Here is a 72,089-nt window from a genome sequence, read left to right on the forward strand (position 1 = left end):
ACCTGAGGTAGAGGCTCCATCCCATGAATGGGAGCTTGACAGAGGAAGGAATAAGGTATATTAACCTCTTGGTTGCACTCATCAGAAATTTAGCCATTCAACTTGTAGTTGGAGAGGATGAGAAACGCTGATGGCCAGTCCCTCCTTGTGAGTTATGGCAACCTCTGATTGAATAAGAAGATGGAGCTCCAACTTCTTGGCCATACCCACCTTGGAGTGGAACTTCCATTAAGCTGAGCTAGAGTAGGGTGAGGGAGGGGTTGGGGTGCGGTTCAAATGCCATGAACTCTTATTCTTCTTAGTGACTTCAATAGATTTTCTTGAGTAAATGTTTCTTCATTTGTTGTGTGCCCTTTTGACAATTTCCAGAAACTCTGAATGGTTTGTTTAAATAAATTCCACCAGTTTTTCTTTTTTCACTGGGGACTGCATCCATGGAGTTCCTCATGCTACCGTATGGGAAGGGGACCAAGTTATAAACTCTTAAACTCCCAGTAGAGACCATAGTCTTGAAAGTCTGGACTTTTAAGAACTGGAACCTATAAGAGAGAAATGGCTTTTATTTTCCTTTTTGGCCCAAAACCTTGGGTTTGAAAAGCAAGTGCTGAGGAATCTTGAGGACTGCTGGCTGTCTTTCAGTACATCTCTGTTTTCATTTCCTTTAGATTTACTACAGTGCAGTGAAAATTTGTGTGCGTGTGTGTGTTTAACACATTGTACCTTGAATGTAATTATTTATACATGTCTCAATTCCTTCCTTAATTTGTAAATTTTGGGGGGGCAAAGGCCATGATTTTGTTTGGTTTTGTAACCCTTAGAACTCTCTATAAGTGCTTATAGAATGAATTATATACCCGAATAAATGATGCAAATAAACATATCACTAAATGACATTCTGGTTGCTCCTATGTCCTACCATCATCTCAACTTTGGGCAACCCACCCTCACTGAAATTCACCATTCTATCTGAGTTTCCATATGTGACTAATGTCTTTTTACTGTTCTGATCATTTACCCATTTTTTGCAAACAGTCCTAAATGACATCTTTATACTCCAGGCTCTTTTCCTTCTCAGGGCTTTAGCAATTGCTGATCCCTGTGCCCAGGATGCTCTTCCCCCAGAGCATGGAATGGCCGGCTCCTTCTCATTACTTATAACAGTATAAATGTCTAAAATTATTTTTTGTCTGTTAGTTTACTGTCTTTTTCCATACTAAAGCATCATACTAGCAAGGACCTTGACTTGTACACAGCTGAATCCCCAGGTTCTATAAAAATGTAAGTAGTAAGAATTTATAAATACATGCTTTTTAGTGAATTTAGTGAGTTTTCTCAAGGAGAAGCAAACCTTTTATTTACTTCTACTTCTTCTTCTTCTTTTTTTTTTTTGAGACAGAGTTTCACTCTTTTTGCCCAGGCTGGAGTGCAATGGCGTGATCTCAGCTCACTGCAACCTCTGCCTCCCGGGTTCAAGCAATTCTCCTGCCTCAGTCTCCCGAGTAGCTGGGATTACAGGCACCCACCACCACACTCGGCTAATTTTTGTATTTTTAGTAGAGGTGGGGATTCACCATGTTGGCCAGGCTGTTCTCAAACTCCTGACCTCAGGTGATCCACCCACCTCGGCCTCCAAAGTGCTGGGATTACAGGCGTGAGCCACCACGGCCAGCTGAAAACCTTTAATTTAAAACTTAGAATTTTTTTTTTTAAACAGAGTCTCACTGTGTCACCCAGCCTGGAGTACAGTGGCATGAATGTGGCTCACTGTAGCCTTGACTTCTGGTACTCAAGTGATACTCCCACCTCAGCCTCCCAAGTAGCTGGGGCCATAGGTGCACACCACCAGACTTGGCTAATTTTAAAATTTTTGTAGAGATGGGGGTCTCACTTTGTTGCCCAGGCTGGTCTTAAACTCCTGGCTTCAAGTAATCCTCCCACCTTAGCCTCCCAAACTGCTGAGATTATAGGAATGAATCACCGCACCCAGTCTAAAACTTAGAATTGATATTTAACCAAGTCAAGTCATCCAGTCATGGAATTATCATACTGTCATATGTGGTATTGATAGTTTTGCTCCATTTCTCCATGTGTCCATTCTTTTAATACTGCCGCGTGAATCCCAGGATGCTGTTCTTGCCCCAGTATAAACAGCCAGACATGAGCTACCTACTCTGGTGAAAAAAAAAAGAGGTCTCTATAATGTCTGAGACTATGGTGGTGAATTCTTGACTTCTAAGGCTAAAATCACCATTCAGATGTAAGGTCAGAAAGATTTAAATGGGGACAACATCTGGAATAATCCATTTTTCTTTGAAATCCCCTCAAAACTCTAGACTAAGGCATAGGGAGGAGAGTTAGAGGAGAATCCGAAGAGTTTACAAGGGCTGCCTTTACATTGTCCCCTTTTCAGCTTAGTCTTGAAGTTGCAGCAATGTATAAAGATATCTGTCCTTTCTAGGGTTGATAATTCCACAGTGGAGGTGTGTCACCTGTACCTCTGAGTGTCAACAGCCTTTCCAGTGTCTCCTGAGCCACAGTGGTATAGGATAATAGAATAGAGATGGGCTCAGGAAGTTAGTCAAGAAAGGCCCCAAAGAGAGAGGACTTGAAGAAGCCTGGGGCTTCAGGTCTGATGGCTGCTGGTGCAAGTGGGTGTGAGGACCACAGCCGTAGCAGGACCTCAGGCACTTCAATGGGGACAGTGAGGACAGGAGCCAATGACTCAGAGGGTGTCACTGTGGAAGAGGTCACACTTGAGGCCCAGCTAAGACAGGCTACCCTTCAAGGGATGCTAGAACTGGAGTGAGATAGATCAAGAGGGAGAAGCAAATACAAAGAGCTGCCCCTGAAGGCCACAGTACACCTCCCTGAAACTCACTTGTCATGTAGGGAGAAAAAGTGGGGATAGGAGAGAATCTTAAAATAATCTCAAATTATTGAGATTACTGACACCCAGTTTTAAAACTGAAAATGATGATACTCAGTTGTTACCGACCAAGTAAAGGGGGCTTTAATATAACTTTTCTTTTCTTTTTCTTTTCTTTTTTTTTTTTTTTTTTTTGAGACAGAGTCTTGTTCTGTTGCCCAGGCTGGAGTGCCGTGGTGCGACCTCAGCTCACTGAAACCTCCGCCTCCCTGGTTCAAGTGATTCTGGTGCCTCAGCCTCCCAAGTAGCTGGGATAACAGGTGCCTGCCACCATGCCCAGCTAATTTTTGTATTTTTAGTAGAGACAGGGTTTCACTGTGTTGGCCAGGCTGGTCTCGAACTCCTGGCCTCAAGTGATCTGCCTGCCTCAGCCTCCCAAAGTGCTGGGATTACAGGTGTGAGCCACCGTGCCCTGCCAACTTTTCTAAATTATAGGAAAGTAAAGTTACGTTTTTGCTCCCTGGAGGCCATGATTGCAAAATTTATACTTGCCACAGAACATGAGAGGCCACAACTTGGTTTTTACAGATGAGAAAACTGAGGCCCAGGGAGTAAGACGGGTGGTTCAAGGTGGCACTACTAGGTGTGGGTATGGCCAGGAGGACAGCCTGGATCTCCTGGTTCTGGTTCCAGGCTGCTCAGCATCACACGGTGCTGCCTTCCTGCATCTATCAAGCTTATGCAGAAATTATTGAGGCTCACTGATATATCAAGTATAAGAAAATATCTCCCTAGCATTTAAAAAAAAAGAGCGTTCAATTAAACTTAGGAGCCAAAATTTAAAAGCTCTTGACTGTTTCATGACTGTTAAGTAGCATGGGACATAAAATCAAAATGAGCATCTTTTGCTAAGGAATGTTCTCTTCCTTTCTATCTTTTTCTCCTCTCCTTCCCTCTCTTTAATTATTCCTGACACTTTTCTTAGCATAAAATTCCTCATAGCTGGTTGTAGCATCTACAAGGAAAAGCAAGGCAATCAGAACAGTCAGCTGGGGTGGAAGAGAGTGGTAATTTGAGAAACGGCTTATTTTGACAAGAGCACTTAGGCAGCAGAGGGGGAGATGGACTGAGAAGGAGGGAAAAGGCAGCCCACATTTCCACCCTCTGATTATGACATCTCTAGGGAACAGAGCCGTTCTTCTGAGGCATACCCTTCCACAGATGCAAAAGATGGAGAAGGCAGGGAGTGACTCAGAGAGCCGGTGTCTGGCCCCATTATCCAGCTGCTTCTGACTCAGATCTGAGATGATACAGCTCATTCCTACCCAGACAGCTTGCAGTGTTTTTGCTAGGGTTGACCAAATTCTCAGTCATTCACCCTATGTCTTTCTGTTTGTGCTTCATTTAAGAATGAGTTCTACCTCTCTCCATCAAGAAAAAAATTGAACAGGATCCCTGAGGTTCTTCAGCACTCATGACTTGGAGCTGCTGTTGGTTTCCCCTACCATCAGTCTGTAGGCAATAACTTGAACTCACAAACTGGAAGCCTCACCTGAGGCTGGGTTTACTCATGCAGCCTGGTGGCTTCTAAGGGCAGGAAAAACTGAGGAGAGACTATGCGGTGCAGCAGATGACAGTTTGGATTTGGCAGACCTGTATTCAAGTTGGGCACTGTCATCTCTTAGCTCTGTGATGTCAGCCATGTTGCTTATCATCTCTGAGAACTACTACCCATTTTCTATAAAATAGTTTCTTTTATAAAAATGAAATTGATAGTAAATATAAAGATGTACTTAACTGATACAAAATAAACACATAGGAAATGTTATCTGGCATCGCTTCTGTAGAAATTACACCCTCCCCACTCATAAGGGCTACCCTGGTATGCTAAGAGTGCATACCTTTAATGATGGCCTACCTAGTTCACCTGTTACACCACTACAGATGTCAAACACTGCACATTTACAGCTTTAACTGGATCCAAGGACAGTGTCTTATTCACCTCTGGATTCCTAGTGCCAGATGGAGCAAATAATTTAATAAATAAGAAAGAGAACCAACCGTTGCATGAAAGACTTCTTAAATTTCTATTTCTTATTATCTCACCTGAAGGAAACAAGGCTGTCTAGGAATTATAAAGAGATGGTTTGTGGTGTGTGTCAGCCTGTGTTTATGGAATTTCAAATGGAAAATTTGCATGTTTATTTTTCCATGGAAAAGGGAGAAATAAAGCAATGCTATGCTTTGGTTTAAACTATGTAATCAAGAAAATGCTATAATGACCAGGACCTAAGCAGAGAGAGGATTCTTAATTTCTAACGCTAGTTAAACTAGATCTCCCCAGATATTGGCAGAGCCAATGGCAATCAGACTCTGCTTTTCATGCGTCTTTGGAAGAACAGGCTGATTAGAGCTAAGACCCTGTATTTGATATCACTGCACAACTGGAGATGGGAAAATGAAGAGCTAGGAACAGAGAACAGAGAGGGAGAGAGCTGATCCCCAGCAAAGGGTGGGGACTATTTAGGTGCTTGATGAACCTGTGAGGCTTCACTTGACTTTACTGACTTCCTTTGTAAGAACAAGTCAAGAAGACAAAACCGGGGGCCCAGCAGCATCAAGAACTGATCCAAGAGGCATCTTCAAGATCACATCTGTCACAGCCACATCCATGCTGAGGGACCGTATGGATGCTGAGAGTGTACCCTTCCCTGTGAACAGGGCTGTAAGGTTGGAAGGATGGGTGGTTGGGTGTCACTGCTTCTGCTTTTTTGCCTCATCACTTGAGCCTCTTTTCCTGTTTTTTAAGGGCCTACTGTTAAGGAGGTGCCATATGAACAGTGTTGAGGATAATTTTTAGTAAGTGCTTGTCCCTTGCTCCATTTTCACTAGTGAATTTAGGAGCTGTTCAGTAACATTTCAAGAGAGGTTCGAGGATTGCCTTGTCTTTTAGAGAAGATGCTGCTGTAGGTAGAAGTTTGACCCTGTTGGATTCTAAATCCCTTTGAAGCCTTAGAAGTTATGATCCTAAAAAACAATTGGCCAACAGCTGGGTGATTTGGACTGCAAGTTCACCCATGGCCAAGACACATAGATCATTTTGTTGGAAATATAGGGCTGTTGGAAGAGTGGTTATATTAAGAGTTGCCTCAGTTATCCACTTTGCTTTGGGTCAACAAGACTTAAATATTGAACCATTATTTTGAATGTAATTCCTTAAAGCCTAGTCCAACAATGTAAGTTTCCCCCTGCCTTCCAGATTTAGTTATTTGTATGACATTGAAAAGTCATTTCTCTCTCTGAGCCTTAGCTCACCATCAGTTAGGTGAAAAAGTTTTACCCATGTGATTTCTATGGTACCTTCTAACTTTGACATAGCTTGACTGTCTAAAATCTTTTTTTTTTTTTTTTTTTTTTTTTTTTTTTGAGATGGAGTCTTGCTCTGTGACCCAGGCTGGAGTGCAGTGGCGTGATCTTGGCTCTCTTGGGTTCAAGTGATTCTCCTGCCTCAGCCTCCCAAGCCTCAGCCTCCCAAGTAGCTAGGAATACAGGTGCATGCCACCGCGCCTGGCTAATTTTTGTATTTTTAGTAGAAATGGAGTTTCACCATGTTGGCCAGGCTGGTCTCGAACTCCTGACCTCAAGTGATCTGCCCACCTCGGCCTCCCAAAGTGCTGGGATTACAGACATGGGCTGCTGCAACTGGCTAAAATCTTATTGTGTGGGATTAGAATTTAGTTTAGCCTTTCTGGAGGGAAATTTAAAATTTAAATGTTAATGCTGTTTGGCTAAGTTATCCAATTTCTAGGAATTTTATCTTACAAAACTACCAAGACACCCCCCACCCCACCCCCACATCATAACATTGTTTCAAAAGCAACAAGTAGAAACAAATTAATAAGAAGGGAGAGGGGCTAGATCTGGAAGGACACACAGCATACTTCCAACACTGGGAAATAACTTGGATTGCATTGAGAGTGGAGTGGGGTGAAGGGAGATTTCATTTGTCTGTAATCTGGGTTTTCCATGGGAATATTTATGTGTTACTTGTGTGACTATATGAAAAAAACCCACCCAGCTTATTAAGTCAGATATTGTATTTGGTGGTTGGAGCAGCTTCTTCAATGATTAGTTATACCAGTCAGGGTGCAGTCAAGAGACAAAGATCACACCAGTAATTTGAACAAAGAAAATTTAACATGTTAATAACTAGCAACTAATAACAGTGGATTAACTACTTAGGGAGTAAAGAGAACTCTAAAGAATACAGGACTAGCAGATACAGGGAGTAGCCACGACTTATAGGGCTGAAGCAGTATACCCAAGAACAGAACAAACTTGAAAGAGGATCTGCCTCCTGATGTCTGAGATTAGATTTCGAAGCTGTGGCTGTGGTCCCCTGGATGGTAGAGAAGTTGTCTGAGGTGTGACAGGCTAGGATGGCAAGCAGGAAACTGCCCACAGAAGTGCCAGTGAGATGCACTGGAAGACCATCCGCGGCACTGGTGAAACTCAAAGGGCAGCCAACCGCTGTGCAAACATTGTGACTTGCTGGAGGGTGAGCAGCACTGGGAATCACGCGTGCCACTGGTATCTAAATACCATAGGCATCTACATACCACAGGAACAGGGGAAAAGGCACACGAGAGCCTGTCCTCCTCTGGTGTCCCCCTAGTGCTCTCTATTGGCAAAGCTTAACATTGTGTCAGCTGGCAATGGAGGAAGTTCACAGCGTTCAGCTCTGTATCACAAAGCAGGGCAAGGAAGGGTAGATTTGGAGAGAGGTCATAAATTGTTCAAAGGCACAGGTCACTCATTTAGCTAATCAGCTTCCATATGCATCCTCCTATACATGTTTGAACTTCTGGACAACAATTAAACAACTCCATATTTCCAATGAACAAGCAGCAGCTAACCTTTGAATAAGTGAAAAAGTTCTCACTTTCTCCAAAATGAGGACACATGCCGTCCCAGTCATTGTATCCTTCCTGGCTATATTATTTATTTTTTAAATTCAGTCACAGTTCCACTGAATATTCTGTTACCTAAAGACTAAATTATAAAGTTAACCTCTAAGAACTTGCATATAAATGGATAATAGGTAGGAGGAAGAAGAACAAAATGGTTATAACATGCAAATTAATATGTACATATAATAGGCAAATAAAAAAATATGCAGCTCTAATATAGCCCTCATTTCTATAATTGGCCACAAGGTCAAGGTGATGATTTTATTCTACCACTACCCATTCTATAGTTCCTTATCTTCAGCGTGCAACTTGGCTGATAAGTATTGTTTATATGGTGAACGAACCAAAAACTTTGTTTCTCAAAGGTCTGAGTCCTCAATAGTTCTGTCTTTTAAAGAAATTTTTGGCTGCTGTAGCCATTTTTTATTGAACATGAAAGAACTAAAAGACATCCTAGAGTACCCACTGAGTTTCAGATAGAGCTCTCCTTGGCCCCATTTTGTAGTAGCAATCCGATTTTCTTTTGGTATTCAGAATCAATTATTCCAGCCATTTTTCTGCTTTCTGATTCAGTGTAAAAGGAGCCCAAGGGGCTAGAGGGTAGTTTCATCTGCCAATTTGATGGAGCCATTGCTGCATCCCTAGCAGGAGCATTTCCCCTTGGGGAATAAGATTTCCAACTAGCGGAGCTTAAGGTTGCCAAGATGGGAAGCAAATTTTTGAGAGTACCTTACTGGGTATAATAGTGAGAGGAACCAATCTCATCTCCACTTTTTTATTTCTGGACTCATGTGTTCTGGTTATGGAAACAGCACTACATAATTGTTATCAATTGAAAGCATATACTGCATTCTATAAGACAAAACTAAAATTTTTAGAATTATCTCCAAATTGGTATCATTATCAAAGCTTCAGGGAGCCCTCCGACTTTTCAATCAGGCCAGCTGCTTATGAGTGATGAGGTATGTAATAAAAGCAGTTTATTACATAGGCATGAACCAATGCTGAATATGTTCTTTGCTGTGAAATTAGTTCCTTGATCAGAAGCAGTAGTGATGCTGCATGTAACGCCATGACGATGGGTAAGGAATGCTGTGAGTCCACAGATGGTGGTGCTAGCAGAAGCATTTGATGCAGAGAAGGCATATCCATATTTGGATATGTATCTATTTCAGTGAGAACAAATCTCTTCCCTCTCCATGATAGAAAATATCCAATGTAATCAACACCTGTGACCAGCTGGCTGGTTAGCCCAACCAAAAAAATTTGCCATTTTGGGGCTCAATGTCAGTCTCTGCTATCTGCAGAGTAGGCAATCAGCAGTGGCATTATTCAGGTCAGCTTTGGAGAAGGAAAGGCCACATTTTGGCCCACACATAACCTCTATCTTGATACCATGTCCAATTTAGTTACAGGAATATTGAGCAAGTACTTGGATGGCTGAGGAAAGAGGCTGATTGATATTCATGGAGAATATAATTTTGTTCACCTGGTTATTAATAGCCTCCTTTGTATGATATGCATTTGATAAGCATTCACTTGGGACACAAATATCTTCATAATTTGCACCCATTTTGAGAGATTTGTCACATACCTTTTCCAAACACATCCTTGTCACCAACTTTTCAATACAGTTCCTTCCACATCCCTGATGATCCAGTCAAATAAGTAGCAAACGTCCACAAATAACTGTAGACCCATGCTTTTAGCCCCCTCTCAACCCAATGTACCACTTCAAGTTTTGCCCACTGAGATGCTTTTCCTTCAGGTGTCCTTTGGAATCACCTCTATGTGGGGCTGTTAGGTGGCACAACTGTCCACTTTCAGGTGGTACCAGCATATCATGCAGACCCTATTGTAAACTAGGCTTGAGGTTTTTCTTTATCAGTTAACTGCAGATGGGAAAATTCCCAGAAGGGGACTGAAGGTATGGACTGGAAAGGACGCAATGCAGTAGTATTGAAGGAGTCTGAGCCACCTGCTTATTCAAATTATTCATTCCTTGTGGATCTGCCTAAGCTTGGTCTCTTATATACCATTTCCACTTGGTGGCAAATGCTGCTGCATACATCCATCCTAATGACTAGGTCGGTCATAAAATACTCAGTACATGATAAAAAGCTTGGGGTGCATGGTCACCTGAGGTCCCACATTTGGATTTTCAGTCCCTCCAAGGACCAATGGCAATACAGAAGCTGTTTCTTAAACAGAAGAGTTATCTATAGAGGAGTGCATAGGTTTCCTCCAAAATCCTAAAAATCTGCTCTGCAATTTTCCTTTGGTAGCTGCTAGAGTTTTCATATAGCTTTCTTATTTATCATCCACACTTTGAGTTATTATTGTATCTGTTGGATAATGAGATCTAAGTGGTACAGCAGCTTTCACAGGAGCTGGATTTGCTTCAGAGTCTTCTCTTTTTATGGCCCTTTCTTAAAACAGAGGCTTCACTTTTTATTTTCCCCTCTTAAAACTGGCAGCCTTATGGGTCACTGGCAGCCTATGAGTCACAGATGGGTTAAAGTAACACACTCAAAGTGGTCTATGTTGTCTCCAAATTCCAAAAAGACCTACCAACTGTTGTGCATCTTTACTTGCAGTAGTTGTTTAGAGATGTAACAACTCATCTTTCACCTCAGAAGTAACACCTCAACATTATCCAGACCATTGAACCACCAGAAATGTCACTAAGATGGCAGATGTGAAATTTTTGTGTGTTTTTTTCTCACACCTTCTAGTTTGCATATTTCTTACTAAGGCATCTAGTGCACTTTCTAGTTCCAATTCATCAGCTCCAATCAGTATAATTTTATCAATGTAGTAGGAGAATGTGATGTTTTTCAGAGTGTCAAGATGATAAAGATTTCTGTAACTATATTATAGCAGATGGCAGGAAAGTTGACATAGTCCCAAGATAAGACTGTGTGGGTGTACTACTGGCCCTGCCAGGTATAAGCAAATTGGTTCTGCTGGTTCTTACAAATTGATATGAGGGGGAAAAGCATTATTTAAGTCAACAGCTGCATACCAAGTGCCAGGGGCTGTGTTGCTCAAATACAGATCTGAAATAGCAACACAATTAGAATCACCATTTGATTAAGTTTATAATAATCCATAGCCATTCTCTAATATTTACCCATATTCTGTACAGGCCAAACAGGTGAGTTAAGTGGGAATGTGATGGATATCACAAACTCTGTATCATTTTGTCCATTAATAGTGGCTGTGATTTCTGCAATTCCCTGCCCCTCCACCCCCAGGGATGCAGTATTGCTTCTGGTTTACTATCTTGGTGAAGGGGGAACTTTCTATGGGCTTCTACTTAGTCCCTCCTACCATAATGGCCCTTACCCATGGGTCAGAGAAAGAACTTGGGGATTCTGAGAGTGACAAGTATATCAATTCCAAATATACATCCAAGAGGTGAGGAAAAAACAATTGAGGGAAGGGGAGCATAGACCAATTGGTCCCACTGTGAGTCAGATTTGGGCTAAGGCTTAATCTGCCACCTGACTGCTATAAGCCTTCACTTTGACTTGTGAGCACAGTCACATTTGAGGTCTCTAGGAGTTAGTCAATACAGAGACAATGTCTGCTAATTCCCAAAATATCTGCGTAGTTCCTTTTCCCCAGTGTATAGTCACTGTTATAAATGACTTCATGTTCCACTGGGAAAGCTTAGGAAAAAAGCTAAGGTATACACTACCTGACTGAGTATTAGTTATCTGAGCTGTGACAGACTGGGACTGGCAAAGCAGAAACTGCCTACTTTGGTGCTGATGAGACTCCCTGGGAAGCCATCCCCTGAGGTATAATTTACACTTGCTAGTAAGCCACTCTAAGTGGTACTGGGAAAACTTGCTGAAAAGCATGTACCCCTGGGTGTCCCACAGGCCACTGGAACTAGAAACAGAAGCCCCTTCCTCCTCTAGTGTCTTTCCAGCACCATCTACTGAGAAAGCTTAACAACATTTAAAGTTATTCCAGCTGACAATGCACAAATGTTTCCAGTATCACAAAGCAGAATGAAGAAGGATGGATTTGGAGCTGAAAGGAAAGAAATTGATTAGGCTATTTATTGTATCAGGTTTTTTAAAAATTGAGCACCTGTTACCTGCCAGGCATGGTATTTGCTGCCAGGCATGCAGAATTTAAGAGATCGAATTGATGGCAGTGGCTGCCATCACACTAGCTGTAGCAGAGAGGTGTGGCTGGGGCTGCACACCCCATGGAGCTGGTGGGAGCCCTACTTCTTCTGAATTGGGGAAGAAGCTCCCTGTCTGTTGCTGCAGCCACCCAAACTGTGGCTGGTGGTTTGGGTGGTTTGGTTCTGGTGGTTCTTATAAATTGATATGAGGGAGAAAAGCATTATTTAAGTCAACAGCTGTATACCAAGTGCCAGGGGCTGTGTTGCTCAAATACAGATCTGGAATAGCAACACACAGAGCAGGCGTCTCTCCAGCCTGCACCCTGGCGGGCCTGGGAATCCCCTCCCCAACCCCTGCAGGCTCAGAGGTGTCTACTCCTGCTGCCTGGCCTCTCTCCACTCCCTGTGCTGGCTCTGCTCTCAGAGTGGGTGGTTGGGGTGGAGCCCTGGGGCCATGAATGGCAGGGTTCAGGCCAGGGCCTGAAGGCTGGGGCTGGACTGCCAGTCTTGCAGACCAGAGTAGGGACTCGTGGTGCCTCTTCCAGGCCTGGCCATAGCTCCTCATGGACCAATCAGCAAATACTTCCTCCCCTCTGAGGTTCATAAAAGCCCTGGGCTCAGCCAGAGCAGGAGAGAGGACAACCAGAGCAGGGCAGAGAATGGAGAGATGATGGGATGACCACCTCAGAGAGGAGCTATCCTCTTTGCTGAGATCTTCAGAGACATGCAGAGATGTCTGAAGAACCTGCCTGGGAGAGGAGCCATGCTCTCCAGGGTTGCTCCTCTCTGCTAAGAGTGGCAGACATCCAGGGTCTCCTCTCTGCTGAGAGCAGCAGATGTCAGGATAACCAGTGGGCAGAGACAAGCTACCCTCTTCAGGGCTTCTCTCTGCTGAGAGATGAACACATGACAGGACAACCTGCCTACAGAGAGGAGCTAGCTACCCCACTGTGGGTCTCCTCTGAGCTGTTCTAACACTAAATAAAGCTCCTCCTTGTCTTCTTTGCCCTTCACTTGTCTGTGAACCTCATTCTTCCTGGACGCAGGACAAGAACTTGGGCAAAGACACCACCAGTCACAGAGGTTTCCGGAAAGAAAATTGACACCCCAAAGATCTTGCAACACAATCTCTACCCTAAGGAATCACATAGATCCATGAGAAGATAGGAGATATACAGAACAACTATAAGAAAAGGAGTGTCTAATGTACAGCAGGGGAAATAGGAGAAGGGATATCTGAGTGTACCAGGGAAATGCCTTCCTGCAAAGAAGTAGGGTTGGGCCTTTTCTCTTCCAGGGTGTGGAGAAGTCTTCTAGACAGAGAACTGGGACAAAGGGAGGGCATTATAAAAAGGGACTCCAGCAGGAAAAAAGGCAGGGAGGCATGATCACGTACGGTGTTCAGAGCACCATGAGTAATTCAACAATGATGCAGTAAAAATTTCAAGAAGGGAAAGATTAAAGATGAAGCTGGTATCATTCTATGTGTGTGTGTTTAGGACTCTCCCCTGTCATGCAAAGGAGTTGGATAAATTCCACAAAGTCACATGGCATGGGCTAAGACACAGGCTTTGTTGGGAAATGCGCAAACTCACAAAGCAGAGGTGCATGTAGTTCTCCAGTCTTCTCTTTTTCCCCATGGAGAAGTCTGCTAGGGTATGTGATGAACATGGCATAGGTTCTACTCCAGCGGATGGAGTCTTAGCCTATCTGGGTTTTTATGGATGAAGTGAGAGAAAACGTTTTTGTCAGCAGGAGAATACACAGGCTGCTTAGCACCAGGCTGGATTTGAGAAAGCCAGCTGCCCTGCACCCTGGGAAATCTGGAGCAGTGGGATGTTAAAAGTTTTTCTTCTAGAAAGAGGAAGGCTGTGGTCATGTAGGAAGCTAGACTTGGGTGTTACCCTCCTGTGGAACCAGAGGATCCCCTGGGTCTCAGCTAGCTGCCTGTTTGGGCAACTCATGGTGGACCCTCAGTCTCATTTCCATACAGTGCTGCCCTTTGCATATTAGACAAGCATGTAAAGGCCAAATAATAAGGGTTTTATTGCCATGTTAAGTAGTTTTGCTTTTAACTGGTTAGGCAATAGAGACCACTAAAAAATTTTCAGTGGCAATTTGCTCAACATCATTGGACTTGCAGATTAAAAAGAACAGTCCAGTAGCAGTGTGGAGGTTAGACTGGAGGGGTGTGAGACCAGAGGCAGAGAAATGAAAAAGGCTAAAGGAAAAGAAGAGGAAGCTTGAGCCAGGGCATTGACAGAACACGGAAAGGAAAAGATATGAGGATATTTGGAAGTAGAATCGACAGGCTTTCTGGCTAACAGTTGGATGTGGGATAAAAGTTACAGGAGATTGCAGGAGAAATCAAGGCTAACTCCCAGGTTTCTAGCTTAGAAATCTTGGTAGACAGAGGTGCCATTAATCAAGAAGAGGGATATAGGAATGAAGGAGAATAGCTGAAGATTCAGAAAGGAAGACAATGATGAATTCCATCCTGGAAATGTTGAGTTTGATGTCTTTGGGGCACCCATGAGGTGGTGTCCATACGCAGTTGGATTTACGGATTCAGGTCTCGGAAGGAAGATCTTGCCTGGAATATAGATTTGAGAATCTCCAGAATATAAGTGTAGGCTGAAGGTTATGATGGGGGAAGAAACAGTACACGAGTGTAAGCATAAGGCCCCCCCAAAACTGCCAGAATACTGACACTGAGTTATTACGGCAGCCCCAACCCAACGTCAAGAAGAGCAACTCAGTGCATCTTAGGAAAAGGCTTAGAATCCTCTAGAGTTTGTGGGAAAAAGGACTTCATTTGAGAAGGGACCACCAGTGACAGAACAATGAAGAGAATGCTCTAGTTCTCTAAATTACTTATCATGGATTAAGAAAAAAATAGTAATGACAATTCTTCCTACTGCTTTTGAGAGTCTATTTTGAGTCAGGTAGGTGCTTTTCACATATTACCTCACTTGACTCTCACAACATCCCTGTTAGGTAGTTTCATTAGCTTCATTTTATTGATGAAGATATTGACATTCAGAGAGATTACCTCACTTGCCTGAAGTGACCAGTTACTAAATGGTAGAGCTGGGATTTGCATCGAGAACCCCATCAGTAGCGCACCTTTCACTCTAAGCATGGGGTAAAAATTCATCCCTGAAATGCTTTGGGTCAATTTCATGGTGGAGAAAGCACCAGCCCAAAGACCTGGTGTCAAGTCTTGGCAGTGCCCAGGTCAGCTCTTTGTCATTGGGTGTACCCCTTACCCTCTCTGAGAGGGGCAGTTCTCAGAAAATGATTGCAAGGAGCATAGGGCAGGGGTTGACACCTAAAGTCACAATAAGGTCAGGTAAAGAGAGGGAATATGGCCAAACCAGGAGCTGAGAAAGAGGCATGCAGGGCAGTACACTTATCCCAGAGCCATCTACCCACGTCAGGAAATTCAGATTGAAGTTACTATTAGGGCAGCCTCAGGGAGGAAAAGACTGCACCAAAGAGCAGCCTTCTATGTGCCAGGGGATGGGTGGGTATTAATGTCTCCCTCCTTGTCCCCCAGCCGTGTAGAGCTGGATGGAGTGGACATCTTGATAAAAGATTCCCCACCTAGCACTGCGCCATGAGCCTTGCTTCATCACGGTGCTGGATGCAGGGCAGGGAGAGTGTACTTTCCTCGCTGTGGCCCTTGGGCTGGTGCTGGCTTCCATCTTAGTGGTGGTAGCCTGTCTCTGTTTCATGTAGTCCTCAGTGGCCTCCCTATCCTTCACATCCTACTTTCTGATGACTGTCACTGGGTTCACTGCAAATGGGTTCATGGTTTTCCAAAGGTAAAACAAACATGAGAACAGCTCAGTAGTTAGAGGACCTGATGAGTGTTAAAATGCAAGTTTACAACACGTCTCTCCGGTCAGGAAAGCACCAGGTGTATGTGAGTTACACCAAGAACAAGCTACACCTGCCATTAGAATGTCTGTAATACATGCAGAGAGATGGTAAAGACTTCAGCTATGAACCCGAATGGTGGTGATCACTGTGCTGATCATTGGTAGTAATTAATGATGATGATGATGATGATGATGTCTAACATTTAATGAGCACTATGTGTCACACACTATTCTATGTGCCTTACATATAAAAATGACTCTTCATAACCTACTCCTGTGAGGTAGGTGTAACCCCTATCACTGTAAAAAGAGGCACAGAAAGGTAAGATAACTTACTCAGGGCCGCACAGCTAGTACGTTTTAGAACCTGGATTGGTACCCAAGACTGTCTTTTGCTAGAGCTTAAGCTCTAAACCTCTCTGCTAAGCTATTATTCCAGTATACAAACTGCATGTTATGGGTTGAATTGTGTCCTCCAAGAAGACATATTCAAGTCCTAACACCTGGTACCTGTGACTGTGACCTTATTTGGATACAGGGTCTTTTATTGCAGATGTAATCAAGTTACAATGAGGTCACATTAGAGTAGGGTGGGTTCTAACAAATATGACCATTAACCTTAGAAGAGAAGAGGAAAGACACAGACACAGAGTGAAGACAGCCATGGGAAGATGGAGGCAGAGACTGGAGTTATGCTGTAGAAGCCGACGAATGCCTGGGGCTACCAGAATCTGGAAGAGGCAAGCAAAGATCCTTCCTTAGAGAATTTGGGGGAAGCAAGTCTCAGCAAAACCTCCAGAATGTCAGAAAACAAATTTCCATTGTTTTAAGCCACCTGACTTTGGCATTTTGTTATGGCAGCCCAAAGAAACAAATCCAGCGCATATCATTCACAAAAGTGGGGAAGACATCTTCACAGGGCCCATGCTCCAATGGTTCTGTGCAGGCCAATGTGGTTTATACCTCCATTTACAGGCGCTAATTCTCTCCATGACATATGCTTGCATCTAACATTTATAAAATTTACAGTCTACAAAGCATTTTTACTTATCCTACGTGTGATTGTCATAACCATCAGGGCAGATACTACCAACAGTTGAAAAACTTTTTAAAACTAGACTTTATTTTTATTATTTATTTATTTATATTTCAATAATTTTTGGGATACAGATGGTTTTTGGTTACATGAATGAGTTCTTTAGTGGTGAATTCTGAGATCTTAGTGTACTCATCACCTGAGCAGTATATGCTGTATCCAAAATGTTTAGGCATTATTTTTTTGGAGTAGTTTTAGGTTTACAGCAAAAATGAGTGGAAAGTATAGAGATATACCCATCTACTCCTGCCCCCACACATGCACAGCCTCCTCCACTATCAACTTCCCCTGCCAGAGTAGTACATTTGTTACAATTGGTGAATCTACACTGACACATCCTTATCACCCAAAGTCCACGGTTTACATCAGGGTTCACTTTGGGGTTGTACAGTCTATGTTTTGACAAATATATAATGATATGTACTCATCATTATAGTATCATACTCTCCCCCCTACCACTGGCAACCACTGATCATTTTACTGTCTCCATAGTCTTGCCTCTAGAGTTCACAGGAAGGAGTACTTCACTGGGGAAGAGGCCACCAGTGACAATACAAATGAAGTGAACACTCTAGTTCTCTTAATTACTTATGTCCTGGATTAAGAAAAAAATATTAATAGTAGCCATAATTCCTCCTGCTGGTTCTGAGAGTCTATTTTGAGTCAGGTGGGAGGTTTTTTTTTGCATATTATTAATACCTCACTTGACTCTCACAACATCCCTTGCCTTTTTCAGTATGCCATGTAGTTGGGATCATACAGTATGTAGCCATTTCAGATAGACTTCTTTCACTTAGTAATATGCTGTTAAGCTTCCCTCCTGTCTTTTCATGGCTTGATATTACATTTCTTTTTTGCACTGAATAGCATTTTATTGTCTGGATATCCTGCAGTTTATTTATCCATTCACCCACTAAAGGACATCTTGGTTACTTCCAAGTGTTGACAATTATGAATAAAGATGCTAAAAACATCCGTGTACAGGTTTTTGTGTGGACATCCGTTTTCAAGCTGGTATTTGGGTAAATACCAAGGAGTGCAATTGCTGCATCATATGGTGAGAGGATGCTTAGTTTTGGAAGAAATTGCCAAACTGTCTTCCAAAGTGGCTGTAACAAATACAGTTTTTATTTGGTGGATGAGCAAAGGGTTCATGAAGGTGAATAAATTAGTCTAAGACTGGACAATATGCAGGGACTTCTACCCAATGTCTTCCTGTGTTGCTTCTCACCCAATGCTCAACCTAAGCAGGAGCCTGGGGGCTGGGCCAAAGGTTCTGATGTGAAGATATCACACTGGGTTCTAGGTTTATTGGTCACATTTTGGACCCTTACTCTATTCCCACAAACCTGTTCCACCCACAGCTTTCCTCATTGAAGTTGAGGGGAACTCTACCCTTCTAGTTCCATAGGTTAAAAACCCTGGAGTCAGCCTCAATCTCTTTTCTTCTTTCACGCCCTATATTTATTCTTTCAAAAAATCCTGAAGACTCTTTCTTCAAAATGTATCCAGATTCTGAACCTTTAGTGCTGCCACCTTAGTTCCAGCAATTATTAGTGACAGGGTTAACTATCACCATATCTTCCTATGTACTAAGCACTGTGTCTTGCACTTACAATTTTATACATCTGATATTTGGAAGAATTTTACACAGACTAGCTTCTGGATCTGTACATTTCAAACCTTGTTTTTTCTCTCCACCCACTTATTTCCAAGGTCAAGTGCTGCAGAACACTTTCATATCAGATGCCACTTCCAGTGAGACTTCCTGCCATGGTGCCAGGTGAGTTGGCCCAGTGGATGGCAGTATTCCCAGAAGCCATTTTTTACACGAGGATGGCAGGAAAGACCATGAACCACATAAATAAATTCACTAAACTCAAACCAAATGTATCTCCAACTCGTTTCCTCCTTAGCTGGATCCCCAAAATTCTCCTTGTCCCTCCAACAGGAGGGGAAATGTAATGGAGGTGAAGTTGGAATGCAAAGAAACAGAACTCTTAACCAATAGCAATTGCAATATCTTGCTTTTGAAAGTTTTACACATTCTATGGTTAAGTTTCTCCCACACCTTGGAAAACACCTTTGCAATTGAAGGGTCCCAGAACTTACCTTTCATTAGCTTCATGGTAAGTCAGCTTCTGGTACATTTTAAATTGCAACCTGATCCTTTCCCCGAGACCTCCCCATTCAACTTATCTGCTTTTCCTGTTGTCACAGCACCTCCATCCTTTAGGTACTGTGTAAATTATCTATTATGTCTGCCTTCGGTAGAATATAAGCTTCATGAGGGCAAGAATCTTTGCTTGTTTTGTTCACTGATGTTTCTCAAGTGCCTAGAACAAGGCCAGGTGCATGGTAGGTGCTCCATAAAGATTTGTGGATAAATAAATACAATAAAGAATGCATAATGCATACACGAGTGAGTGAATGAACCAAAGGTAATCTAGGATCAGAACTGTGATGATCTAGGACTTCTAAATTTAAAACTTTGAGTTATATTCCACTCATTTCCACTTAACCTTGGTCATGTCAATGAACCTTTCTGGGCCTTTGCTTTCTCGTGTATGAAATTAGGTGGTTATGTATTCATTTAATTAATATCCATTGCAACCCAATTATGGTCAAGGCATTCAAAGATACTTCCTTGCATACAAGTGGTACCACTCAAAATGCAGAATTCAGCGGCCTCAAAAGTCCCGCCTCTTCCAAGCCCCGCCCACCGCAGTCCATCTTTAGGCCCCGCCCCGATTCGGCTCAGCCCGCCCCCAGCGTAGAGGCACCACCTTTCCTCGCTGCAGTCATCCAATAGCCAAGATACACGGCTAGGTGATTTGCGAGCGGGAGTTAGGTGTCCTCTTGGCGCCTGACCAGAGTAGGGAAATTCAGCTCCTCTTGAGTAGTCCCTTCCCCCAGTTGCCCCCCGAGGTATGCGGGGTCACTCGCTGCTCGATGTTCCCTCCGAAGGGTCAGACAAGGCTCCGGAGCCCTGTAGCTGCCCTCCCTAGGAGCCCCGGGTCTTCACTGGCCGAGATGCCTACCCCGCAGCATTCTGGGAGTGGTAGTTTTCTTCCTTCAGGTTCATTCCTGGCTGGCCAGTGCCCAAGACTAGCGAGACTACGATTCCCAGACGCCCAAGCGAGTCGCCGGTCACGTGGCCGCAAGGACGCTGGGCCGGTGGGCGGGGGCCGGCAGGTGCTCCGCAGCCGTCTGTGCCACCCAGAGCCGGCGGGCCGCTAGGTCCCCGGAGACCCTGCTATGGTACGCGCGGGCGCCGTGGGGGCTCATCTCCCCGCGTCCGGCTTGGATATCTTCGGGGACCTGAAGAAGATGAACAAGCGCCAGGTGACGGAGGAGGGTGGTGAGCGCGCCGTGGCCGGGACCCGCTGTGCTAGCGGGGAGTCGGGGCTTCCCAGGCAGGGCTCCGGCAAGGGCAGCTCCCAGTGAATGCGGCCGGGCGGCCACCCGAAGCTCCCGCGCTGGGTTCTCAGGCCCTGGGTTCTACGCCTACGTGTGGGCATGGGTGTGCACTTCCTTGCCCTGACAAGAGCACAATTAGGGGAGGGTGCAGGAAAGGGGAGAATAGAAACCCCGTGCCATGGAATGTCAAATGTGGTTGAGAATGCCACAGCCACGCTTGTGGGAGAGATGACTCGGTGAGCGACAGCTCTCTGCGCGTATTTGAAGGGCCACCCGGTGAAGAGGGAACCGATTTCTCTGTGGGGCTTCAGAGGCCTGACTGCCCGCAGGTGGAAGAGGCAGAAAGGCAGGCGAGAGGGAAGAACTTTGCTACAATGGGAGCTGTCCAGCGATGCCTCCCAAAGCAGTTTCTTCCCAGCCTGGGCAGTTGTTTTTCCCCTGACCGTGGGTCGGGACTAAATAATGCTCCTTGTGCCTAGAGAGCTCACAAGCTGTGCGCAATCATTGTGGACTCAACCAGTGTTCCCAGCGGGCTTCCAGAAGCCTCCTCTAACTTCTGAGATGGCTGCACTCTGAATATAGGAGGCAGTGTAGGGTCTTTGGGCAGCTGGGGTGGTTGAATTCCCTCTCCTTTGTGAGAGGACCTCAGAGGAAAACGTTCCTCTTGCTCTCTTTTTAGCCACTTATTGGCCATCATCACTGTCTTTGGGTCCTTATCTCTTCACTATAAGGTTAAGAGTGAGTAGGGATTGGAAAGGAAGCCCTCTCAGTCAGGAAAAATACGACTATGTAGGCTTCTAGGTAGAGAATTTGGGGGACCTGTAGGACCTGAGTATCACGGTGGATACTAATGCCACTATTGCTACTAATAAATTGTGCTAAGAAAAATGGGACCTTCCAACCAGGGAGGTTTGATTGTCTTTGAAAATGGTATTAATCCTCATTATTTTGATGGCATCCAGTTTCATTTGCTCCATCCTGTTGAGATGTGGGGTGGTGCCCATGGGAGGTCACAACTTACTCCTTTAGGCATATGTGTTTTTTTCCCTCTCACTCTCCTCCCCCTTCCCCAAGTAGAATTTCAGACTAGTGCAGTAGTGTGGGAAAGTTTGATAATTTCTATTTCATCAACCGTGTTTAGGATGTGGTAGTGTCTAGGTGTGCAAAGCTGATAACTCCTGTTTCTGGAAGATGAGTTGTAGTAGAGATTATCACCAGCTTAAAAAAGTAACTGCTAATGTCCTGAGCATTGATGCTGTTCACAAGAATCTCCTCCAGGAAGTAGAGCTTTGTTTAAAAATCTAGACTTAATGGCTGGGTTTTTAAAGTGTCTCTAAAATTGGTACTGATTACTGATGACTATAATTGCAGACTGTCAGAAAAGGCCCTCTGATGAGTGTATTGATCCCTAAACCAGTTTGCCCTTTGAAAGATCAGCGTGTTTTTGCTCTCAGCGATAAGGCCTGCCAGTAGCTGGCTGTATTGCCTGTTTTGCTAGTCTTCTAATTAAAATTCAGCAAGCTCAAATCTACTGCTTCTTGGTACTTTTTAAAAAAGCTTTGTCTTTTTTTTTTTTTTCTCTTCTTCCCTCCAAAATAGCATCTTATGACACTTTGTCAGGCCTGCATGCTCCACCAGTCTTGAAAGCAGGACCTTCTTTCTCTGCTGCCCCTGCTTACTATTAAAGCAGGACCCACATGCAAGACAAGGGCTCTTTGTTTCTGCAGTGAGGAAGAGAGGAAGAAATACAGCTACTGGCAGTGCTGCTGCTGTCAGCCAGAATATTTGATCTGAAATGTTTGCTTAAAACTCTTAGACATTGGGTGTTTCATCTTTGGTTGACAGTGACTGAGTATGGACTTAGTTCTACGCTCTGTTGTGAGCATTAAGTGCTGAGCATACAAAGTTGGTAGGCAAAGGTGAACAACAACAAAAGCACCTGTGAAACATGGTGGTTGGTTTTTTTTCCAGACCGCAGTCAGCTTGTCAGTAGTTCAATCAAAATTACTTCTCTGGATTCCAGGATTTTATGCCTAGAATCTGATTAGTAGGTTTCTTAAAGTTAAGGTGTTAAAAGTGTGATCTGTAGTTTCTTACTTTGATTTCTATATTTTTGTGTATTTGGACATTTCCTTAGCAGGTAGATGGCTTGCTCAAAGGAAGTTTTTTTGAGGAATTGATTTTGCTTTCCCTTAATGAACTTTTCAAGCATGGGAAATTATACTGGAAAATATATTCTTGGTACGAGGTCTTTACTGGATAAGTGGCAAGATTTTATAATTTGCTTTTATCGGGGTGGAGCCCGATGACTTGAAAACTTGTCTGAAAATGGCAGTCGTTGTTTAAAACCATGGTTTGGGGCTTTCCTAATCAGATCTGTAATTCATAGTGAAACAGCGGTTATTTGTCAAATCCTTTAAGTCAGGCAGAGCAGGTGGGGAGGTTTTTGAATGTAAATTCCAGTGAACAGCTTCTGCTTTAGAGTGACGTGACTTGTAAGGCTGATTTTACTTTAGAAGCAGTGTTTTGTTGTTGTTGTTTGTTCAATATTTATTGAATGAAGACATGAATGTTTTATCTCTTCTAACGGCTCACTTCTTTGCATTCTTAAGTATTTGCTTTGTGATCTTTGATTTTTTCCGTTATGCTCTTTGAGCTTATGGTGAAATGGTGTAAAGGCTTTGATTGTTTCATGGCAACTTTCTGGTAAATATTCTTCATTTGATGAGGGATAAAAGACTACATATTGGGTACAGTGTACACTGCTTCTGTGACAGCTGCACTAAAATCTTAGAAATCACCACTAAAGAACTTAATCCGTGGAACCAGAAGAAGCAGTGGTTTAACATATTATAGCCCAATACTTTGTCAATGTCTGCTTAGCACTCCAGTTTCCTTTTTCACTCTCCTGGGAATATAATGATAGTTTCATAATTTGCTATTGACACAGTAGCCAAGTCGCTTTTAAAAATGGTGTGTAGGCTGAGTGCAGTGGCTCATGCTTGTAATCCTAGCACTTTGGGAGGCTGAGGCGGGCAGATCATTTGAGGTCAGGAGTTCAAAACGAGCCTGGCCAACATGGTGAAGCCCCGTCTCTACTAAAAATATAAAAATTAGCCGGGTGTGGTGGTGCACACCTGTTATCCCAGCTACTCGGCAGGCTGAGGCAGGAGAATCACTTGAGCCCAGGAGGCGGAGGTTGTAGTGAGCAGAGATCGCACCATTGCACTCCAGTCTGGGCAACAGAGTGAGACTCCATCTCAAAAAAAAAAAAAAAAAAAGTGTGTAACTTTAATGTTGAATTATATTTATTTTCCTATTTTGATTTATTGCACCAAAATACATTAACAATTATCTTAATTCACTTATGTCCTCACTTTCAGTTGTATCCTTCATTATTGCCTCAAATTACCTATTTTTACAGTTTTAACATTAGCAAGAGACAGTTTTGAGCTCTGCTTTTCCTACCTTACATCAGTCAGAGTTTGTTTTCAGAACAGAGAATAGTTTAAAGAAGAAAAGTCAATGACTCATAATTTCGCTATCCTAAAATAGCCTCTCTTAGCGTCTTGGGGCATCTCTTTGTATTTGTTTTATCGTTTGGTGAGATCCTACTGCAGCTTACATTTTTCACTCAACATACTGTGTTTGGTCATGTCATTAAAGTTCTTTTTTATTTTCCTCCCCCAACCCAACCTGCTTTCTCCTCCACTCCCATTAAGTTCTTTATGCATTGTTTTAAATAGTGGAGTAATCCGCCATTTTCTTTTTCTTTTTTCTTTTTTTTTTTTTTTTTTGAGATGGAGTCTTGCTCTGTCACCCAGGCTGGAGTGCAGTGGTGCAATCTCAGCTCATTGCAACCTCCGCCTCCCGGGTTCAAGCGATTCTTGTGCCTCAGCCTCCCGAGTAGCTGGGATTACAGGCGCATGCACCACCATGCCTGGCTAATTTTTGCATCTTTAGTAGAGACAGGATTTTGCCATGTTGGTCAGGCTGGTCTTGAACTCCTGAGCTCAGGTTATCCGCCCACCTTGGCCTCTCAAAGTGCTGGGATTACAGGCATGAGCCACACTGCACCTGGCCCCACTTTCTACTCAGTTATTTCCATATTGTTGCTCATTTATTTCCTTTTCCACATTATTAGAATTAAGACTGTAATAAATGTCTTCGGGCCATAATTCTCAACCTGCCTTTAGTTTATACTGAATTCCTAGAAGTAGGATTATGGGCCAAGAGTAACCTCTTAATACTAATGCCAAATAGTTTCAGAATGGTTTATCAATTTGTATCCCCATCACAGTGTATTCTTGCCAGCACTAAGTGTTAGTATTAACAACAACAACAAAAAAAACCAGACACTTTAAATTTCTTAGGCAAAGGCTAGGTGTGGTGGCTTATGCCTATAGTCCCAGCACTTTGGGAGGATTGCTTGAGGCTAGTATGTTCAAGACCAGCCTGAGCAACATAAAAATACCCCATTTCTACCAAAGAAAAAAATTTAGAACTACCCAGGCATGCCAGCACATGCCTGTAGTCCAGCCACTTGGGAGGCTGAGGTGGGAGGATCCACTGAGCCCAGGAGTTTGAGGCTGTGGTGAGTTATGATTGCACCACTGCACTCTAGCCTAGGCCACAGACTGAAACCTTGTATCTTAAAAAAAATAAATAAATAAAAAGTTGCTAGAAACAAAAAAAAAAGGAAGGGGTTGCAAGGAGGGTAGAGGCAGGATTATTGGTTTGAACATTTTTTATGTTTATTTACTACTTGTATTTTCCTTTGGAAAATTATAGTTTTAAGCTTTTACCTTTTTCTGTTGGAATTTTAGTGTTTTTCTTATTGCTGATTTGTTTGCATTCACCATTAAAGATGTTTATTTTATCACTATTTATTCAACAAATTGAATACTTAACTTTTTGCCAAACCCATGTTGAATCTTGAGGATACAGCTATGAGCAAGGCTGAAATGATCCCTACTTTTGTGGAATGTAAGGTCTAATGCAAAAGACACATTAGGTAATTATATGCTTAATTATGATGCTGATGAACGATATAAAGAAATACAGGATGCAGTGAGAATATATAATAGGAAGACCTAGGCTGGCCAGAGTGGAGGTTGGCAAACCCCATTGCACCACCTGTTTTTGTAAAGTTTTATTGGCACACGGCCATGCTCTTTCTTTTACATATTGTCTATGGCTGCTTTCCCACTACATTGGCAGGGCTGAGTAGTTTCAATGAGACTATGTGACCCGTAAACATAAAATATTTACTGTCTAGCCCTTTACACAAAAATTTGCTGATTTCTGGTCTAGCCGGTCAGGGCAGGGTTCTGTTGGACACTGACATTTAAAGGTGGATGTAAAGGTGAGTGTTTGGTAAACTAAGGGGTTCAGGGAGGGAGCCTTCTGGGTAAAGGCCCTGGGGTGGAAAGAAGCATGTGAGGTGGAAGCATGGACAGATACCACCAGTGCAGCTGGGGTGAGGCGAGCTTCACAGGCTGAAGCGGGGCTGCAGGGTTATATCAGACAGGGCCTTAGAGGCCATATTGTAGTTTAGTCTTCATCCTCAGAGTAGTGGGATGCAATCAAAGGGCTTTAGGCAGGGCATAGACAACCAGGTGACCAGATGTGCATTTGAAAACCAGTACAGTCAAGCACCATATAATGATGTTTCCATCAGTGGTGGACTACATACACGATGGGGGTCCCAAAAAATTATACCATATTTTTACTGTGCCTTTTCTATGTTTAGTTACATAAATACTTACCAGTGTGTTACAGTCGCCTGTAGTATTCAATAAAGTAGCATGCTATATAGGTTTCTAGCCTAGGAGCAATAGGCTACATCGTATAGCTTAGGGGTATAGTAAGCGACACCATCTGGGTTTGTATAAGTACACTCTGTGATGTTCAAACAACAATAAAATCACCTAACAACGCATTTTTCAGAATGTGTCTGTCATGAAGTGGCACATGACCGCCCTGAGTGTAGCACAGAGAATGGATCAGAAGAGGTGTGCATGGGCATTAGGAGACCTGTCATGAGGCTTCACAGCAGCCTGATGGGCCCCGTTGGTGATATGATGAGAGTGGCGGCAGTGGGAATAGAGAGACCTGGACAAACTCCAGATCTGTTTGGAAAGCCAGAATATATAGAATGAATGGGTAGGGGGTGGCTCCAAACAGCAGGGTGATAATAATGTCATTTACTGAGAGAAGGATCCCTAATACTGAAAGCTTTTGGAGAAGGTAAGTTTAATTTTGACATGTTGAGGATGGGGTATCTTTAAAGACATCTAAGTGGAAACGTCAGGTAGGCAGTTGGAAGTCTCTGAATTGGGAGTAGTTAGCCTGATGGGACCAATGCCAGCATTCAGGTAGAGGAGGAGGTTCAGGTAGAGGAGGAGCAACTGGCAGGAAGACAAGAAAGTGGTGAGAAGTGGATGGCATGCCATCCTGGAAGGCAGGGGCCGAGGGTTTGAAGAAATGATCATGTGTGTTGAGAGCTGCTGGAAGGTCAGGTAAGGTGAGGGCCGACAGTTATCCTTTGGACTTAGTGAGCCTGTGACTGACTGTGTAGGTTGAAGACTGAATATAGATGGTGAAGAAGGGGAGCAACTTGGGGTAGACACTGTTTTGAGAAGAGCTGTGAAGGAGAAGAGAGTGTGAAAGCTGGAGGAGGATGTGAGGTGGAGGAAGGGTTTGCGATGGGAGAGTCTTTAGCTGATGGGAGGAGGAGGTATAGAGCCGTGATTCAACTTTCACTGCACCTCAGAATCACCCCACCCCTCCCAGTGATCCAGCTGGTCTGGGATGGACTTTCCAGGGCTTCCCTGATGATTCTGAGGTGCAGCCAAGGTTGAGAACCAATGGTATAGAGCAGTGGTTCTCAGCTGTGATTCCCACTCCAGCAGCTTTCGTGTCACCTGGGAATGTGTCTGAAGTGCAGTCCTCAGGCATTGCCAGCTGATCCTAGTGCACGCTGATGCTTGCGCTGCTGCTTGCGCTGCTGCTGTAAAGAACTGTCCATACACTGAGAAGTCAGAACCACGTAGAACCACCTGGCAAGTCTCCATTTGGACTTCCTGAGTGTCTTTCACTCCGACTTTTCCAGGCCTTGTGTATTTTAAACTGTATTTAAACTGTGTTTAAAACTGTATTTTAAGTTGTACTCAATGCTCAAAAAGAGTTCATACCACCACATTCCATCTCAGTTAATATTAAATTTGGATAGTTGAGGAAAATGATGTTGCCCAGAGCCACGTGATCCAGGTCCTCACTCCAAACTCAATTCAAAAGTATGTTCTGGAAAGCTGGTAGGGAGCTAAGGTGGGATCTAACCTGTCTAACATCACTGCCTCCAAAACACTAAAACTATATTAATAGCAAGGAGAGTTTAGAAGTTATCAGTTACTCCAGGATACGCCCGGGAAAGGAAACAAGATCAGCCAAATACTAGAAGCTGGAAAACAGATGGAAGAATGGGAACTGGCACAGCCAGAGAAAGCCAGGATGTGAGCGGCACTGGGGGAGGCTGTGGCTCTTCAGGTTTGTGAGGCAGAGAGAGTCCTCAGAGACCCAGGAATTGGTGTCCCCAGAACTGAAGGTGAAGGGGAGGTAGGGCTGAAATAAGTTTGATTGGGTAGAAAAGCAGAGAAGCAGTGAGACCCCTCGCTCTCCTTGTCTTCCACCCAGAGGCCTCACCCTCCTCAGCAGAGGTCTGGGAGTTCATTCCCTGGAGAGGGGAACAGAAATCTCTGGAGGAAAAGCTGCCAGGCCTGGTGGGGGTTGTGGCTCCCACCCTATAAGTGACTGTGCACACTGCATGCTGAGGGTATAAAAGCAGAAGTGAGGGGTGAAGGACCTCAGGTGTACACAGAACACGGTCCTCAGGTGTACACAGAAGTGAGCACAGATGCCAGGAGAATAGGCACCTGGGGCCCGGTGGAAGGGGGTCATTGAACCAGAGACCCACGTGGGGATAGAGCCATTTTGGTTCTAGGGTGTGTTGCTGAGAGTGAGTGGTCCCAGTGGAGGGAAGATCTTTGGAGATGTGGATAGGGGCCCAGGAATTGAGACAGCACAGTGTTGATGGACCACCCACCTGCCTCTGCAAATCACCCCAACAACCGCAGGGTTGTGAAGAGGAAGATTGAGGCAGGTACCAAAGTAAGGAGCCTCCCTGGAGGGTGGTGCTGGCAATGCCGTGAGGGGCTTTGATTTTGAGTGGTGCTAGCCACAGCAGCGTTAGTCCCTGTTGCGCCTGGAAGGAAGGCGGATGTTTGGTCTGACAGGTCAGCTCCAGCCTGACAGGGTGTTGGCACATGGGCAGGTGTTGTTTTCTCCTTTAGTCACCAGGAGTTGGCAGGTGCAGCAGGCAGCTGTCAGCAAGGAAGAGCCTGTGCTTCAGCCCATGCCATGCTGCAGGGAGCGAGGCAAGCCCGGTGGGTCTAAACGCAGCGGTCTGAGGTAGATCGGGTGGGCTTTCACCTCCTTCTCAGAGCTGATGTAACTAGTGCTTATGCATCAACTCGTGTGACCCTCCCACCTGTGCTCTTTTTTTTTTTTGAGACGGAGTCTCGCTCTGTCACCCAGGCTGCAGTGCAGTCGTGCAGTCGCGGCTCACTGCAAGCTCTGCCTCCCGGGTTCACGCCATTCTCCTGCCTCAGCCTCCCAAGTAGCTGGGACTACAGGCGCCCACCACCACGCCCGGCTAATTTTCTTTTGTATTTTTTAGTAGAGACGGGGTTTCACCGGTAGCCAGAATGGTCTTGATCCCCTAACCTTGTGATCCACCCGCCTCGGCCTCCCAAAGTGCTGCGATTACAGGCGTGAGCCACTGTGCCCAGCCCCACCTGTGCTCTTAACCAAATATTTGTTATTTACCTTTTAAAACATTTATGAAAAATTTAAACCTCCAGGTGTTTAGAGTTTCTGTTCACTGGTTTTAAAATGTCATTTTTAGAGCAGGATGGCCTCATTGCCAAGCACTATAGGACTCCAAAGCTTCCATTTGAGGCTAAAGGTAGTTCTAGGTGAATCCACAGTGTGTGGATCTGGGTTAGACCTGTGCTCCCCATGCTGCGCTGTGTCTGGGGCTGGTCTGCATTGGGAGGCTCTGGTGGCAGGCCTTGAGTAGTGGAACTTTCTAGGGTATAAGGTGCTGGGAAATCCCAAAGAGGTGATTAGGGCCTCCTTGAGGCTTTAACAAGACAAACCTCACAGATTGCTCTTTTTTTCCTCCCTTCTCTCTCACTTAAGGAGAGATGATATTTGCAAGTCTCTTTCCAGGGACAGAAGTTGAAATACTGCAGAATTTTGTACCTTGTGTTAGTTTCCTGTCCTAAAATCGTGTCTTTGAAAAAGTTTGATAACTGCATCTCCAGCTTCACAGGTTGGTGGATCTTCTGCTATTGGTTTTCATCGTGGTTTCCTCTTTTTCATTCCAGCTCTATTACCAGGTTTTAAACTTCGCCATGATCGTGTCTTCTGCACTCATGATATGGAAAGGCTTGATCGTGCTCACGGGCAGTGAGAGCCCCATCGTGGTGGTGCTGAGGTAGGTCCCCCAGGCTGGCCTCCAGCCTCCAGCCTCCATCACAAGGCTGCCTTGGGCCTGAGGAGCGGGGCAGCCTTAAGTGAAAACCTGCGTGACAGCTAAAATTCAAGATTTTAATTGGATAAATTATTAGTCTTTATTGATATCTATTTTGAAAATGTTTCATTTTTTTTCTGGCTTTTGAAAAATCTCATCTTTCTTGGTAGACATTTTAGAGCTTTAACCATGTTGATGCTCATGTACCTAATCCATTTCAAATGACAATTTAATAATATGTGGTATTCCTGCATTATTTCTATACAAATTGATTTTTAAACATAACTAAAAATGTTACTTCATTCTCTTTGTACCAAACAGGCAGAGAGAGCCTGTATCCCCAGTGCGTAGCATTGTGTGGAGTATTTTTTTCAAGCTTCTTCAGTAATACTGGTGTATTGATGGCTACTATCTTCTTGAGACTATGATGCTTATAAAAGTACAGCATGTTTATTTTAGAAAAGTTAACATTAGAGTTAACTTCACACAGCCATAAAGCCATCCAAGGGGAAAAACTTAACATCAATTTGAAATCAAATGGCCGTGTTTGGGAACTGATAGGTGCTTCAAGACGCTGTCTATCCAGTGTGTCTTAGGTCATCAAATCTGTTGTTTTCAAGGTGGCATGGTAGGCTATGGCAGTAACTTGGGCAGAGTCACAGCCTACCAGTGCAGGAGTTGAGGCTAGAACACAGGGCTCTTAGCTCCCAAACCAGTGCCCTTTCCCTCCACCAGGCCTTGCCACCACCTCGTGGGGCCATAGCCATGATCCATGCCTCACCAGGCTGCCCTCATGTGGTTGGCTAAGGGGCACACTTCTAGAGATCACGTTTTCATGAATTTAGAAGCCTGAGGACAGCCTAGCTCACAGCAGAGCTGGGGGACCTCCGACCCACTCGTGTTCACACTGTGCTTTGGGGACGCCCCTGGGGTTGGGGTGGGTAGATTAGGAGTGGGGAGAAGGGAAGCACACTCATGGATTCAGGAAGCCTTAGCCTTGCTTCACATGCAACAGCACCACCTTCATGTGTTTTATGTGGTTATACTTCCTGGTAAGATTTCATGTGAAGGAAGGATTTTAAGGCTTTTTTTTTTTTTTTTAAAGAAGAAGGAATTTAAAACCTCAAATTTAGATGGACCCTCTCCCTTAACAGATAGGAAACCTGAGGCCCAATGAGGCCAAGCCTCAAGCATCTCCCAGTAACTTTTGGCAGAGCCAACATTAGATCTGAAATTTCCTGGCCCTCCTCAAATCTCACAGACACACTTGCACACACAAGGTAGTGTGAAATTGCTGCACTTAGGGACTTTTTTTTTTTTTTTAAAGCATCCTTTGTAATGTTAAAGCAATTTGGTTTGTCAACATAAACCAATGACATCCCTAAGGGATGTGTGGTTTTTGGGGGAATCTGGCCCATGAGGAAAGCAAGTAGACATTGATATTAGTGAAACATTGAAAAGAACTCCTCTCCTGATAGGACATGATAATGACCCTTGATGTCCAACTTCAGGACACCTGTGGCTTCTGCAGTCTGTGCAGGGATCTTTTCCTAGCTGCAGTTCCCTTAACTGTTACTTTTCTATCAACATCTTCCCACTGTATCTTCAGGAATTTTGTTGAAGGAGTAAAGATGAAGCCACAGATGAAATTACCTTAAGCATTTTAGCTTTTTTTTTTTTTAACGCTGAAACAATTATGTTTTGTTTTCAGAGAAGACAAAATAGAATTTCATATTGTGGGGAGGAAAAACTCAATTGTTTTGACTGTGATGTTTTCTCTTAAGTCAGTTGTATTTCTAGCCCTTTTCCCCCATCATTCAGATTGGCTGATTTTGAATGCTTCATCCATGTCCATACTTAGTGGCACTGGTTTCACTTAAACGTAAACCTATCAGAAGGTACTTAGTGACAGGCTGCATTTCTCCCTGCCACCTTCTGCACCTGCTGAGATGTTCAAGGTGGGCCAGGCTGGAGGGGAAGGAGGGCCAGCTTCCCGAACTCCTGTTGGGAGCCATGGTTTTCTTTGTTTCCACTAGAGCACCACGGAGCTTCAGTGGTTCATTCTCCTCAGGTTCTTCCTGCTCAGCAGCCATTACTCATCCTTGGTTGCACAGCCCCCGTCAAGCTGTATTTCTAGGTCTTATTTTCTCACGTATTAAAACAAAGCATGAGCAAATATATATAATGAATTTTTAAAATTTCAGCTTCCAGCATATCGCAATTTACTTTGAATCCACCAAAGATTTTGGCACAGGTTTAAATCGGTATCATGTGGAATTATTTATTGACTTCCACAATAACCCAGTCAATGTTTATTAGAATTGGGCTTTTGTAGAATATGGTGGAAAAGATGCTGGTGCAGGAGGCGAAAGACTTGGGTTCTAGTTTTGTCCCAGCACTCAGTTTGGCATCAGGGCGGGTCCTGCTCCCCAAGTGCATTCATGTGTTCCTCATTTCTTAAGTAAGTATTGCAGTATCCTAAGTGCTGGGGGTCTGCTCTAAAGTGAAGGGATTGCCCTAGATGATTAACTAGCTGTCAGCCTGCAGTTCTGGAGGAAAACACTACTATATTTGTAGATGCAGGACTTTTTTTAAAGCTAAAAATTGGTAGCTTTTACTTCAGAGTTGACAATTATCCTGGTTTCTTTTCTACCTGATACAAACTGCAGAGGGTCCTGTCAGTGCTCATGACATGTTAATCTCAGTAGAAGTCATTTCCTTTCGCACATGTTACCACCTTGAGCAGTTAAGAAGGAAGCCACATTGGCTCGTTTTATAGCTCCTGAGACCTACTTGACTATTGAGTTTCACCTCTGACATGTCTATTCTGATCGCCTTTTGGACACAGGGTAATGCTGATACTGACTTTGTGCTTCTTTCCAGTGGCAGTATGGAACCGGCCTTTCACAGAGGAGACCTCCTGTTCCTCACAAATTTCCGGGAAGACCCAATCAGAGCTGGTGAAATAGTTGTTTTTAAAGTTGAAGGACGAGACATTCCAATAGTTCACAGAGTAATCAAAGTTCATGAAAAGTAAAGAGGCTTTATTTCTTTTTGGTTTTGTTTTGTAAATTTTTGGTAGATTCATGGCTAATTAGAAACTAGTAAAAGCACTGGATTATGTTCTGAGTTCTGCCATTGACTCACTGGGTGACTTTGGACCAAATGCTTAACTCTTCCTGTAGGATGGGAGTTGTAGTAGTTAAACCCATAGTAACTCACAAAGTGATTATGAGAATTAAATGAACTAATGTTTACTAAAGCAATTCAGAAACTTAAATTGCTGCACAAATATAAGGTATGATGTATTATGACATGTTAGTTATTTGAAGGAGCTCAAAGAAAATCAAGTCACATTGCAACAGAGGATGGTTTTAATATGAAAATTATTTTCTGAAATGCAAAAAAAGCTAGCTGTTTTTCTATGTCACTTTGGCCAAAGCGGCATTTTCAGCAGTAATATTAGTCCTGGATGGATAAAAATTCATTTTCCAACTCATCTCATGATTTGGTCATTGCATATTCTGCATTACTTTTCCACCGCCCCATCCCCTACTCCCCAAACAGCCTTGCTGTTAATACCAGCTGTGACTTACTTATGAAGACCCTTTTCTGGAACCAGAAACATTTACTTCTTGCTCAAATATATAAAGTTACCATGAGAGAGTACTTCACATGATTAGTAAAAATGTTACATTTCATATACTTGGTTATTCGTTTACCTTTATGCAGCTTAGTGTGGATTTTTATCTGTGTAAGTCATAGAATTAAATTTAGGTATGCATAGGTATGTTTTTAAATAATGGAGCATTTCTCACTGTGTATGTGTGTGTGTGTGTTTGAGTTTGAGAGAGAGCGGTAACTACTTGTACATATCTGGTATTAGATTCCCATTCCATTCACTGCTTCTTTTTTTGGGATGGAGTCTCACTCTGTCACCTGGGCTGGAGTGCCATGGTGCGATCTCTGCTCACTGCAACTTCCGCCTCCCGGGTTCAAGTGATTCTTCTGCCCCAGCCTCTCGAGTAGCTGGGACTACAAGCATGCACCATCATGCCTGGCTAATTTTTTTTTTTTTTTTTGAGGCTCTGTCTCCTAGGCTGGAGTGCAATGGCATGATCTCAGCTCACTGCAGCCTCCACCTTCTGGGTTCAAGCAATTCTCCTCCCTCAGCGTCTCAAGTAGCTGGAATTACAGGCATGTGCCACCACACCCGGCTAATTGTTGTATTTTTAGTAGAGATGGGGTTTCACCATGTTGGCCAGGCTGATCTCGAACTCCTGACCTCAGGTGATCCATCCGCCTTGGCCTCCCAAAGTGCTAGGATTACAGGTGTGAGCAACTGTGCCCGGCCCATTTACTGCTTCTTCACAGGTGTACCCCACAGATATTGATACTTATTCACTTCACATGACTCTAAACATGAGAACAGTCCAGTTTCAACCTGTGGTGATACACTGGTCCTGCACTAACGGTTACTTGATGCCTACCTGTTAGATTCCTGAGGAAGAAGCATCCTCAGTCATGATGTGACAGTACTCGCACTGACTTACAATTAATTTCTAAAGATGATCAATTGTTCCAAGTTGAGGAAATGTTGATTATTTGCTCTAATTTGCATGAATTATGAGAGACTGTCAGGATTTTTATCCCGATTTCCTTTATAACCGTGGCTGCAAATCAGCTTGCTCTTTTTGATATGGTTTCAAATCTTTGGGGGCTTTTGGCATTTTATCTCATTATAATAGTGCATTCTTTTTTCATCTGTCTTACTGAAAGAAGACCCTCTTTACAGCTCCATGATACTACAATATTATGTTTCTAGAGTCAAGGCTATCTGAGTACCAGTTTAGAATGCTTAAAATGAGTCCCACATGTCTCTTTAACACACTGGTGTTATGCCATTTGTGATTCTTGTTTCCTTGCAAATTTGACTTTATACTACTATGGTCAGTGGTGAAGGAAATAATGCAGTAACAAATTCTGCATTTGGCAAGGAAAAGGAAATCTGAGGACAGCCTAGAGCACACTTGGATTTAAATTACTTTGTGCTCAAATCTGTGTGATCTAGGATCAAGTTTATATCTAGAGTGAAGAGGAATATCATCCATGTTAACAAATTGGTCTATGAGGCTGGGCACGGTGGCTTATGCCTGTAATCCCAGCACTTTGGGAGGCCAAGGCGGGTGGATCACTTGAGGTCAGGAGTTCTAGACCAGCCTGGCCAACATGGTGAAACCCCGTCTCTACTAAAAATACAAAAATTACCTCGGTGTGGTGGCTCACACCTGTAATCCCAGCTACTCAGAGACTGAGGCAGGATAATCGCTTGAACCTGGGAGGCAGAGGTTGCAGTGAGCTGAGATCGCACCAAGGCACTCCAGCTTGGGTGACAGAGCAAGACTCCATCTCAAACAAACAAACAAACAAACAAACAAAAAACCAAATTGTTCCATGAGGCCTAAGAATGAAAACCGTTCAAGTCCAACACAGGTTGTTAAACCAGCTACATGTCCTGACTTCTGACCTATTCTGACTTGAGGTGAATGAAATGAGTCTGGAAAAGCTCCTTGTCAGCAGCGTTTTTGTGTGTTATGAATCTGGACTTGAAAGAATTGCACAGTGGTGATTCACATGATTTTGCCCACTGATGAATGACACTAATACACTTGTTTACAGGTTAAAAAATGTCAGGTCCTAGTTTATTCGTCATTCCCAGAAGCCATGTGGTAAGAAGGAATTCTTCATTGTGTGCTGTGCTGGAAGCAGATTGTTGCCCTTGTGCTTGGTCATGCTTTTTGTTGTCAAGGATACTTGAGTGTTTTGGAATTTAAGTCTACAAAACTGTCATTAGATTTGTGCTTCAGTTGAATGGTTGTCTTAAGCAGTCATCTTAGACTAAAGGAAGGTCAGGTTATCTTTGACTGTTTTTCTAAATGCTCCTGTCTGACAGTAAAGTCTTGAGTAAACTAATATTTTTGTTAATGATGCTGTGCTGAAAATAATTTTTGAGAGGACATTATTTTGCTTTCCAGAGATAATGGAGACATCAAATTTCTGACTAAAGGAGATAATAATGAAGTTGATGATAGAGGCTTGTACAAAGAAGGCCAGAACTGGCTGGAAAAGAAGGACGTGGTGGGAAGAGCAAGAGGGTGAGGATTCACCTTTAAGTTATACAGAAGGTTATGAAAAACACTTAGAAATGAAGAAATTAAATCAATAGGCTAATGAGTCGTTAATTACAAATATGACATATCAGGAGAGTTTTAAGCAGTTCTAGTTTATCCTGTGAAGACTAAATACAACTTAGAAATTCCTAAAGACCTAAAATCTAAAACTGAACCCAATTATATTATCTATATGATGGGTTCATATCTGTTTCAAAATAAATCCAGCCAGGTGCAGTGGCTCACACCTGTAATCCCAGCACGTTTGGGAGGTTGAGGCAGGAGGATCACTTGAGCCCAGGAGTTCCAGACCAGCCTGAGTAACATAGGGATACCCCATCTCTATTAATAAAAATTTAAAAAAATTTGTTCTAAAAAAAGAAGAAATATAAATCCTCACTGAGAGATTAGTTATTTGTGGATTTTAAATAACCATTACAAGAAAGTCTCCCAGAGATAACCACTGTTTAACATTTCAGGGAATGCTGTAGGTACTCTCTGGGCTGGTACAGATGTGTGTTATGCATATATATAATTTTACTTAGAATTTGATTATTTTTCACCCAACAGGAAGTTGGAAATAGCTTTTCGTGTCAAATCTACATCTGTATCTTTTTAAGTGGCTACAAGCTGTTTTATTGCGAATAATTATTTATTTAACCAATCCCCTTTTGGTGGACACTTAGATTATTTCCTATTTTTCGCAACTAAAAACATTCCTGTGATAACATCTTTTAGTATTCATCTTTGTATAGTTGTCCAGCAATGAGTTCTGCTTCTGATTGACATAACAGAGAATGTGTCCTCATTAAAAACCAAAAAAGGGAATTCTTCCCCTCTCTTGGCAACCCTTTTTATGTTTAACAGCCATTAGAAATTTTTTTTATCTTACCTAAATCTCACTAGCTTTTTAAGGCTGGAGAGACTGGCTCCCATTTTGTCAGATTTAGTGTTATTAGTCAGATTGTGGCTTACAGCTTCTTCCTACTCCTTTAACCATTTTTCTTTGTTGCATTTTCACTTGAATATCTCCGGGGGGACCAGGAGGGCTTCCAGTTAGTCCATCCTGTCTTTCCAGACACTCTGGTGAAAGGCTTTGGATAAGAGAGAGGATGGAACTACTGATTTATAAAAGACTGGAGGGTACCTATGGGTGTGTTACCTTGTTTCCCATGAGCAGAGATGATTGAGACCTGGGTCCATCTGATTACATATTGCTGTTAATTTTGTGAGTATAATCATTGGCTGGTTTATGCACTGAACCTCCTTGCTCTGGGATCATAATCCTATTTGAGTATAAGTTATGGTATTCACATTTGTATTTGCTACCCAATACATTTATTTGTTATATCTGACAAGCACTGGGAAATGAAAATAATTATTTGCATTACAAACTCATTATTCATGTACTTTGAAAGCTTTATCTAACAGCAGTTTTTATATGGGCTATCTGAATCTTATCTTCTAAATAAAAACTAGATTTGTGAAAGTTGCCTATTCTTTTTGTACAAGCGGCTTAACTGTTTTAATTGTAGCAAGTGAAGACAACCAGCATCACTATCTCAACCCAAGTGCCTACTTAGAAAACTTGTCCTGGCTGCCAGTGCTGATGCTCCTTACTAATAAAGCTGTTTGAGACAGGGCTGAATACATCCTTACAGCCCCGGTCAGTGGCATTCCCTCGTACAATTCATTTCTTAAGACTGATTTATAGTGTTTTCAGATGTTGCCATCATCATGTTATAAGCAGCTTTTATATCTCTTGCTTTTTATCCCACAATTTAGGTTTTTACCATATGTTGGTATGGTCACCATAATAATGAATGACTATCCAAAATTCAAGGTAGGAATTTATGTGTGTCTATATTTATTTACTTCATTAAATATTGGAGCTTTTACTTGTGCAACTGTAAACGGGCAGTCTTCTTAAAACATGCTGCCATTAATAGGCCTGCAGAATATCTGTAGTTAACCAGAAATTAATGTAGTCATTTAAAACAGCAACACTTAAATTATTTAAAATAGCTACTTTCCCCTTGTATGTTCAGTGTTCTAAAATGGCATTTATCTAATTGTTGCTTTTTATTATGGAAATTTTCATACACACACAAAAGTAGTACCATAAACCAGTAATGCTTACCTCTCAACTTCAACAAAAATGGTATCTCTCTCTCTCTCTCTCTAAATATATATATACACATATATGTATATATATACACACACATATATGTATACATATGTGTATATATATATATTTTTTGGACGGAATCTGGCTCTATTGCCCAGGCTGGAGTGCAGTGGCACAATTTCGGCTCACCACAACCTCCGCCTCCCAGGTTCAGGTGATTCTCCTGCCTCAGCCTCCCTAGTGGCTGGGATTACAGGTGCCCGCCACCACGCCCAGCTCATTTCTGTATTTTTAGTAGAGACGGGGTTTTGCCATGTTGGACAGCCTGGTCTCGAACTCCTGACCTCAGGTGATCTGCCCGCCTTGGCTTCCCAAAGTGCTGGGATTACAGGCGTGTATCCATATTTTTTTAAAAAATCACTTGACAAACAATGGGAAACCTGTGTAGGAGTAAGCACTGCATTTGCTGTGTTTGTTCATTGTCTGATCTTTAGTCCATCAGTATATTTTTGGGTTTTTGACCATAATGTAGCATTGAACAGCTCATTTAGAGAACAAGCCATGGGGGGAAGAGGTAATCTTTTGATTCTGTCCTCAGCGCAGTATTTAATGGACTTCATCTGAATACATTTACAGACCAAATTTCTTTGTAGACCTCACAGTGATTTTCCATTGTGTTTTCTTTCCAGTATGCTCTTTTGGCTGTAATGGGTGCATATGTGTTACTAAAACGTGAATCCTAAAATGAGAAGCAGTTCCTGGGACCAGATTGAAATGAATTCTGTTGAAAAAGAGAAAAACTAATATATTTGAGATGTTCCATTTTCTGTATAAAAGGGAACAGTGTGGAGATGTTTTTGTCTTGTCCAAATAAAAGATTCACCAGTAAAGATGGTTTTCTTTTGTGGACTCTGATTTGAATGTGCTCAATCTCTCTGCCAATTGTGGGAGACTCTACACTGAGTCTGAGGGTCTGCACAACTTCAAGAACCAGGCAGGCTATTTAGGGCCTGGCTGCTAGTGGGGCAAGGCATGGTCCACATGTATAGTTGTAATGTCTGAGTTTCAAAAGTAAAATTCTTAATGTAATGACATTTCTGGGGGGAAACAAAGGGGCCCCTAAAAGAACACAGTTTCTTATTAAAGTGTAATCTGAGAAACTAAGAAAGTCAAAACCTTTTAGAAGGAAGGGATGTAATCTGCTTTGTTTTGTGGTATGATATATCTTGAGATAGTTTGTTAAATTATTTGAAAAGTGTTTATTAAAAATGGCGCATACTCCTTTGAAAAGTTGCAAAAACTCCAGAAGGGTAAAAGTTGAAAATTGCAAAAACTACACAAGGTCTCTTGCCTCAGTCTTCCCTTTCTACTTCCCAGGGATACCCACCATTAAATTAGATATTTGCACCATATATAGTCCTGCAGAGAAAGTAGACCCTCTTTCAAGTATTTATCAAGCACTTTTACCCAGCCACTGTCTGATGTGCTGGAGGTACAAAGTCCCAGCCCTGACGGAGCTCACACTGGAATAGGAGGAACAGATAACACACGAGCCTGTGATTTCAGGTACTGGTCATTGCTATGAAGAAAGATAAAGCATGTTAAGCAGATAGAGGGTGACAGAGGACACTGCTTTTCAGATGGAAGTCAGAGGAGGCCTCTCTAAGGAGGTGACATTAAGCAGAGTTCAAAGAAATGAGAGGGAGTGGAGCACGTAAATCCCGGGAAGTGCATTATAGCCAAGTGCAGAGGCCCTGAAAAGGGAGCGCTGTTGGTGGGGCTAGAGGGTTCTCACACTTTAAGGAGTACGCAGCCACCTGTCTTGTTCACTGCTGATGTGGACTCAGGAGGTTTGGGGTGAGCCTGACTACGCACTTCTAACATGCTCCCAGAGGATGCTCATGCTGCTGGTGCCCACTTTGCATAGTGAAATGTTAGAGGAATCAAAAGGAGGCCAGTGATGTTTTAAAATGCACTCTTCAGTTTTACAAAAATGTTCTCTTTTCACCAAATACAATGATGTTGACATCCTTTCAATCAGGACTTACAAATCTACCTCATTCTTTTATGTTTGTTCAATTCTGATCTAAGAATTTAGTGGCCCTAAAAGTCACTTAACCACCTATGTGGCCTCCAGTGAGTTACTTAACTTCCCTCAGCCTCAGATGGAGGATAAGAGCTGCACTTACCAAATGGGGCTGTCATGAGCAGTAAGCCGCATGGTCCTTGACATGTCCACAGTATCTGCTTGATAGATGTTCCCTATTGTTGCTCATGTTTTCCCTTTCAGTGTAAACCTGTGTCACACCTGTATGGTTAATTTTCCTGAGTGAGCGCCTGGCTTGGTAAGGACCAGCAGGAGTGATCCGTTGGGAACAGCTTGCCCTTTAATCCTTTCTCTCTACTAAAATAGGCTATTGCAACAATAATGGACCTCATCCTGTTGAAATCAGCAAAGTGAAAGAAAAAAAATCTACAGAATACTCTCTAAAAACATTATTCTCTTGTGCCCTTTAATACATTGTTTTCTTAAGAAAAAATGGATTTTTTTTCCCTTAAAACTGGTATTTTAAAATGTTGGGTCAAAATCATATTATTTTATCATCTTCTTGGGCTTCTGTAGTTAAATTTTTAAAAAACTCTTATCATGGCTAAGCTTTTTGGTAATTCTTTGAACATGCCTAACATTCTGAAATGAGCTTTGCAAAGACACCTAAGAACCCTGACGGGGCTCAGCCAGTGCCAGTGAATTGTGGATTTTAGCGACAAAGATGTCTTTTGACCTCCCTGATGCTGTTGGTCCTTATAAAATGGGAGCGATGGCAATTAATGTTGGATTGAAGTTCTTTTATCTGGGGCTCTCAGTTGTAGCCTCAGTGTCTGGAACGTATCAACACGAACCAAGGATGTGTCTGAGCAGACAAAATCAGCACTAGAACATCCAAGCTGCTTGCAGTTTATTCATCAGGTAGAACCTCTTATTGGGAGCTTCTCAGTGTTCATGTGACACATTTCTCATGTGGTTACACAACTGCTTTTCCACTTTGCAACAGCTTAGAAGCATCAGATTAGAGGGTTTCTGGTAGACAATGGCCAGACAGGTAATACCCACTGAGGAGGAAGAATACAAACTATAAAAAACAGATGCAAGGATTTCAGGATGTTGCCTGGTGTATCCACAAAGGCGACACTGTGTTATAAGAAGACACTTAGGAAGAAGTTAAATGGCGTTTGCCATACTGCATTTGAGATCAATTTAGGTTTTCATCCAGACTGGCAAGTTTCTACTACGGGGTAGGGTGAGCTTCAGTTTTTTCAAGAGGTGAGTGGTGGAACCTCTGGTTGATTTCCTAAGCCACAGGCCTGAGTCCTGCTCTTCTATCCTTTTACCCCTTGACAATTAATGTATTAACATTATGCAAATGCTAGAAAAATAGAGCTCCTGCAGACATGCACAAACACTCCAACAACCAGACTGTGGACACTAAACCACCCCTCTATTGAGATTTTGGACCTGCCACTGTCCCTGCAAGTTTTGGGCAAATGAAGCATTGTTGGCAAGAGGAAGAAGCCTAACCTTTCTAAGTTAGCAAGGTAAGAGAATCTCTAATTTAGAGGAAGCAAACTTGGGCATCTGTTCTTTTAAAAAACCTCCCTAGGTTACTAATGTGTGGTCAGTATTGAGAACCACTGAGAAACAGACGTCTGCACACATTAGTTGAGAATAAATGTGATTAGGGTGCTTGACTGTTCACATCTTCCTTCTCGGCTTCATGAAGTTATTTTCAGATTGCATAAGGAAAAAACAGAAACACACTGCATCTATGTGTCATCCTCTCGCCACCATTTCCCCCACTAAAATGATGCTAACCTCTGAATGGTCACTTGATTTCTAGGTGAGCCTTCATCTTACAAAGTAGCCTTTAGCCCAGGGCACTGGGCGATCAACTTAGTCTCATTCTGAGATTCTGGGCTGAGATCCATCCTTTACCACTTGTGTTCATCAGGTTCTCTTCATTTCTTTTCTTTTTCTTTTGTTTTGAGTCAGAGTCTCGCTCCGTTGCCCAGGCTGGAGTGCAGTGGCGCGATTTTGGCTCACTGCAAGCTCCGCCGCCCGGGTTCATGCCCATTCTCCTGCCTCAGCCTCCCGAGTAGCTGGGACTACAGGCACTTGCCACCATGCCCGGCTAATTTTTTATATTTTTAGTAGAGATGCGTTTTCACCGTGTTAGCCAGGATGGTCTCAATCTCCTGATCTCGTGATCCTCCCGCCTTGACCTCCCAAAGTGCTGGGATTACAGGCGTGAGCCACTGCACCTGGCCAGGTTCTCTTCATTTCAAATGAGGAGTATGGGGTGGGGTAGGATAGAAGGAGGAGTTGGGAGTCACACAGTGATTTAAGCCCTGCCTCAACTTACCAAACAGGGAATCTAACAAATTCAGACTCAGTTTCCCTATCTCCAGAATTAGCGTCAGGGCAGGTCAAGAGTTTATTGGATGCCTGGATTTAATCAAACAGAGCTTTACTATTTCTTCTTAAAGGTCACTTGAGTTTGAGTACTTAGAATTAATTAAAGCCTCCCAATCCTCTTGAACACTCTTCTCTATTGTCTGTGATCATAAAATTCTACTCATATTTTCTCTGAATTTTAAATCTGCCCGCCTAGATTGTTGTAGACATATCCTATGGCAGGGACATTTTTTCCCAGGGACCTTGCTTTTAGCTGCATGAAGCTTCAGGATGGTGCAGGGGGACAGAAACCTCTTTTACACTGAGTCTTGTTTCTGCGCCAGTTCTGTGCCGGGGAGGGGAATGAACGCTACCTACACACGTGCTGTGGCCAGGCCTTCTTCTGTAGGATTCCCTCTGGCCTCCCTCTGTTCTTCATTCCATCACCCAAACACTGTCTGTCATCTGCCTCTTCTCAGGTTTAATGATTTCCCTACTAGTGTTTAGCTTCTGCCATACTGCAGGATATTTTCTTTAGTAGGCCTTTTTTAGAGCAGTTTTAGGTTCATAGCAAAATTGAATGGAAAGTATAGAGGTTTCCCATATACCTCCTACCCCTACATAGGCACAGCCTCTACTACTACTTACCACCCCACTAGAGTGATTCATTTGTTACAATCAATGAACCTACACTGATGCATCATTATCACCCAAAGTCCATAGTTAACATTGAGATCCACTCTTCGTGCTATACATTCTATGGATTGGGACAAATGTGTAATGACATCTATCCTCCATCATAGCACCATACAGAATAGAGTCATGGCCATAAAAAATTCCCTATGCTTCACCTATTCAGCCCTCCCTACCTTCAACCACCGATTATTTTTACTGTCTCCAGAGTTTTCCGTTTTCCAGTATGTCATATAGTTGGAATCATGGTATGTAGCCTTTTCAGGTAGGCTTTTTTTTTTTTCACTGAGTAATGTACATTTAAGTTTTCTCTATGTATTTTTTCTTTTTTTGTTTGAGGCAGAGTCTTGCTCTGCCACCCAGGCTGGAGTGCAGTGGCACAACCTCAGTGGTGCAGGTTTTTGTATGGACATCAGTTTTCAGACTCACTTGGGTAAATACCAAGAAACAATCCACGATTGGTGGATCATATGGTGACTGTGTCTAGTTTCGTAAGAAACGGCCACACTGTCTTCCCAAGCAGGTGTACCATTTTGCATTCCCACCAGCGATGAATCAGCTTTTGTTGCTCTACAACCTCTCCATAATTTGGTGTTCTCAGTGTTTTGGATTTTGGCCATTCTAATAGGTATGTCATGGTAGCTCATTGTTTTAATTTGCATTTCCCTAATGACATATGATGTTGAACATCTTTTCATATTTATTTGCTATCTGTATACCTTCTTTGGTGAGGTGTCTGTTCAGGTCTTTTGCCCTTTTTTTTGAGACAAAGTCTCACTCAGGCTGGAGTGCAGTGGTACCAAGTAGCTGGGATTACAGGTACCTTCCACCACGCCCGGCTAATTTTTGTATTTTTAGTAGAGACAGGGTTTCACCATGTTGGCCAGGCTGGCCTCAAACCCCTGACCTCAAGTGATCCGCCTGCCTCGGCCTCTCCTGGGATAATAGGCATAAGCCACCATGCCTGGCCCCGTTTTTAAATAGGGTTATTTTCTTACTGTTGAGTTTTAGGAGTTCCTTGTATATTTGGAATAATAGTCCTTTTTCAGATGTGTCTTTTGCATGTATATTCTCCCAGTCTGTTGCTAGTCTCATTCTCTTAACATTGTCTTTTGCAGAGCAGAGGTTTTTTAATTTTAATGGAGTCTTGCTTACCAATTATCTCTTTAGTGGATCATACCTTTAGGGTTATATCTAAAAAGTCATCACCATGTCCAAGGTTACCTAGATTTTCTCCTGTGTTATCTTCTAGGAGTTTATAGTTTTGTGTTTTACACTTAGGACTGTGATGTATTTTGAGTTAATTTTTATAGGTGGAAGATCAGTGTCTAGATTGTTTTTGCATGTGGACGTCTAGTTCTTCCAACACCGTTTGTTAAAAAGACTATCTTTTCTCCACTGTATTGCTTTTGCTACTTTGTCAAAGATCAGTTGGTTATATTTATGTGGATTTCTGAGCTGTCTATTCTGTTCTATTGATCAATTTGTCCATTCTTTTACCAATACTACCTCGTCTTGATTACTGTAGCTTTATAGTAAGTCCTCAAGTCGGGTAGTGTCAGTCTTTCAGCTTGCATTTTTTCCTTAAATATTGTATTGGCTATTCTAGGTCTTTTGCCTCTCTCTATAAACTTCAGAATTGGTTTGTCTATACCCACATCATAGCATTTTTATTAAGTGTTTATGTCTGGAGAAAACATGCAACCTTCCATTGCCATATATTCCTTTGTAAGTCTCATTTCTCAAACTCATCTATGAGGTTGAATTCCTCTCTTTTTAAAAATCTCAATTTAATTTTTATCTGCTTTCCCTGATTTGTGCAATGGTATAGAAACGCCTGAGTTTCTTCCTCTCCCTGAGAATTATTGGGAGCTTCCTCTGTTATTTTTCTGTTTCACTGGACATGCCTGATATCCTTTCCAGCATCTGGTTAATTTCTTGTGTCTGGGTATACATTCCCCCTCCCTCTTGGTTATCAGTTTCAAGCTCTCTTGATTCGATCAGTGGATTTAAAGGCAGATGGATTGATTTTGACTTCTCACTAAAGAAGGAACAGAGCCTAACAGAATCAGCCTGCTATTTAGAGCTCCTCCTACCTGGTGGCACAAGGAACAGTCATCTGGAACTTGATAGTGGATTAAAGACCCAAGGGCAGTCCTGTGATTCATTCTCAAATTTCACAAATCATCCTTAAGATGGTACATTTTAGTCCCTCATACCTCATGGTGTCACTTCATACGTGGTTCATAGGCCAGATGCCTTTTCAATTAACATGGGAAACAAACATGAAAAACGACACTGAAATACCATTTTTCCTACTTTTATCCCAAAAATGTTATGTTTTCTACTCTGATTTTTAGTGGCTAAGTGAATAAATAAAATGCTGTGAAATATTTTTTAAACTCAACAATGGCCCTTACAAAAGCTTCCTGACACATGTGTAGAAAGTCATAGTTTACAAAGGGCTGGCTTCTTATTTGCTCCCTGGCCATCAGGGGCAAGGCAGGCTGCTGCACTCAAAGGCATTGAAAGCAATCTCGACTATAAGACACTAAGTGGAAAAACACTTCCCATGGAAAATGCCCTCTTCTGTGTTTTTAAATTTTCTTTTCTTTTCCTGTTTGAGTTGGAGTCTCCTTCTGTCGCCCAGCCGGGAGTGCAGTGGTGCAATCTTGGCTCACTGCAACCTCTGCCTCCTGGGTTCAAGCAGTTCCTGCCTCAGCCTCCCGAGTAGCTGAGACTACAGGCACCCACCACCACACCCGGCTAATTTTTGTATTTTTAGTAGAGAAGGGGTTTTGCCATGTTGGCCAGGATGGTCTTGAACTTCTGACCTCAGGTGATCCACCCACCTCGGCCTCCCAAAGTGTTGGGATTACAGGCGTGAGCCACTGCGCCCTACTTTAAATTTTCTTTTCTTTTCTTTTCTTTTTCTGAGACCAAGTTTTACTCTGTTGCCCAGGCAGAGTGTAGTGGCATGATCTTGGCTCACTGCAACCTCCACCTCCTGGGTTCAAGCCATTCTTGTGTCTCAGCCTCCTGAGTGGCTGGGACTACAGGCATGCACCACCACACCCGACTAATTTTTGTATTTTTTTTTTTTTTTTTTGAGACGGAGTCTCACTCTGTCACCCAGGCTGGAGTGCAGTGGCGTGATCTTGGCTCACTGCAGGCTCCGCCTCCCGGGTTCACGCCATTCTCCTGCCTCAGCCTCCCAAGTAGCTGGGACTACAGGTGTCTGCCACCACGCCCGGCTAATTTTTTGTATTTTTAGTAGAGACAGGGTTTCACCATGTTGGCCAGGATGGTCTTGATCTCCTGACCTCGTGATCCACCCGTCTCGGCCTCCCAAAGTGCTGGGATTACAGGCGTGAGCCACCGCGCCCGGCCAATTTTTGTATTTTTAATAGAGATGGGGTTTCACCATGTTGGCCAGGCTGGTCTTGAACTCCTGACCTCAGGTGATCCTGCCTGCCTTGGCCTCCCAAAATGCTGAGATTACAGGCATGAGCCACTGCACCTGGCCTAAATTTGATTTTCAAAGAACCTCTTCAGTCTGTTGCTTCCAAGATGATCTCTCTGACCACATGCTTCTCATGAGAAGAGAAGAAGCTTCTCTTGCACATTTCTAGACTTCCTCCCAGACTGAATAAGATCCTCAAGGTTGAAAATTTAGATGAGAGGATCCTTATAAAGTCCAAAGAAGTGATGGAACTTCTAGGGAGTTGTGAATGCCTGATGTTTAATATGTAATGCCTTCTCACTTTCCAAATGCATTTTGATACAGGAATCTGTTAGGTTCAGTTAGCAGAACCACCCAGAACACTCCTCAAGGTATTAGACTAGAGAATGACCTGGGGTTATCTACAATAATTTCCTGTTTCTCAGAAGCAAAGAAGACAGAAGTCTGGGGAGCACCAACATTGAAAGGGTAAGTGGAGAAGTCCACAAAGGAGCATGACGAGAAGTGGCTGAACTGCAGGAGGAATCCAGGACAGAGGGGTGGTATGGACTCCTCCATCAGAGGGGTGATATGGACTCTTCAACATCCTTCATATCACCCAGGGTGGGAGAGATCTAGGTATGTGGCCATGAGATCATGGAAAAAAGAAAAAGCATCTAACTGGTGACCAAGGGGAGAGTTGGTTTAATGGAGGGGCAGAAGTCAGATTTGGGTGGGGTGAAGAGTGAATGATGTCAGAGGCTGATCAATATTAACATTTTGTTGAGCATTATATGCAAGGTGCTAAAGCCACCAGCCTTGGTTTTGATCCTCCATATACTCATGGCAGCAATTTTCTGTTTTATTTTGATAGCCCAGACACCTGATGCATTTTTCTTACTAAACAATCATAGTCACAAACTGTCAGTGTACTTGGAGTAGTGACATTAATCCGAAGCTTGCATTGTTGTATGATGGCATTCAGGGTCTGGGGAGCCGTCCAAAGGGCTGGATCTTCCCACTGTGTTGTTCTCAAAGAGTTCTGCTTCGGTGACAACTATCATAACTCCCCCAGGAACATATATCCAGTCACTGGCTGAAGTGTTCTCTTTCATGTTACATTTCACAGGTGTGTTTTTGCTACTGAGTTACCCCAGAGAGCACATAGCAAGGGCTCTCAAACTTTAATGAGCATAAATAACACTAAAAAAATGCAGATTCACCTTTGATGTACATAGATGCAAAAATCCTTGACAAAATACTAACAAACAATTCGATAATACACTAACAATCCTAGGCTCCATTCCCAAAGATTCTGACAAGGCAGAAGGTCCAGAGCTGCTCAAGAAAAAAAAAAAAAAATCATTGCCGTGAAAGAAGTGGCCTTCACACACGTTTGTTTTGTTGTTGTTGTTGTTGTAAGTTAGGGACCAGCAGAGGCTAAATGTCGTTGTCTCTAAAGTCAGGGTCATTTTATAATTATGAAGATATCAATTCAGCAAGAGGATGTGACAATTGTAAATATATATGCACCCAACACTGGAGCATCCACATATATGAAACAAATATCACTGGAGCCAAAAAGAGAGACAGACCCCAATACAATAATAGTTAGGGACTTCACACTCCACTTTCAGCATTGGAAAGATCATCTATGTAGAAAATCAACAAAGAAAGATCGAACTTGATCTACACTACAGACCAATTGAACCTAATAGACATGTACAGAACATTTTTATCCAACAGCTGCAGAATACACATTTTTCTACTCAGCACACGGAACTTTCTCAAGGCTAGACCATATGTTAGGTCCCAAAACAAGTCTCAAATAATTTTTAAAAATTAAAATTATATCAAGTATCTTTTCTGACCACAATGGAATAAAAGTAGAAATCCATAACTAGAGGAACTTTGAAAACCACACAAATACATGGAAATTAAACATGCTCCTGAATGGCTACTGGTCACGAAAAAGGAAATTTTAAAATTTCCTGAAACAAATGAAAATGGAAACACACCATACCCAAACCTGTGATACAGCAAAAGCAATATAAAGAGGAACATGTATAGCAATAAACACCTACATCAAAAGTACAGAAAGACTTCAAATAAATAACCCAACTAGAAAAGCAAGAGCAAACCGAAGGCAAAATTACTAGAAAAATTTATGATCAGAGCTGAAATTTAAAAATTGAGACTAAAGAAAATTACAAAAGATCAATGAAAGAGAGTTTTTTTTAAAAAAAAAATAGGTAAACAAGGTTGCTGTTTGAACTCTTGTGAAGGTGGCTTGCACTGCCGTGCGGTTCCCGGCCAAGCAGGACAGGTTTATTTGTATCTATCCTGCTTTTTTAAATAATAAGAAGACCATCGCAGAGGGAAGGCGAATCCCCATAAGTAAGGCTGTTGAAAATCCTACAGCTACAGAGATTCAAGATGTATGTTCAGAAGTTGGACTTAACGTATTTCTTGAGAAAAATTAAATGTACTCTAGAGAATGGAATCGTGATGTCCAATACAGAGGCAGCTCAAACAGGTCCAGCTCAAACAGGACCAGCTCAAATGTTTGAGCTCCAGCTCAAACGGGTCCAGCTCAAACAGGAAGATGGCAGCCTCTGCCTTGTACAGTTCCCATCATGTAAGTCAGTAATGTTGTATGCAGCAGAAATAATACCTAAACTAAAACGAAGGACACAAAAAACAGGAGGAGGTGACCAGAGTCTTCAACAAGGAGAGGGAAGTAAAAAAGGGAAAGGGAAGAAAAAGAAGTAACCTAGTGTCAGCATCAAGTTTGTGGTACTACTGTCAGAGACATGAATGGAGGCTTCGAATTTGTATTGGAGGAAAACAGAAGCTTTTTGTTTGCGTCATTTAACTGAGCTGTGAACCCTTGTGCCTCTCCTCTTTATTATCGAAGTTGACAGTGAAACAAATTTACATCAGAAGTTTGCATCTCGCTTTCATGCAGTATAAAAGAAGTTTTTAGTCTTTCAATGCAGTTATTTGGAAGAAAAAATATTTTTAAATGGACAATGGACAGTACAATAAGTTACTTGAAATAAGTTACTTGTTTCAGATAAATTTCAATTAGATTTGAAATAAACATTTTGTCTACCTTTTAAGTTAATGAAATAAAATTTGAAACTGAAAAAAACAATAGGTAAACAAAATTGGCAAACCTTTAGCCATATTAAGAAAAAAAGAAAGAAGGCCCAAATAGACAAAAGGAGATATTACAACTGTTACCACAGGAATTGAAAGGATCATCACAGACTATTATGAGCAACTATATGCCAATAAATTGGAAAAAGTAGAAGAAACGGATGAAAGCTCTCAGCAAACTGCATATAGAAAGAATATACCTCAACACAACACGGACCATATTTGACAAACCCACAGCTAATATAATACTGAACAGGGAAAACTGAAAACCTTCCTTAAGATCTAGAACAAGGAAAGGATGTCCAGTTTCACCACTTCTATTCGACATAGTACTAGAAGTCTTAGCCAGAGCAATTAAATAAGAGAGAAATAAAGGACATCCATATTAGAAAAGCAGATATCAAGTTGTCCTTGTTTCAGATGACATGATATTATATTTAGAAAAACCTAAAGATTCCACCAAGAAAACTATTAGAACTGTAAATTCAATAAAATTGCAGGATACAAAATTAACTTACAAAAATCAGTAGCATTTCTATATGCCAACAGTGAACTGTCTGTAGAAGAAACCAAGAAAGCAATTCCATTTACCATAGCTACACATAAAATAAAAGAGTCAGACCCATAGTTTGTACCTGTAATCCTAGCCACTCAGGAGGCTGAGGCAAAAGGATCGCTTGAGCCCAGGAGTTCAAGGTTGCAGCTACATGTGATCACCCCACTGCACTCCAGCCTGAGTGACAGAGTGAGATCCCCATCTCTAAAAAAATAATAATAATAATGATAATAAAATAAAATATCTAGTAATAAACTTAAAGAAGTGAAAGATCTCTACAATCAAAACTATAAAACATTGATGAAAGAAATTGAAGCGGATACCAAAAAATGGAAAGATTCCATGTTCATGGATTGGAAGAAACAATATTGAAAATGTCCATAGTACCCAAGCAATTTATGGACTCAACGCAGTCTCTATCAAAATACCAATGACATTCTTCACATAAAGGAAAAAACAATCCTAACATTTATATGGAACTGTAGAAGACCCCAAGTAGTGAAAGGAATCCTGATTTAAAAAAAGAACAAAGCAGCTGGGCGCGGTGGCTAACACCTGTAATCCCAGCAATTTGGGAGGCCGAGACGGGTGGATCACAAGGTCAGGAGATCGAGATCATCCTGGCTAACATGATGAAACCCCATCTCTACTAAAAATACAAAAAATTAGCCAGGCATGGTGGCGGGCACCTGTAGTCCCAGCTACTCGAGGGGCTGAGGCAGGAGAATGGTGTGAACCCAGGAGGCCGAGCTTGCAGTAAGCCGAGATCTCTCCGCTGCACTACAGCCTGGGCGACAGAGCAAGACTCCCTCTTAAAAAAAAAAAAGAATAAAGCTGGGGTATCATGTTACCTACATAATACAAAGCTGTACTAACTACAACAGCAGAGTGCTGGCATAAAGACAGACATATAGACCCGTGGAACAGAATAGAGAACCCAGAAATAAATCCACATATTTACAGCCAATTAATTTTTGACAAAGGTGCCAGGAACGTACATTGGGGAAAGGACAGGCTCTTCAATCAATGGTGCTGGGCAAACTGGATGTCCATATGCAGAAGAATAAAACTTGATCCCTATTTCTCAATATATACAAAAATAAAATCTAAACAGATTAAAAGTTAAATCTAAGACCTGAAACTATGAAACTCCTAGGAGAAAACATTGGAGTAATTCTCCAGGACATTGGTCTGGGCAAAGATTTCATGAGTAAAACCTCATAAGCACAGGCAACGAAAGCAGAAATGGGCAAATGAGGTCACATAAAGCTAAAAAGCTTCCACACAGCAAAGGAAACAATGAACAAAGTAAAGAGACAAGCTACAGAATGGGAGAAAATATTTGCAAGTTATTCAATTGAAAAGGGAAAAATAACCAGAATATATAAGGAACTCAACTCAGTCACAAAAAATAATATTATATATAAATGGGCAAAAGATATGGACAGACAGTTCTCAAAAGACAACTTACAAATGGCCAATAGGTATATTTAAAAAATGGTCAACATTACTAATCATCAGGGAAATGAAAATCAAAACCGCAATGAAGTGTCATCTCACTTCAGTTAAAACGGCTTTTAGCCAAAAGACAAAAAATGTCAGATGCTGGTGAAGATGTGAAGAAAAAGGAATGCTCATACACTGTTGGTGAGAATGTAAATTATCACAGCCACTGTGAAAAACAGTATGGAGCTCCCTCAAAAAACTAAAAGTAGACCTATTAAATGATTCAGCAATTCCACTGCTGAGTATGTAGCCAAAATAAAATAACTCAGTATGTCAAAGAGATATCTGTGCCCCGTGTTTATTGCAGCACTATTCACAATAGCCAAGATATGGAATCAACTTAAGTGTCTACAATAGATAAATTTTAAAAATGATACATATACAAAATGGAATATTACTCAGCCATAAAAAGAATTAAATCCTGTCATTTGCAACAACGTGGATAGACTGGGAGGACATGAGGTTGAATGAAATAAGCCAGGTACAGCAAACAAATATTACATATTCTCACTCATGTGTGGGAGCTAAAAAATTGACCTTGTGGAGGTAAAAGGTAGAATGATGGTCACAAGAGGCTGGGAAAGGTAGTGGGGAGGTCACAAGAGGCTGGGAAAGGTAGTGGGGAGTGGGGAGATAAAGAGGGCTTTGTTAATGGGTACAAAAATACAGTCATATAGAAGGAATAAGAGCTATTGTTTGATACTACAATAGGGTGAATATAGTTAAAAATAACATTGTATATTTCAAAATAACTAGAGGATTGGAATTGGAATGCTTCTAACAAAAAGAAAAGGTAAATATTTGAGGTGATGGATATCCAAATTACCCTGTTCATTACATATCATATGCTTATATCAAAATATCACATGTGCTCACTAAATATGTACGACTATTATGTATCCATAAAATTTTTTTTAAATAAAAATAAATGGTCAGATTCAGGATATACTTTGAAGGGTTTTTGGCCCGAGAAACTTCAAGGATAATGTTGTCATTTATCCAGATGGTGAAGATTGTGAGTGGAAATTAGATATTTGGTTTGGGACACAGTAAGTCTGTGATGCTATTAAACACTCAAGTTGAGATGTTGAGCAGGCAGTTGTATGTACGTATGTTCAGGGATGAGTTTGAGGCTGGAGATATAAACTTAGCAGTTGTTAGGTTAATGATACTATTTAAAAGCCATAAAACTGGATGAGATTATCAAAGGAATGAATGTAGATATTTCTTTATGCCTGAAAAACTTCAACTATTTTTATAGTGCAGGCCTGCTTACAGTGAATTCTTTCAGTTTCTATTTGCTGAAAAAGTCTTCATTTGCTTTGATTTTGAAGAATATTTTTGCTGGATAAAGAAACCTAGGTTGACAGGTATGGGTTTTTTTTTCAGTTTTTAAAAAATGAACTTCCATTATATTATGGCTTACATAATTTCGAACATAAAGTCTGCTGTTATCCTTATCTTTGTTCCACTGAACATAATGCATCTTTTTTCCCCTGGCTACTTAAAAATTTTTCTGTTTATTACTAGTATTCATCAGTTTGCATGTGATGATCTCTGACATGGGTTTATTTACTTCATTGGAGTTCACTGGGTTTCTTGAACCTGTGGGTTTTAGTCAAGTTTGGACCATTTTGGGCCATTATTTTTTCCATTTTTTCCTGTCTAGTTCTCTGTCCTCTCTGGGACTCCAATCACACATATGTCGAACATCCCACAGGTAACAGATGCTTTAATTTTTTTGTCTTTTTCTCCTGTGCTTCATTTTTTTTTTTTTTTTTGAGGCGGAGTCTCGCTCTGTCGCCCAGGCTGGAGTGCAGTGGCGCGATCTCGGCTCACTGCAAGCTCCGCCTCCTGGGTTCATGCCATTCTCCTGCCTCAGCCTCCCGAGTAGCTGGGACTACAGGCGCCCAGCACCACGCCCGGCTAATTTTTAGTATTTTTAGTAGAGACGGGGTTTCACCGTGTTAGCCAGGATGGTCTCGATCTCCTGACCTCGTGATCCACCCGCCTCGGCCTCCCAAAGTGCTGGGATTACAGGCGTGAGCCACCGCGCCCGGCCCCTGTGCTTCATTTTGAGTAATTTATACACTATGTTTTCAAGACTACTGATCTTTTCCTCTGCAGTGTGTAATCTACTGGTAATCTCATCCAATGTGTTTTTTACTTCCTTTTTTTTTTTTACCTCTAGATATATTTTTAAACGTGTATTTTATTTCCGTCATCATTATGGCAATGTTTTCCTTTACCTTCTTGAGTATAAGAAACAGATTCATAAAAGCTCTTTTAATGTCCTTGACATCCATTATGTCTGTCATTTTGGGGCCTGTGATATTGAATTTTTTCTTCTCATTTTTGATTATAATTTTCTGATGCTTTGGATACCTGGGAATTTTTTATTTGGTACCAGACATTTTGAATTTGTTTCTGGGCACTAGACTTTGTTGTATTCTTTTGAATATTTTTTTTTCTTTTGAGACTTGCTCTTAAGCTCTGTTAAGGTGGTTTTAGTCTATCTTTTGGCCCAGGGCTAATGTAACCCCACTGCTAAGATGATACCCTTCTGAGGATTCTAAATGATGACCCACGTTTACAAGGTCATTCCACTCTGGCTGGAGGGAGTACAAGCTATTCCAGTCCTGCCTGCACTTCATTAATTGTTTTGTGTGCTCCTTTTAGGTGGTTCTTTCCCTGGTCTTTTTCTCATGTATATGCAGGTTAGTTCTCAGTCAAAAATTTAAGAGGACCCCTCTGCAGACTTCCAGAGCTCTCTCTGTGCAGCTCTCTTCTCTCTAGTACTCTGTCCCACACATTCTAGCCATCTTGACCTCTCTGAACTGTGAGCCCTATCTTCTCTAGTCTTCAAGATTATTGGGCTCTTTCTGGGTTTCTCCTCCATATGCTGTGGTCTGGAAACTGCCTCTAGGCAATAAGCTTGTGCAATAATAGGGCTCATCTTGTTCCTTTTCTGAGATTACAGGCTTGCACTGCCTGTTGTCTAGTGTGTAAAGATATTGTTTCATTATTTTATCCAGTTTTCTAGTTGCTTAAAGTGAGAGGATAAATCTTGCTCCTATTCACTTTGCTTTGTTCAGAAGTAGAAATTATTTTTTAAAATCCTAGTTTTATCACCACCTAATATTTTTTAACTTGTTGTATTTTATGTGATATATCTATCCAGTCTAAGTTGCAAATAATAGAAACTAATTCTCATCCAAGCAGAAAAACAATTTTCTGGAAGGGTTTTTAGTAACCCACCAAATTGCTATGGAAGCAAGAGATCCAGTCTCAGAAAATGGAGGAAGAGAGGGAGGTTAAATTTACAAAACCTTATAAAAAAAAAAAAAAAGGTGAGGCTACTAACAGTCCTATGAATATACTGTGTCTACCACTTTAGATCACATGATTCTGGTACTTTTATCAGCAACCATGAGCTCTGGACAGTGGGTGCAGTCAGAGGCATGGCATCCGCAGTGTCTCTGGAGATGAGATGTGCATGCCTTGGCCATCTTCTTTCTCTGCTTCTTCAGAGACAAAAAGTCCAGATGGGTTACATTTAATCGACTGAGACTTGGTGACATGCTTATGCCCTGATGAAAGGAAGGCTGAGAAATAAAATATCTCAGATTTTCATTTTTTATAGTGGGAGGAAGTCTCTACCTCCCACTATATGGTATAACTCATATGGTAGAGTTAGAGGAAGACATAGAAACAGGTTCCAATAATGAGGCATATGGCATGTACATAAACACATGACCTGTTCTTCCAGATAATGAGAGTGTAATCAAAACATCATATTTGTGACTATTTTATGAAGGGTCATGGATATGCACAAAAGGAGGATACTGCTTTCCATTCTATTGTCTTGTGACCTCTGTGCAGTCTAATTGTACCTGTGTACCCAATTTCCTTTTCAGTGGCTTTCTTCCTCTAGCTAGAGAAACTATTAGCTGCAAAGGTCAGAGAACACGACTGAGTCTTTCTTTGTGTCCCTGAGGATAGCCCAGAACTTTGTTGATGGGCTTCAAGTTGCTAACCCAGGAAATGGAGGATACATTCATACTATGCTTGAATCTGTCTGGCTTGTTTTTGGTGGAAAAGACAAAGTCCAGAGGACAAGGATGGACTCCAGGTAGTTTGCCTTACTTTGCTGGACATTCTGAGGGACCCGCACCCTTCAGTATGGGGCTCAGAATAACTCTAGGGTAGTAATGCCTACAGGCCCTTTGCACATTGGTCCAGGGACCTGGGAACAAACTTGTGAAATAGAGAGGCTCCCAGGGCACAGAGGTCACATTACCTCCCTCTGCTCTCTTCTAGGCTTCCCCACAATTCAGGAACATCAAAGAAATGCCCTCGACTGCCAGACTGCGGGACATCTTAGGCTGTCCTCTCATGCTCTCTGTGACTATAAATGTAGGTCTGGTAGAAGAGCAGTCACTGGGACCACCTCCTTAGGATGACAGCCCAAGTCCCTTCTCTCATGACCAGCATCCTCTGTAGTGAGTTCTTAGCAGCTTCCCACTCAGGCCTGCTCTTGAGCGCAAAATAAAATGCTTTATTTCAAGCATGCAAATTCTTAGGCAGCAGAGATGTAACCACCCTAGCCTGGGCCCACGTAAGATCATGGCTCCCCTCTCCTCTCCATGTACAAGGTTTCCTTTGTTTAAAGCTCATAGATCCATCTTTTGAAACTGTGCTTTCATTGATGAGAAAAGATACCAGCTCAATTCCACGCCAGAGCAATTCTATTCTTAAAAATGTTTTATGGGCCGGGTGAGGTGGCTCACGCCTGTAATCCCAGCACCTTGGAAGGCCGAGGCGAGCGGAACATGAGGTCAAGAGATCGAGACCATCCTGGCCAACATGGTGAAACCCCGTTGTCTCTACTAAAAACACAAAAATTAGCTGGGCATGCTGACATGCACCTGTAGTCCTAGCTGCTCAGAAGGCTGAGGCTGGAGAATTGCTTGAACCTGGGAGATGGAGGTTGCAGTGAGCTGAGATCACACCATTGCACTCCAGCCTGGCAACAGAGTGAGACTCTGTCTCAAAAAAAAAAATAAAAAAAAAAAGTTTTATCTTCTTGACACTTTAAATTATTAATCTCCAAAGTCTACTATCTGGTAGTAGATAGTAGTTTGAAACACAGTTTTCCTGGGAGCCCTCTGCAGATCTTTGAAAGCAGCAGCTGCAGAATCCTAAATTATTTCACTATGGAGGGAAGACAAACCACCTACATCTGTGTGACTGCGGCACCCAGCTTCATTCCTCCAGTAGAAACTTGGAGATTTCTAGATCCTGGGTTCCTGTGTTGGGACCCAGATCCTGCTCTCAGATATTCTTTGTTGTTCTTGTTCCTTCTGTCCCACAGCATGTCTGAGGTCCTTCCTCTGCTTCCTAAGAAAGCCAGGCAGCCCTGGTTCCTAAGAAAACAAGTTCCTTCTGTGGTGTTGAATTAAGTAGCAAGAGGGCCTGAAAGATAAAATCCTCTAGCTCAGCCTGCCTCTGCCCCTTCTCTTTCCAGAAGCATTTCCTAAAACATTTAAGCCACATTCACACAGGTGGCCTCAGTTCTTAGTTCATTTAAATAAATTTTTTATCATTTTAAATTTAACTTTATTTTATTTTTTATTTTTGTTTTTTTAGCAACAGAATCTCACTCTGTTTCCCAGGATGGAGTGCAGTGGCATGATCATACTTCATTACAGCCTCCAACTCCCTGGGTCAAGCACTCCTTCCACCTCAGCCTTCTAAGTAGCTGGGGCTACAGGCGTGCACTACCAGGCCTGGCTAATTTTACAATTTTCTTTTGTGGAGACAGGGTCTCCCTATCTTGCTTAGGCTGTCTCAGTCCTGATAATTAAGTAATATGGGCACAGGGTGTCAAGTCTCAATGCACAGCTGTGACAAGCCTGGGCCGATCAGCCTGGAGGTGGAAAGAAGGGGGGAGGGGCAGGGAGGCTTTCCCTGGTGTTCGCACCCACAAGGTGCTGTCTAGAGTCTGGGAGGAGGTGGGCAGGGGGGTGGTGTCAGCCAGAGGCTTCAAACACTGGGACACTGCTCCACATCTGTACTGTGTGTAACTGTCCATTTATTCTTGACCAGTTATTCACTTGCCATTTATGTTCTCAGCATTCTGCTAGGGCTGTGGGGATTGACCCAGGGTCTGCCCTAAAAAAAGCCAAAAAAAAAAAAAAAAATCCTTGGGCACCCTCTCCACCCACCTCTAGATGTCTTTTGGTCCTCACAGGTCCTGTGGGGCTTCCCCAGGTTGCCTCTTCTGGGTCTCATACCTTGAAGGCATAGCTCCTAACCAAATAGGCAAAAACGTAGTCACGAATAGGGGCTTAATGTCTGTCTCCAATCTCCATGGGAGGTAACACAGATGGGGTCAGTGCAGATACCTTGATAGCTAAGGTAGGGAAATTTGGGGAGCAGGGGCTATAAATTCTCTAAGTCCATTAAGTCACACATTTACGTTTATCGAACACAGGGATTTGTCTAATTAACTGAGTTTAGACAGCATCTTGCACAGCGGCCCATGCTGACAAGCTTGGCTTCCCACACCCATTGGAAATTGATGTTATATGAAAATGCCTTGGCTCCCCTCCACGCTGTGGCTGCACCCTCACGCACACACATACCCTACGTATATGCACATATGTGGCTTTTGATGCATGGGTTAGCTTAAAATCTCAGTCCAAATTGGTCAAATAAAAAAATCAAAATAACAAATTTGTGTCACTCAGGCAACTGCTAGGAACTTACAAAATGAGAAATCACTGCAAGGACTATGACAGTAAGGTGTAAAATGGAGATTAAGGGATTTAAGAGGAAATTTGAAAAACAAGTAGCCGAAGATAAAGAGGTAAGTAACAAATTGTCTGGGAGTGGAGCTCCAGACAGTTCCTGTAATTCTCCCTGGCTATAAATTGAGCAACCTGGGCCCAGCACTGGCAGAGTATACACCACAGCAGGTATACCAGGGAGCTGGGATGGGCTTTCCCGTCGGAAGCGCCTCTCACCAGCAGCCACGGTAGATGGCTGCTAGGACCTCGAGTGGTGGACACTCCTTTGCACTTGGAGTCATCCTGCCCCTCCCCCATCTCTTGTCGTTTCCAGCTTCTGCCAGGTGGGGAGTTAGGGGCGAGAAAGGAAAAGAGGCCGGAAGTGGGAAGGAAGCAGCTAGAGTAGACCCAGGACTTTCTAACAGCTATCATTTTCTAAGAGTTTCCTATCCTTAGTGGTTTTCAGCCCTGGCCCGTTAGAATTATCTGGGTGCTTTGGGAGGCTGAGGAGGAAGAATCACTTGAGGCCAAGAGGTCGAAACCAACATGGGCAACAAAGTGAGACCCCCTCCATCTCCACAAAAATATACAAAAATTAGCTGAGCTTGGAGGAGCATGCCTGTAGTCCCAGCTATTCAGGAGGCTGAGGTGGGAGGATCACTTGAGACCAGGAGTTCCATGCTGCAGTGAGCTGTGATCACACCACTGCACTCCGGCCTGTGCAACAAAGAGAGACCCTGTCTCAATAATAATAATAATCTTCAGGGTTTCTGGCCCCAACCAGTTTATTTGAAAGACAGTCTTTGCAAGGCGGACCAGGCATTCTATCTTTTCAAGCTTCTGGGTGACTGTCATGGGCAGCCAGGGTTGAATGTCACAATGTAAAAACAGCTTTCTTACCTCTGGTGGAGGAGAAGTGGTCTCCATTAAGCAGGTCAGGGATTCCTCTTCCAGGGGATATTACTAGGACAAGTGATCCCTGCATCTCCAGCCCTGTCGACTGCGAGAATTTCTAGATGGTGTTCTACCCACCTCACCTTTGCCATGGAGCAAAGATCCCCTCAGAGGCAGCCCCTCCCTGAGAGCCACCTGCTTCACTCACTTCCTCCTTGCAGCATTCTCTTCAAATCCCTCTCTCCTTACGGCAAGGCAATATCTGAGAATCTGAGAAGGGCACCTCAGTGTTATGTGTATGAAGTTGAGGAAGGTAGTATCTTAGTTCATTGAGCTGCTGTAGCAATACCATACAATCGGTAGATTTTAAACAACAGAAACTGATTTCTCAGCCAGGCTTAGTGGCTCATGCCTGTAATCCCAGCACTTTGAAAGGCCAAGATAGGAGGATCACTTGAGCTCAGGAGTTCAAGACCAGCCCGGGCAACATAGTAAGACCCAATCTATACAAAAATAAAAAAAAATAGCCGGGTCTGGTGGTGCACACCTGTAGTCCCAGCTACTTGAGAGGCTGAGGTAAGAGGGTTGCTCGAACCAGAGAGTTCAAGGCTGCATTGAGCTGTGATCACACCACTGCACTCCAGCCTGGGTGACAGAGTAAGACCCTGTCAGAAAAGAAAAGAGAGAAAGAAAAAGAAAAGATTGATTACTCACAGTTCTAGAGGATAGGAGGTCCAAGATGAAAGCACCTGCAGGTTCAGTGTCTGGTGAGGTGTTTTCCTGATTCCTAGATGGCCATCATCTCCCTGTGTCCTCACAGGGTAGAAGGGGCTGGGGAAGCTCTCTGGGGTTCCTTTTACAAGGGCACTAATCCCATCCATGAAGGCTCAGTCCTCATGACTTAATCACCTCCCAAAGGCCCCACCTCCTAATACCATCACATTGGGGCTTAGATTTCAACATACGAATTTGGGGAGACACAGACGTTCAGCCTTTAGCAGGTAGGAAGGTTAGCACTTTGGTTCCCACACATATAAACGCCCCTAAGTCAGTGCTTCTCAGAACCTCACTGTGCATAGGAATCACTTGGGGATCTTGTTAAAGCGCAGATTCTGCTTCAGAAGCTCTGGGATGGGGCTGCGGGTCTGCGTTTCTAATGAGCTCCCAGGCAGTGCTGCTGCTGTTGGTCAGTGGACCCACGTGGAATAGCCAGGCTCCAGGATGCTATTACCTTCCAGCTTTTCCTCTGGAGGTTTTGGGGTTTCTACTTGAACCTACCGGGTCAGACGGCTTCATAGGAAAGGGTACCAGAATGAGAAAAACCTGAGATCCTCACTGGTGGTAGGATGTGCTGTATTGATTTAGCTCAGAATACGCTGAGACAAGAGCCCAGGTGAAAAGTGTTTCTTCTCGCTGGGTAACAGAGCCATGAGGCTCATCCGCAGAAAATCAACCACGACCTAAAGGCAACATGGAAAGAGAGTGTCTCCTGTCCATGCCCTTCTGTGACTGCCCAGTCAAGAACACCCTCTGTACCCATGCTCACCTGATCATACTGGGATCATCTGCTGTGATAAGCCCTCCCACTGCATGCCGATTCTTACCTTGTTTCCTTGGAGCTCCAGAGTACAATCTCTGTTAGTCTGGAGCCGAGAGGGTGCTTACTAATTACATTTATTGGGCGAACGTGGATAAAACAATCTGCTTGAATCTTGTACTCTATGTTTCTATTAGCACCAGCCCCAGGACAGGGTGTGTCATTTAACAGGAGGTACTAAGCAGGACTCCATATTGAAAACACTCCATGACAGCTACCACTAAAGGAATTTTCAAATTTCATTTTTTCCCCAAACACTGCCTTTCTTAGCTGCTGAGTTTTCTGTGTCTCATCTGCATGAAGCCTCTTCCCCTGGAAAAGGGATTAGGCAGGGCCTGGGCGACCCTCCAAGGAAGGCGGAGGCTATTTGCATCTCTAACCACAAGGAAATTACTCCTGACAGCCCAAAGTAAAGCAGAAATATTAAGAATGATGGAGTGACGTTCCTGTACCAGAAGAAAAATGGAAGATTAATAAAAAGTTTTAGAGGCCAGAGCACAGCAGTAAATTGTAGATTATGAATATATATTTAAAGTCTGCATGAAAGTCAGTGGCCTTTTTTCCTCAGAATTTGCAAAAGTGTGTTTTTGATGGGCTGTTTCAGAGTTTTTTGATTATGATAGCTTAACATATGACGTTTCTAATTTCCTTATATTATTGTCCTTCAGAAACACTGGCTCTATCTCCATTTTAAAATTCCACAAAAAAAAAGACAGGTAATTTTCACATTTAGGAATGTATTACCCAGTTTTTAAATGGTCCAGACATTTGAGTTTTCCTGATACCTGCTTCTGGCTAATGTATGCAAAAGAAGAGCGAAGGGAGATAAAATTCAAATCGATATACTTTGTACCCACTTATGAAAAGCTCTGGTGAAAAATATGTGGACCCGAAAGAATGCAGAGGTGACTCTCTATTGCTACTCACCCTGAGGCCTTGGGGTTCTCGGTGATGGATTCAGGGCTTCTTCTCTGGCCACTGTTGGGTGATGTTGGTGATATACACACAGGAGGTTAATTTGTTGGAGCCAAAAACTACTCATGAGTACAACAATAATAAATATTACTTTAAGTTAAAAAATGAATCCCAGCCAGGCACGGTGGCTCATGCCTGTAATCCCAGCACTTTGGGAGGCCGAGGTGGTTGGATCACCTGAGGTCAGGAGTTTGAGACCAGCCTGATCAACATGGTGAATCCCTGTCTCTACTAAAAATACAAAATTAGCTGGGTGTGGTGGTGCATGTCTGTAATCCCAGCTACTCAGGAGGCTGAGGCAGGAGAATCGCTTGAACCTGGGAGGCAGAGGTTGTGGTGAGCCGAGATCACGCCATTGCACTCCAGCCTGGGCAACAAAAGTGAAACTCTGTCTCAAAAAGTGAAAAAATAAAATGAATCCGTCTGGCACAGTGGCTCACCCCTGTAATCCTAGCATTTTGGGAGGCCGAGGCGGGCAGATCACTTGAGGTCAGGAGTTTGAAACCAGCCTGGCCAACATGTTAAAATCCCATCTCTACTAAAAATACAAAAAAATTAGCTGGGTGTGATGGCGGGTGCCTTAATCCCAGCTACTTGGGTGGCTGAGGCAGGAGAATTGCTTGAACCCAGGAGGTGGAGGTTGCAGTGAGCCAAGATTGCACCATTGCACTCCAGCCTGGGTGACAGAGTGAGACTCCATCTCAAAAAAAAAAAAAAAAGTCTATCCATAACACCTCATTTTTACTGTCCAGTACCAAGGCATTTTGGTGGTTTTCCTGTGTGAGCCTGCGAATTAATTATGGGTCAGCATGCACTAGAACACTATCCTGGGTCCTGCAATATGCGAAAGTAAAACCTCCCCTGTGTGGGAATTTAAGTCGATCTTTGCTTGCTGAAAGGGTAGCAGTGACTTTAATAAACACCAACTCTTTTTTTTTTTTAAGAGATGGGGTCTCGCTCTGTTATCCAGGCTGGAATGCTCATTGCTAGCCTCAAATTCGTGGGCTCAAGTGATCCCCCAACTCAGTACCTGTGACTACGGGCATGTGCCACCATGCCTGGCTAATTAAAAAAATTTTTTTTTGTAAACACAATGTCTGGCTTTGTTGCCCAGGCTGTCTTGAACTCCTGGTTTCACGTGATCCTCCTGCCTCGGCCTCCCAAAGTACTGGGATTGCAGGGGTGAGCCACCATGTCTGGCCCAAACTTTTTTAGACCAATGAATATCTTGCCAAAACGTGTAAATATTAAATAACATGAATTAATGAACGTAATCCTTTAATTTCCCAGTCTTACACAAAGCCTGGTGTCTTTAGCTATGACATTTAAGTAGCTGAAATCAAATATATAATTAAATTCTGCAAGAAAATAAAACGGAAACTCAGATACCTTGGAATAATTACACTGAAGATGTTAGCAATTCTCAGTCTCGTTATTATTGGAGTTGGCCCTTAGGAATGCTTTCCTCTGGCTGGGAATACCAGCTGCAAACATAAAATCTCACTTGGGACTATTCCTTCCCTTAAGGGTAATTTGTCCCAGCTGTAATGTGGGTAGCATTAGAGAAGTCAGGTTAAATTTTGCACAGAGGAGATTAAAGGCTCAGGATAGTGATATATAGGATATATATTTTGATGGAGGGTTGGGAAGATGTGGTATAAGTGCACTTGGAGTTGCTGCAATACCATCCTGAGTGCCTGGGGAGAGTACAAAAATGGGGAGGTGATTGGACGCAGGTGGCAAGAATAACGCTTTGAAGACATTCTGTCTCATAAGCGCCACCTCTGCACCAAACACTAGCAGATGCTGCCCAGCGGGGCTCTTGGTTATAACAGGCAGAGCTAGTCTGGGGTTCAGTTCCTGGGGAACTGCAGGGATTCAGAATGCTATGATAGGCTGGGTATAGTGGCTCACACCTGTAACCCCAGCACTTTGGGAGGCCGAGGTAGGCAGATCACTTGAGGTCAGGAGTTTGAGACCAGTCTGGCCAACATGGCGAAAAGCTGTCTCTACTAAAAGTACAAAAATTAGCCAGGCATGGTGGTGTGCACCTGTAATCCCAGCTACTTGGGAGGCTGAGGCAGAAGAATCACTTGAACCGGGAGGTGGAGGTTGCAGTGAGCCGAGATGGTGCTACTGCTCTTTAGCCTGGGTGAGAGAGTGAGTGAGAGTCTGTCTCAAAAAATACAAAAATAAAAAATAAAAAGAAGAATGCTATGAGATAGGGAAATGGAACCAGGGTCTTGGACTGAATGCAAAGCAAGAGTAAGCTTCCCCCATGTGAATAAAAAGGCTGGAAAAAGCTGTAGCAAGAGTTGATTAAGGTTCTGTTTTTTTTCATAGCTGCATGCCCAAAAAGGAAGGTAGGAGGACATTAACACATCCTTTCTCACAGGACCTTAGCTACGCTGCTACCTGATTCTGTGTCTGGCTTTGCAGTATCTCAAGGCTTTTATAAAAGCTGGTTCTGGACTGTTTACTATGGGGACGTGGAGAGTCGGTGGGGACAGCAGCAAAGCCACCAGAGAGAGAAGCCTCCTAGAAAAGATGAAACTACAACCCAAAATTCGGAACTTAAACGGGAAAATAAATACCAGGAAGATCAATTTAATTAACTGATTCCCTTGGAAATTAAAATATTAATTAAAGGTTTAAAGGATTTTAAGTCATTATGTTTAAGATTGTTAAAGGCAAATGAAGGAAAACCAACTATAAAAATCAACATTAAGTAGGCACAAATGGATGAAAAACAGGAGTGTATGAAAAACAAGGAATTTGAAATCTAGGAAATAAAAGTATGCTGATGATAATTAAAGACTCAAGGGATAGGATATACTAGACTAGATACAGGTAAAGAGATAACTAATACATTCAAGGTAACACTATGTAATGCTCCTGAGTGCAGGCCAGAGAAACGAAGAGACACAGAAAGAAAAAACAAGAAACAGGTAGACACAGAAGCTAGAGTGAGAGACTACAACATGCACCAATACAGAGTCAAGAAAGTACAAAAGAGGAAATTCCAGAGAAGCATTATTTGAAGATCTTATTCCAGAATATTCCAGAACTGAATAAAGTCATGAACCCTCACCATAAAGATATTCTGTATGTACTGAGAAAAATAAATAAAATTAAATCTTTACCTAGACATATCTGTGAAACTGAAGAACATCAATGATAGAAAAATCTTTGAAGTCATCAGGGAGAAATGACTTGTTACCTACAAAGTGGCATTTAGGTTAAAAGATGACTTCTTGGCCAGACATGGTGGCTCACACCTGTAATCCCAGCACTTTGGGAGGCTGAGGCGGGTGGATTACAAGGTCGGGAGTTCGAGACCAGCCTTGGCCAACATGGTGAAACCCTATCTCTACCAAAAATACAAAAATTAGCTGGACGTGGTGGCATGTGCCTGTAATTCCAGCTACTCGGGAGGCTGAGGCAGGAGAATCGCTTGAACCTGAGAGGTGGAGGTTGCAGTGAGCCGAGATCGTGCCACTGCACTCCAGCCTGAGCAAAAAGGGTGCAACTCCGACTAAAAAAAAAAAAAAGACTTATCCACAACAGTCTATTCTAGAAGTTCGTGAAGTGAAATTTTTAAGGGCTGGAAAAATATCTGTTAGGGCTAGGGCCAGACATGGTGGCTCACATCTGTAATCCCAGCACTTTGGGAGGCCAAGGTGGGTGGATCAAAAGGTCAGGAGTTCAAGACCAGCCTGGCCAATATGGTGAAACCCCCCGTCTCTACTAAAAATACAAAAATTAGCTGGGCGTGGTGGCGTGCACCTGTAGTCCCAGCTACTGTGGAGGCTGAGGCAGGAGAATTGCTTGAACCCAGGAGGCGGAGGTTGCAGTGAGCTGAGATCGTGCCGTTGCATTCCAGCCTGGGTGACAGAGTGAGATTCCTCTCAAAAAAAAGAAAAAAAATTATCTGTTAATATGGAATTCTACCTAGCTTTACTATCGCACATGAGTAGGGACACACTGATGAGCTTTGTAGACAGAGGACGACTAAGGGCATTTTAGTTAATTATTGAGTACTAAAAGATAAAAAATAATGAGCACAGTTTTGTGCATTTTATTTTCTTTAAAGATGAAGCTCTGGACAATAACAAGAAGAAACAGGCATGCATATGTCAGTTCCCCACTGAGTATAAGCTCCCTGAGAGACAGGAGTTTTGCTGTTCTCTGCTATCCCTTCACCTTCAATCCTTAGCACAGCCCCTATCACATAGGAGGTGTTTGGAAAGTATTTGTTGAATGAGTAAACGAATGAAGTAGGGTAGCAGCAGAGATTTAATGGGCAAGTATACCCAAGTATTTGTGTTGTTCTAGAAAGAACTAGAGATACTGATAAGCTTGACCCATTGTTAGAAATAAACAAGGTTAATGCTACCAGAATGAAATATCAATAAGAGCTTCTGAAACAGGAGAGGAAAACAAAGAGAACATAAAAAACTTTATTAGCCCAACAGAAAGCAGAGAAGAAAGAGAAGTAAAAAGTTGGTAAAGAGAAACCAGATGGTGGAAATAATTCAAATGCAACAGTAATCACAGTAGATATAAATTGAATCAACCTACCTATTAAAGGACAGGGACCATCCAATTAGATTAACACAAAAGAGCAATGAAGATAATTATAATGAACCAAGTCCAGAGAATTTCTAAAACAAAGTTACCAGTGAAAGATTAAAAAGAAAAGTTTTGGAAATGATATTCAAGGCACATATTTGTCAAAGGAAACTTTTACAATATTAATATCAAATAAATAGAATTTAATTTAAAAAGGTTACTAAGGATAAAGAAAGACACTACATCATACTACAAAACAATGCATGCAGCCAACATAATCTTGTATGTATCTAACACACAACCCTGAAATATATCAAGTAAAAACCAAAAGAATTATGAGTAACAAAACCAGAGTTGAAAATTTTAACAACCTTTATCAGAGATTGCTAGATGGGCCAGGCACAGTGGCTCATGGCTGTAATCCCAGCATTTTGGGAGGCCAAGGTGGGTGGATCACCTGAGTTCAGGAATTTGAGACCAGCCTGGTCAACATGGTGAAACCCCGACTCTACTAAAAATACAAAAAAAAAAAAAAAAAAAAGTTATCCAGGTGTGGTGGTGCATGCCTGTGATCCCAACTACTACTACTACTTGGGAGGCTGAGGCAAGAGAATCGTTTGAACCTGGGAGGCAGAGGTTGCAGTGAGCTGAGATCATGCCACTGCACTCCAGCCTGCACCACAGAGTGAGACTCCATGTCAAAAAAAGAAAAAAAATTAAAACGTCTATGGAAGATCTGTTCAAAGTGATGCATAATTAGAGAGATCTGCATCCAAAAAAAAAAACAAAAACAAAAAGAAAGAAAACATATACTCTTTTAAAGAACACCTGAAACATTAAGAAAAGGATTACGTATCAGGACTCAATTTTCAAACAAGTTTCTATTATTACTATTGTTAAAGGAAATTAACTGGAAAATCAAGTAAAGATGTCCACATATTTAGAAACTGAAGCATGCACTCCTAAAGAACTCATGGCTTAAACATCATTCCATGATGGACAGGAAAAGATCATTAGAACTGATGTCAGTAGCAGACTCACATATGGTGAGCTACAATTGCAATATATACTGATGATAATTAGAGGTGAATTTATAGCCTTATACATAATTTTTTAAAATTTTACTGTAAGTTCTGGGATACATGTGCTGAATGTGCAGGTTTAGTATATACGTATATATGTGCCATGGTGGTTTGCTGCACCTATAAACCTGCCATCTAGTTTTTAAGCTCCGCATGCATTAGGTATTTGTCTTAATAGCCTCATACTTACATTAAGAAAATAAAGATGAAAAACATATGAATTGTTAAATTTAAGAATCTAGGAAAAGGACAGAAGAGAAGACCCAAAGAACATTGAAGAAACATAATAATAAAATTAAGAGAGAAAATTAATAAAATAGAAAACAAACAGTAGAGAAGGTCAAACAAAATCCAAGTGGTTCTTTAAAAAGACACATAAAATAGAAAATATTTGCCAAGACTGAACAAAATTAACTGTATGACCAAAACAAAACTAGTAAGGGATGAAAACAGGTACAGCAGATTTTTGAAATCATTAGTAAATACCTGGATAATTTTAGGTAAAAAAGTGAATATACAGGGAAGAATGATAATTTCCTAGAAATATACAAATTATCAAAATTAACTTAAGAATAAATAGAAAGTCTAAGTAAATAACAACAAAAATCATTTTAAAAATTAAATAACCAGACAAATACCTCTACCCCCATAGATGCAGATAGTTTTATAAGTGCGTTTTACATCATAGTCAGGAACCGATAATTTATATATTCTACAAACTTTTTCAGAAAATAGAAAAAGAGAATGAATTATTAGGTATAATAGTGAGAGAAGTCACTTCCACTCCTATCCCTTGATTCCTGGGCCCAAGAGTTCTGGATGTGGGAGAGACAGACCTAATATTAGTCTCTGATTCAAAGTTTATACATATCCTTTAAGATAGAACACCATACTTTCCAGGTGCCATATTCCAATTGGTGCTGTAACTTAGTCTTCAAGAAAACATTCAGGCTTTCCATCAGGCCAGTCATCTCTAAGTGGTGGGGTATGTAACAAGAGTAGTTGGTTCCACAGGCATGAGCCCATTGCTCTGAAATGGGTTCCTCCATCAGAGGCAATGCTGTTCCATAATAGTGAATAAGGCATCTGTGAGCATGGTGTGACAGAAACACAACAGGCCGAGAAGGCACATCCATATTCAGAACACTTGTTTGTTCAAGTTAGACAAATCCCTGCCCTCCCCATGATAGGAGAGGTCCAGTGTACCAATGAATGACACGATATTGAGTCAATGTAGTCTCTGCTGTTGGAAGATGAAGCACTCATCAGGAGCATTAGCCAGATCAGCCTTGGCAGAGGGAAGTCCGTATCATGAGCCTATGCAGAGCCTCCATACCTATTACCACAGCCACTTTGTTCATGGTCCCACTGAGTAAGCACTGGGGCGGCTAGGGGAAGAGGCAGACTGATATCCTCAGAGCCCATCACTTTGCAGATTATTTTGCAGAGGCTCCTCTGCAGTAGATGCCTGTATTAGCCTGTTCTCACACTGCTAATAAAGACATACCTGAGACTGGGTAATTTATAAAGGAAAGAGGTTTAAATGACTCACAGTTTCACATGGCTGGGGAGTCCTCACAATCATGGCTGAAGGCAAAGGAGGAGCAAAGTCATGTCTTGCATGGTGGCAGACGAGAGAGCATGTGCAGGGGAACGGCCCTTTATAAAACCATCAGATCTCATGAGACTTGTTCACTATTATGAGAACAGCACAGGAAAGACCTGACCCCGTGATTCAATTACCTCCCACTGGGTCCCTCCCATGACACATGGGAATTACGGGAGCTACAATTCAACATAAGATTTGGGTGGGGACACAGCCAAACCATATCAATGCCCTTTGGTCAACATTCACGTGGGTCACAAATATCTTCAGAATTTGTATCCACATATCTATTCTCCCAATTTCCTTGTCACCAATCGTTCAATTCCTAGTGATGCAGAATTTTTGCTCCTTAGTTCAGCTCAATCCAGGTTCTTATCTCACGACCAGGAAGAATTAGGCATGCGGACACATTGAAGGATGAGGAGGGCAGAATTTATTAAGTGAAAGGAAAGCTCCCAGCTAAGAGAGAGGTCCTGCAAGCAGGTTTCCACCTCACCAGGGCCACCACACACTAGCTGAAGAGGCCAGGCTCTGCCCCTGCATAAGGCGTGAATTCCTGGTGGCTCCACCCCATTACCCCAGTGCACATGTGGGCATGCCCAGGCAAGCCATAGATAGTATTGAAAAAGGCAACATTCAAGAGGCTAAAGGCATTATTCAGAAAGAATCAATCAGGAAAGGGCGGGCAAACAGGGGCAGAAGTCCTCCCTCTGGGTCATGGGTTTCATCTGGGACCAGCAGTCCAGTCTTTCAACCTTCAGGCGGTTTTGGCTTGAAGGTGAGGTTTCATCGGGGACCCTTCCCTATCTGCCTAGGCATTTGTCTGCCTCTTGCCTCTATCACAGGTCCCTTACTATCCAGCCAGACTATTAGCAACTCCCCATGAATTAGTATATGTCTGGCCATCTCTTGTTCCAAATCTACTGGGCAACCAAATGTACTGCAAAATGGTTTTCCACTGGGAGGGTTTTCCTTACTGCTATCCTTCACAGTTGTCCCTGAGTGAGCCTGCAGTGCCTAAGCTGTCTGCTGTTGGGTGGTACCAGCCCACCATACAGACCCATCTGTAAATGGGCTTGAGGGTTTTTTTTTCTCTTTGCTTAATTCATTATATGTCACTTCCCAGGAGACAACAGATGTAGACTGATGGAGAGGAGGAAATACAACAAGAGTAAGTGTTGAAGGAATCACAGGTACCACCTCATGCCACTTACTTGTACTTTTCAGACCTGTTTGCACTTGGTCCCTCGTATACCATTTCCACTACATGACTGATTGCTGTTGCACATGCTAACCATTAAAGCTGATGAATCAGACAATATGTAGTTCATTACAGGAAGCTCAGGCCTAACCATGATTAAGTATTCAGTCTCTATCAAAGCAAAGCCAATAACAGGGCAAAACCTTGCTACTGAGAATAGTAGCTGCAGAAGAGGACATAGATTTGCTTCTAAATCATTGAGGTCTGCACCATAATTGTCCTATTGGAGCCTGCCAGGTACTTTATATTATATTTCCATTTGCCATGGACACTTCTAGCATCATCAGATTTGCAGGATCATAAGACTCAAATGGTAGGGAAGATTGCACTGCAGCCAGAACATGCTGCAATGACTTAATTTTTTCTGGTCTCCACTCAAAACAAGCATCTTTGTGGGAGACTCTGTAGATTGGTCAAAGCAGCACACTCAAATGTGGTATGTGTTGCTTCTGAAACCCGAAAAGGATAATCAAGCATTATGCCTCTTTTTTTCATGGTAGATGGTGCAAAGTGCAGCAACTTATCTTTCATCTTGAAGGGAATAGCTTGACATGGCTCAAACCATTGAGCCCCCAGAATCATCACTAAGGTGGTGGTCCCTTGAAATGTGTGGGGTTTATTTCCCACCCTCTAGATTCTATATGACTTACTAGGGCATCTAAAGTAACTGTCTACTTCCTGCTCATCAGATTCAATCAGAATAATGTCGACATAGTGTATGGGTGTGATGTTTTGTGGACTGTAGAGATGACCACGCTGTCTATGGACTGTATTAGGGCAGAGGGCAGTAGAGTTGAAAAAGCCCTCAGGCAAGATTGTGAGGGTGAATTTTTGGCCCTGTCAGGTCAAAGCAAATTGCTTCTGGAGATCCTCATAATTTTGAATAGAGAAAAAGATTTCATGTAGGTCAATAGCTGCACACCACATGTGTTAATTTTCTCAACTAAAATTATTAGGATGCATCTGGGATGGCAGGTGCAATTCGAGCTGCCACCTGATTAAGTTTATGGCAGTACCTAGTCATTCTCTAAGATCCATTCAGCTTCTACAGGCCAAACAGGTAACCTAACTGAGGATGTGATGGATATAATTACCTCTGCATCTTTCAAGTCTTTGATGGTGTAATTTTGTAGTTTTCTCAGGGATGTAATATCGTTTCTGGTTTACCACCTGTGTCAGGAAGGGAAGTTCCAAGGGCTTCCACTTAGCTTTTCCTGACATATTGGTTC

At 42.5% G+C, this 72,089-nt stretch overlaps 1 protein-coding gene across 1 annotated transcript; it reads left to right on the forward strand.

The window, feature by feature from the left end:
* Positions 1-19,750: 19,750 nt before the first annotated feature.
* Positions 19,751-39,163, forward strand: SEC11C (SEC11 homolog C, signal peptidase complex subunit). The gene is made up of 6 exons (XM_004059476.5): positions 19,751-20,305; positions 29,830-29,939; positions 32,859-33,008; positions 36,011-36,130; positions 37,931-37,988; positions 38,963-39,163. The coding sequence occupies exons 1-6, from the start codon at positions 20,219-20,221 to the stop codon at positions 39,014-39,016; spliced, it is 579 nt and encodes a 192-aa protein (XP_004059524.1). The 5' UTR covers positions 19,751-20,218; the 3' UTR covers positions 39,017-39,163.
* Positions 39,164-72,089: the final 32,926 nt, after the last annotated feature.

The sequence above is a fragment of the Gorilla gorilla genome, chromosome 17 (genome assembly GCF_029281585.2).
Source record: "Gorilla gorilla gorilla isolate KB3781 chromosome 17, NHGRI_mGorGor1-v2.1_pri, whole genome shotgun sequence".
Taxonomy (NCBI): domain Eukaryota; kingdom Metazoa; phylum Chordata; class Mammalia; order Primates; family Hominidae; genus Gorilla; species Gorilla gorilla.

Bases quoted from the DNA above. Each gene is read 5' to 3' on its own strand.
- SEC11C (XM_004059476.5), top strand. From the start codon at position 20,219: ATGGTACGCGCGGGCGCCGTGGGGGCTCATCTCCCCGCGTCCGGCTTG. The intron at 33,009-36,010 runs GTAAAGAGGCTT...TTTGCTTTCCAG, and splicing joins GTAATCAAAGTTCATGAAAA to AGATAATGGAGACATCAAAT. The intron at 36,131-37,930 runs GTGAGGATTCAC...CCCACAATTTAG, and splicing joins GTGGTGGGAAGAGCAAGAGG to GTTTTTACCATATGTTGGTA.